A 60948-nucleotide genomic window follows, 5' to 3' on the forward strand; every position below is an offset into this window, starting at 1 on the left:
GCCCGAGAAAATTTCATTATTTCCTCAGCTAAACGCTGCTGATTCGATTGATCAACATCCGGCTTCAATGTCACAAATGCACAGGGAGACTCCCCCCACCTCTCGTCCGGTCTTGCAACCACTGATACCTCTAATATGTCAGGGTGAAAGTAAAGAACATTTTCTACCTCCACGCTACTAATATTCTCACCACCAGAAATGATGATGTCCTTCGATCTGTCTTTGATTTCAATATAGTTATCTGGGTGCTTCACAGCTAAGTCCCCAGAATGGAACCACCCATTTGCAAAAGACTCTGCATTAGCTTTGGGATTTTTCAAATAACCCTTCATTACTGCATTTCCACGGAAAACAATTTCCCCAACAGTCTTTCCATCAGCAGGTACTGGCTTCATGTCTTGGGGGTTGACAACATCAAGGCCTTCCAAACCGACGTACCTAACACCTTGCCTTGCATTAAGGCGGGCTTGCTCCTCAGGGGGGAGAGAGTCCCACTCGGGTTTCCAGACGCATATAGTAGAGGGGCCATAAGTTTCGGATAGCCCATAGGTATGAGCAACGCGGAAGCCACGTTTGGACATTTCAGAGAGCACAGAAGGAGGCGGGGCCGCACCAGCTGTCATGACGTGCACAACACGTGGTAGAGGAAGGATTGTATCCTCTTTTCTTGCATTGACAATAGTGTTAAGCACGACAGGAGCAGCACAGAAATGTGTCACTCCGTTGTTGGCTATGGCTTGGTAAACCCCCTTAGCAGTCACCTAGAAATCATAATAGAGGGTATAAATAAAAAACAAAATCATGTCGCTAAACAGGATGAAGTAGAACTGAAAGTGATATACAACTCCTGGAATTGTTGAACTATAATCAGGCAGAAGCATGTCTCTTGATAAATTTGTTAGATGTGATAATTGTTAGAACAGGTGCTTTCTTTTCCGATCCTTTGGCATCTCTATGCTCAAGGAGTTCTTTGGGGGAACCAAGAGTTCTAACCTAGCTAGGATATGCTTTTTTCATGTACTTCGCCAAGTATATACTTGATTGTCTGACTTGTAAATCAACCAGTTGTGACTTGTAAGGGGATTTATTCAGCCTGTAATGTGGAAGCAAATGAAACTAGACTAGGTAGCAAATCTCTCAAGTTTCCCCTCCATCGAACATCAAGAGCTAAGATGCTTCCAAGTTCCAAGTGAACCCTACTCCTAAATGGTTGCCCTCAGGCCTCAACAATAAATTTCCGCCAATGAGCAAAAATCATCATTATCCCAATACCACTAAAGAGTCTCTGGCCTATATGGGATAAGAAGGGGGTCAGGTGCACACAATCTTATCCGTCATAATAGATTGATAATGTATTGGTTGTTCCCAGTTGAACCTTGATCCTATTCCTATTTGCAACAACTTATGCTACTTCAAAAAAATCAGAAGTAAAAGCAGTTTAATGTATCCTCTTAATTTAGTCCATCTAATCCAGAAGTCAAAAGTAATGAATCTTTGACTCCATTAAAAAATGAATAAAGATTCTGCCATGAGCATGAAGGAACAAAAGACATTGGCCTTGTAGCTAGGAAACAAGTTATTGAACTCAATTTCACTTAAAGGCATACTTGGATTGAGAAAATGTATTAAAGGAGTAGTATGAGATGAAATAAAGTGAATGAAGGTGGATGAAGTAGGTCGGGTTGGGAATATATATTGATTGTGTAAGGAAGGGTGAATATTACCCTAATCCATCTCTCTCTCCAAGATAATGTATTTCCCCCAATATGAGGGTAATAGTTCCCCATCCATCTCTCTCTCCTTGCATTATCTATATCATATCTTCTACAATCACCTAAATGCAATACCCCAGTCTGTGCATGCCCTCGAAGTCATATTGCCAATGGCATCTGGCATATTAAGTGAATTATCATAACAATGTCATGATAAAGCAAGCTTTTTAAGTCACAAAAGCAACCACATTAACACTCTTATCTTAAAATCACAGAAATCTAACAATTCAAAACTAAAAGTTAACACGTAATTTTTCCAAGCTACACTTATTAGTTATTAGAACATTCCAATGTATTAGTGATTTTAGTTTCTTGGCACTATTAGACAGACCTTTATGCATGGACAATACAAATGCACCCTGTCAAATTATCTTTAATATTCTAGGCTCTTGTAGATATTAACTTATTGTCATGCAGACAGAATTTCTCATTTAGAATCAGTGAAATAGCAAAAAAAAGGCAAACTTCACAACACTGCGGTGCAATCATCCAGAAGAAAGCAAACTCTGTTACCTGCCTAAGACATATACTGGTCCCACACATAGCAGCTAGAGTCCAAGGGTAGCACCATCCGTTACAATGAAACATAGGTAGGGTCCAAAGGTAAACAGCTCCCTCTGTCATATTCCAGATTAGAGCACAACTCAAGGCCATGACGTAAGCTCCACGATGATGCAAGACCACACCTTTAGGGCTTGCGGTTGTACCAGAAGTATAACCCAGTGTAATACTCTGCCACTCATCTTTTGGTGGTTGCCAAGCAAAATTTGGATCGCCTGTAGCCAAGAACTTCTCATACTCAATGGCACCTCTGCTCAATGCATAGTGGAGTCCTTTAGGATCACAACTTTCATCAGCTATGACAATCAAAAGTGGCGGCTTGAAGTTGCCTTTGCTTTTATCAGCCAAAATTTTCAAAGCTTCCTCTGCCAAAGTAAAGAATTCTTGGTCTACAATAATAACTACAGATTCAGAATGCCCAAGCAAGAAAGCAATAGTTTGTGCGTTAAGACGAATATTGACAGTGTTCAACACAGCTCCTGACATTGGAACCCCAAAATGAGCCTCATATATGGCTGGGACGTTTGGAGCAATTATTGATACCTGTTGGTAAAAAGTTCACAGTTTTAGCAATATTCCAGATAGCCTATAAGTAATTTAGGAAAAATAAAATAAAATAAATCCAGATCCATTCCATAGAAAACTGCTACTATTGACATTGAGGTTTCATACTTAAACTATCCTAAAGATTGTGCAGAGGGTAAGTAAGAGCAAATATTCGTATATATGATATCTTCACCAACCAATGCAACAAACAGATTCATTTCCAGAAGAAAAGAACTATAATGAGATTTGGCATAACCTTAGTAGCAGCCTCAACATAAGCAAGAGACAAGAAAATGAGCAGAAGAGATGTGAGAATGCAAAGCTGGACATTAAAAGCAAGCAACCAACTAGCCAAAAACTACAATGTGCAACTTATTCCATGTACACATGACATCGAGACTTTATGTTACATATCTGTAAGGCAAAATAAACTATCAAGAGAATTTAGCTTCCACTTTTAGGGATAATTTTCACACAGAATTCATATAACGAACAAAGCCGAAAAGGTGTACTTTACAAATTCAGCCCAGACTATATGAAAGAATTGTAACTGTACGATCTAACATCAAGACCCACCACATTACTCTGTTGGTGTAGTGACTTAGCCTATTGAAAACAGACTTCCCATTGTCATTGACCAATTTTTAGTTAAACAGCCAAAACTTAGAACATTTAGATTCTGGAAGTACGTAACCTGTTGGTGAATATAATTGGCTACTGATCTATCGCTCATGTTTCTGGATGATACTACCAATTTCTATAGGTTTCCTCGTGCAAAACCATCATAAAAGTAACACAGGATCAAAAACTTCACAAAGCCAATTCACTTTTTCAAGTTTACTGCACAATGCATAAGCATTTTGCTTGTCTAATATGCTATACATTGCAGAACTTGAACAGCACAAATTTTATCCAACCATACACTAAGTAAGTCAACAAGGTGGCTGTCTTAACAAAAGCTAATACACTGCTAACTTTCACACGATAGCAAGTTTATAACAAAATTTTCAGCTGCATTCTAAGTAAAAGACTTTCTGGAACGAATTGTTCTCGCTAATAACTAATTATTAGCTCCTTTACCTATCCAAAATTTATACTAGAACCATTGATTTCTAATTTTTCTAAAGGGAACCAAAAAATGACTATCTTCAATGTTCAAATTATATATGCTATTGCCAAATCCACAAAAAATTCAAACCAAAAAATATATTTTTTCCCCTTCATTGCCATAATACTTTAATTTACGGAAAAAAAAGAATAAAATAACTCACTTCATAAAAGGTCAGAAACTAATTCACATGACTGCCAAATCTAGTACTTGCTCTGTCCTTTAAGAGTACACATTTTCTTTTATATGTCGAATTTTGATTGTTATACAGTGACCATACTATATCAAACATGTTGTAATATTTGTATATAAAAGTACTTTCATAAGAGTAACATTATTGATTTATACTCCATCTGTTCCCTTTTGTTCTTCCTACTTTGACTTTTTTTCTATCCCTCATAGAAAGTCCAAATAATGATCGAAACTCATCACCCCAAAAGAAGGATCGGTAACTCTGTAAAAGGCGACGGAAGTAAAGTGAACCTCCATTAAAGCAACTGAGTTTCCCAGTTAAACAAGGATAGTAACATTTTTACCAGCTTGCCATTATTCAGAAGCCAAGTTTCTTGAATTAGTCAATAGCATTATAAGTCAAACACTAGCTAATAATTCAATGATTCTTTATAATCAATATGCTAATTTCATTACACATCAATGGTTCAACACCAAATAATTAACTATAAAAATTTCTTTCACCTAACAGTAACAGCTACTATTCAAACTTACACCAATCATTCAGTTCACAAACAGTACCCTAATTTGGCATTTTTCTGGCTAGAAATCAAAAAAAAAAACAGTTTCATAATTTATAGCGTTAAATTTCGCTAAATCACATTCGAACCAAAAGTAAATAAATAAAGTTTCAATAAATCACACATCACATTCCTCATTTCTTTCTCAATTGCAACCTATCTTTTTAAATTTTATAGTCAAACTCGACAAACTTTGACCATATAAATATTAAATGATAATTAGTACTCCATTAATTATCAAGTGACATATTGTTAGACTCAATAATCAATATCAACTTTTATGATTTTTACTCCCTCCTTCCGTCCCACAATATAGTTCTTGTTTATTTTTTGTACAGTTTTCAAGACGTACCTTTGACCTAAGATATCTTCTATTTTGTATTAGTAAAAATATAAAAAGTTGATATTGTGAATGTACACATTGGGGCGAATCTAACAAGATCCCGCATGAGTATGTTTTTTGTATACATTAATGAGAGTATTTGGTCAAAATTTTGAAATTTGACTCCCAAAATAGAAACAAGAACTATATTTTGGGACGGATGGAGTATAATTCATCAACCATAATAATGGTCAAAGTTTCTATTCGAGTCTGTGAAAAAAATATGTTAGTAATTAAAGATGAAGGTAGTACTCTCTCTGTTTTTTTTATCCTCCTCACCTTAATGGACGCATCTACTAATACACATCTTTGAACTTAAATATTTTTCATTTATATTATTCCCTACCTTTCAAAATATAAGACATGCTTTATAAAAATTTACTTTGATCACAAATATGAATATATATTGAGAGCAATTAATGGTCAGAGTTCGTCCTCGAACATAGTAGGTGCTAATAGAGGAAGTACTAATATAATTATAATAAAAAACAGACAGAGTAATAATTTTAGCAAAAACTACAAGAAAGTACCGTCATATTAATGTCGGATATAAGCATCACTGATGAATATTCAAAAAATATTAAATCAAATTTATAATCCATTAAAAAATAGTAATTCTTAAGGCATAGGAATTAGCTCAAGTGGGTAGAACGCTCCCTTGACCTGGGTTCGGCTAACTTAATTTCCTAATAATAATAAAAAAATTAAAAAATAATTCTTAAAATAGAAAGTACTTCTAGTCAAAGCTCAATTCAAAAATAAATGAATCAGTTCTCTCAAAAAGCGCGAGAAGAAGGAAGATAATGAGGTGTACCGTAGAACCAGCACCGATTGAGCGGCGAGAAAGAGCAGAAGCAAATCGACGGCAGCGATTGTAAGTTTGAAGCCACGTGTAACGAAGAGAGCCGTGGATTACTGAAGCTCTGGTAGGATGAACTGTAGCAGCTCTTTCTAGAAACCAAAGAGGAGTTAAAGGAGTGTAATTTGCTGCATTTTTTGGAAGATCATCGATATCCTCCATTTTTTTCTCTCTCCTTAAGCTTTCTCTCTCCTCAAGCTTTCTCTCTCTAACCAGAAAATGGGAGATTCAACGGATGACAGATGAGTGAGAAGAGAGAGAGAGAAGAATAATATTGTGACACGCACCTTTTGGTGAGATGGTAGTAGTGGAAGAAGAGAGGAGGAGACGAGTGTTTATATATTAATGGAAATTGGGAGTTTGTGTGTTTATATTTTATTTTATTTTCAATTTTAGACAAAAAAAAAAAATTAAACTTTGTTTTTTGGGTAGTTGTGACACAAGTTTATTATTAATTTGAGGAGAGTTGTTGAGAGAAAATAAATAATAAAATCGTCAATTGTTTATTCAACGAGTATTTCTTTTTTTCAAAAATTATTAAAAATGACGGTTTAATTTTAATAAAAGTAGACTTAGTCATTAAATAGATTAAACTTGTCACCGAAACAAATCAACGTAGTCTTTGTTGGACTAATTTTCTTTTGAATATTAGACTTATTATTGCTTAATTTTAATTTAAAAGTAAGCGATCTTTTATAAGACAAACTCTTTTCTTTTTTTTTATTGAACCATCTATTTTTAACGTTAATATCTTTAATCGTGTATGAGTAAAAATTATGATATGGAAAAAATTGATATTTGGAATTTTTATAAGACGAATCTAGCAAAACCTCATTTGACTATATTTTTCTTATTATGTAATGATACGAAATAATTTTGATGAATGCAAAGTGACAAAAAGATGATGTAATTAAAAATATATAGAGGAAATATGACTGACAGATGCTTATTCTATTAGTATTTGAAGTATCTTGGAATAGAAAACTCGGAGTATATATTAGTGAGATGCTAATCATGGAATCATCATGTGATTTACTAAAAAAAATATCTCATTGATATACTGATTACTGACTAGCAATTTTTCTCGAATAATGAGGATTGAGAGATGAAGAAATGAAATTCTTTCCAAAAGTTTTTTTGAAGCAAAGTGATTGAATTAAATGAAGCCCACAAAAAATATATAAAAAAAATATGACAAATAAAAAAAGTGTAGAATAATTCAAGCCCACAAATGCAAGTGGGCTGTGTTAATGGGACCTATCTCAAATCTAGGGTCCAAAACTCCTAGTGTAATATTTTCCATAGTTTTTGGTTCACTGGTTCGTTTCACTAGTAGATGTTTGGGATAGCAGAAATTGTGACTGATATGTCAAAGTTTAGTCTATAAATTGGTTGAAATAGAGGAATAAAAGCCAAGCCAAAATAATCGTAGATTTATGTGACGATTCGTAGTTGAAGATTTTAAAGATGCTTATGAAAAAATATACTCAAGGTTTATTATTTAAACTTGCAAATACAAATATTATGACTATTTTCGAATAAACGATTTATAAGTGAGTGTCGGTTGGTGTGTCATCTCTCTCTTACATATTTATCGAGATTTAAATCTTGGTTGTTATTATCTCTCCATTCTATTTATGAGTTACGAATTTCGGGTGAAAGTTATTCAAATAAAAACTGAAATTCAATACAATTCAAACCTAATAAATAATTTATTGGACTCAAACTATGTGTCGGATTGAATTTGAAAATCGGAGTTTTGAATTTGATTGGATTGGTGGCTATCGGATCCAAATCCAAAATAACCGAATAACAAATAAGTGGTCTTATATAGTATATTGATAATTGGGCTTAACTAGGTTTTGATGCTCGGACTGAACTATTATCAAACACTATATTTTGATAGTCGTATTCATCGGGGAAAAAAAAAACAAAGTTTAGAAAAATGGGCATTCAGATCGGATCCAATCTAGTGTCTGGAAACTCTGATTGGTTTAGACTCAAACTCTAATTTGTTTGGATTTGAATTGGATGATTAAACTCCATGTTTTGTTCAGTTTGAATTGGATTAGGCCTAATAAAGACCGCACTGAACTTTTACCTCAAGTTACTATGTTTGGAATTTTATAATAATTCACATACAAACTTCTATTGAAAATAGTCAGCTAATAATTAACAATGTCTAGTATGGAAGCTATCGTTTGATTTATCATAATGTGTAACTACAAAATAACAATTTTTGCCCAATTTCATTCCTACATAATTGAAGATATTTTTTTTAGGGGAAGAATTGAAGATATATTAAATATTAGTAGTCAAAGTTGTGAATAGACATACGTGAAAAAACGAAGTGTTGCAACTAGTAAAAATTTAAGAAATTATTTTTTACTATTTGTCTGTATTTTTTAGGAATAATTGCTTCTAATAATGCAACTTTTTGCCCTGTCGCAAATAATAATGCAACATTTGTACTCAATTTTCTTTGAGTAGGATAAAATGATATTTTACTTATAAAAATGGTAATTACTAATTTGTTTTCTTTTTATAGTTTCTAAGCCACCTTTATATGCAACATTTTCAACGATTGTTCACCATCAAGTGTCCAAGTTTACTTCTGCTACATGTTTTATTCAGCTTTATCTTACTCAAAAAAATGGGGTATAAAAGTTGCATTATTCAAGAATAATCAAACAGTTGCATTATTATTTGCCAACGGCGAAAATATTGCATTATTATAAGCAAATATTTCTTTTTTTAAAAGGATAAGTGTCCTACTGGATCGAAACTTATCACAAGTTAATTCGACCCAACTACACAATAAAGTTTCTTAGGAACAGGGAAAAACGGTAAGGATATCTCACCTCTAAAATGTGTCTATCAAGGCTTAAACTCACAACCTCAAGCTTGATAACTTCAGACACAAATTTTACCTATGGGTACTTTTTTTATTTATATGAAAATACTTAGTGATTTTTTTACAAGAGAAAAACATTAATAATAAATGGAATCTAACTTTAGTAAGTGGATTACTTAATAGATGATAGGGCATGCAGGTGAGCATTTTTCGAAGGTATCTGGCGCCCAATAGATAGAACTGATTCATTATAAAGCCTAGTTGGCTTAAAAAATTATATTCCTTTTTTTAAGTGGGATTGTCTATTGGTGTACTTAACTACTTCTCAAATCTCAATCATGTGCTCAACTAGGTTGAAATAATTGAATAACTTCTTCATTATGATTAGTATGGAGCTCTTCTTCCTAACTTATTTTCAGTTCAGTTCAATTTAATTCAATTTAATTTAGTTCAGTTCTGAATAATACTTTTACTCTCACATATCATTATTCATTTCAGTTCAATTTAATTCATTTCGGTCCAGTTCAGTTCAGCTATTTTATGCCCAAAAAACAGGCCTAAAACCATAATTGTGGGACAGAGCTCCAAAATGCCCGCTTAATTCTTTTACATACAAACATATCCATATTATAAACTTTGTTATGTTTTCTAAAACCTTTACTTAATTGTGCGATGCACCAAATAGTATAAGTTTACTTAAACATCGCCCTAAAATTTATTAAAATCGCCCAAAATTTATTTTTATAGACGATTTCACCCTTCCCTCTTTTCCATCCCACCCACCACCAGACCTCCCCACTGCCAGGCCATTTCATCTTCTCCTCTTTTCCACTGCACGTGCGAACTCCACCTACCTTCCCATCGCACTTGCGACCTCCACCTACCTTCCTACTCTACATGCGACCTCCACCTTCCTTCCCACTGCAGCTGCGACCTCCACTGCCATCGCAACCTTCCCCACCACCGCAGCCAGCAACACGAAAACCAGGCGAATTTTTTTTTGCCATGGGTGAACGTCCGGGCTGGACGTTCGCCCCATGGCCCGAACGTCCAGCCCAAACGTTCGGGCCATAGGGCGAACGTCCGGGATGGACGTTCCACCCATGGGGTGAACGTCCAGCCCGGACGTTCGCCCATGGCAAAAAAAAATCCGCCTGGTTTTCGCGTGCGTTGGTGGCTGCGGTGTTGGGGGAAGGTTGTTGTCGCAAAATGGCAGGTGTATGGTGGTTGCGTGGCAGGTGGATGTTGGCTGCTTAGCAAGAGGTGGAAGGTGGTGATCTAGGGGGAAGAAAAAAAAGAAAAGGTGCGTGGGTGGTTGCGGTGGTGGGGAATGTCCCTGCTGTAGCCTGTAGCATTATGGCAAGAGGTGGATGGTGGTGATGGTGGTGGTGGCTGGCAGGAGATGGAGGGTGGTGGTATAGGGAAAAAAAAGGTTATAAATGTAATTTCATTTTTTTTTTTTGGCGATTTTAAGTAGATTTGGGGAGAAGAATAGAAGTTCAATTGTTCTTTTCCTTTTTTTCCTTTGAATAGAAAGGTCTTTTTACTTATGGAATAATTTCTCTAAAAAGAACTTTTCTCAAAATTTTAGTACTTCCTAGTTCATATGAATAAATAGAGTGCAACTTTTTTCTAGATAAAATGGCAACCGACATTAGATTTTTTTTAGGAATTAAACTAAAATTAAAAATAATTACATCATCTCTATTATATACGCCAAGGGGGAAGCTATGGTGTCCCCATTTGAAAAGACTTTTTAACCCTTTATTCAATTAAAATACTTATCTATTAATATTTTGAGATTTTCCTCAATCATAACCCTTCTTAATTTAATATATATATATATCAAAAGAAGGTCAAAGTAGCTAAGTAAACTTTCATAAAATTATGTGTAGTGAAAGAAAAAGTTTATGATTGAAGAACAAATTAACATAACTAAAGCCATTTTCAGATCAATTACAAAATCAAAGATATAAAATTTTAATTTTACCTAAACTTTGAAATGCAATAACAATACCAACATTTATTAACAAGTAATAAAAATACCAAAAAAACAACTTATTCATGAAGTGATTTTATATTTTGTATTTACACCACATGATATTTAATTAGAACTAATGATGATTGTAAATTACATTATTCGAAATTACATTTAGATGAAATTTAATAACAATCGCCAAAATAACCCACGCATGCATCGCGTGCAAAAGAAGGCTAGTTAATCATATTTAAATTGTTGGACAACCCTCTACCCACAGTATAGTAAAGAACTCAAACGAGTGAAGGACTTAGGCTCCGTTTGGTAGGGTGTAAACGTTTTCCTAGAAAACCGTTTTCCTCTATTTTCAGTTTTACATTGTTTGGTTGGCAAAAGAACGTAAAATCATTTTCCCTTGAGGTAAAATTACTCTCACAATGATGGAAAATCATTTTCCTTTCAAAATGAAGGGAAAACTGTCTTCCTTATCCCTCTTGTACATTCCTTTCACTCATTTCATCATTTTTCCTTTTATTTCATCATTTTTCTTATATGGAACCAAACAATGGAAAACTAATTTTGAAATTGTGTTTTACATTGTAAATTGTTTTCCATGAAAATCATTTTACAATGAAAATGTTTTACGCCTTACCAAACGGAACCTTAAAGTGAGTTATAATATAAGCCCTTATATTAGCCTCTATGAAAACATGACAAAATGGAACAATGTCAAAACTACTAGCAAGAGGAAGGTACTAATCATCATTATGCTTGCGTTTAATCAAATCAACCACTTGCAAGATTCACATGCAACTACTATTTTACTTGCATGATCCAACTTTTTTCTTTCCATATACTCTCTAATTAATACCCCATACACTTTTCATCATTAACTTTTAAATTATACAATATAGAAGATATCTCCCATTTTCTCTCTCGCCTCCCCTTCTTCTCCTTTTGGAACTCTATTTGTGAGTGCTGTCATGATTTTCTCATCCATGGTAAACTATTTTTTCTCCTTTCGTTAATAGTTTTTTTTATTTCTTGTTTTGTTGAATAAATTAGTCTTTTTTTATAAGAGTTTTTTTATCCCCATTATGGGGATTTTTATCTCTTTGTGGAGGTCTCCTTCTCCTCTATGGGAGTGGTAAGTCTGGTTCATTTATTTGTAGGTATGACTTGTGAGAAATTATTCTCATTGGTTGAAGTTTAAAACTATCAACATGAAGGTATCGGGAACTCGGATGCAGTCAACATTGTTAGATTAATAATGTCGTTCTTCTCCAAATATGTCAAAATGATACAGTTTCATTAACACTCCATCCGTTTCCTAAAGATCTTCCCTCTTTTCGTTTAAGTGCGTTTCCAAAAGATCTTCCATCTTTTACTTTATTCCTTATATGAAATTTTCTTTTTACCCTCTCATGTCTCTATCGTATGATCCACCATTACATTATTAATGTAATTTTACTCCCTTTTTCTCTCATACTTTAACCCCTTTTTATTTGTTTATTTATCTTAACCCCTTTCTCTTTCCTACTTTACTCACCCCATACCCCACATCCCACAAAAATGGATCCTCTTTGGTATCTGTAGAAACAGTAACAGCGAAGATCTTTAGGAAACGGAGGGAGTAGCTGCTAGGGGTGAAAGTTATTCAAATAAAGTCCGAAATTCAATTCAATCCAATCCGAATTAGTAATTTGCATTGGATTCGAAATGTGTTTGTAGTGGATTCGGATAGAGATTTTTAGGAAAATTGAATTTTTGGATCAGATTGGATTGAGGGTAACCTGATTCGAAAATCCAGTATAACCAAAAAGTATTATGATTTGTATTATGTATCTGGATTGGGTTTAAGTTCTTAATTGATTTTTTTTTTAAAAAAAAGGCCTAATCCATAACTCAGTAGGCGTAGCACTTCAACCTTTTTCATAAAACCCTAACATCACTTAATTCCTCATTCTTAAACCTACTAGACTGTTGTTGTGCTTAATTTATTTAATCGAAAATCTAGAGTTGTGAAAAACGGATTTTTGAATCAGTTCTAATCTAGAATATGACAATTCGGATTGGATCAGATCGGATCAAATCTAATTGGTTTGGATTCGGGTTGGAAAATTGAAATCCAAATTTTATTCGGATCAAATTGGATTAGTACCTAATCCAAATCGTACACTGAACTTTCACCCCTAATAGTTGCAAGATTCAGCAAATACAAGGGGGTTGCGCTACTTGGTCGTTCTGGTTCATTACAGTTTCATTGAAGACGAGATTGATTTAATTTTATTTGATTGTATTTTGTTTTTCCTTAATATCTATTGCAGATGTCGTTTGACCTTCAATTGATAAAAACTTCTCTTTCGAAAAAAAAAATGATATAAAAAATTTACTTTGACATTAATCTAACAAGATCTTAAATAATTTATGCTATTATTTTTAGGGGTATTCATAAATATCCGAGTCATTTTTTCGGATATTCGATCCGTTTTTTTAGATTTCGGAAACTTAGGATCGGATATATGAGAATTTTCAGATCGGATACAGATCGCAATTTTTCATTTTCAGATATTTGGAAGTATACGTAACATGGAAATTCTTTTGGATATCTGATCCGATATATCCGTTTACAAGACAGGGTATCCGAAATATACTCCGATCCTAATCCTAGTTTGTGATATTTTTCTTCATTTTTTTAGTTTTCGGATATCGACCGTTCTGAAATTTCAGATATCCGATCCGTTTCGGTCCGGATTTTTCGGATCACATTTTTCACGATCCAGAATTTCAAATCAAATCGGATATTCGAAATAAACAATCTAATTATTTTACATCAGAAATATAATACTACACTTTTTTTCCCTAAAAACTTTAGTCAATGGCAGGCATATACACATATGTACAAAGTTACAATTGGAATAGATCTAGCATGATGCATGATGAATATTGATGATCGGACATTATCAAGATGGGCCCAAAAACAGAGAAAAAGAGGAGTATTCTATATTAGCAATTTTGGCTGCTTCTCGTAATGAAAGACGAATTGTGCATATTGAAATTGGTAATTCTTGAAAATGTTTCTTTTGTTTATTGGTATTTGGACAGACACAAGAGTTTTATAAAGCCGTAACCAACCGGCAACATTAACAAAGATGCTCTTAAAGTTTGGTGCATCTAAGAGACATTGGGGAAAAAACTTTGTAAATTCAGTGGGTGAACAATCCATTACAAATAAAAGTAAATAAATAGTGGAATTTAACTCATCAGTTTTAATAGTTTTTTAATTCTCTACTTCTAATAAGTTAACTATCCATCAGGTAGATATTACATTGTTCGAACACTAGACTCAATTCGGTGAATGTATAAATTACTTCTATAATGTCACATCAATTGTACATTAACAATTTTGAATAATATAAGTTCGATAAGGGTGCATTCATTGACCTGAAAAAACTTGAACTTATATGAACTGAACTTATTAGACCTGATTGATCTTCATTGGAACTTATTATTGAGTGTTGTGTTAGACATGGTCAAACCTGATAAGAACTTATTGAACCTAAAACTTGTTTTTTAAAGCGAAGAGAAAACACCCTTAAATAGAGTAAATGACAATGCTCAGTAGTACAAAATTCATCAACATAATCAAAATTCATCCAAAATATCATAAAGTTCAAACTTTTTTGTATAAGTCACAAAGTATTCTTAGCTAAATTTAGCTCCCCAAATATTATATGTGTGTTTTTTTTTTACTTGAATTTATCCGAACTTATTGGACCTGATCGAAACTTATTGAATCTGATTGTAATTTATTGGACCTCCTTAAAATAATGAAATTTATTGAACCCGATGAGAACTTATTATAATTTATGAGATGGTTTTGCAACAATTTATCCATTAAAAATCATATAATTATCAATTTAAAATATTATTAATACTAATAACTATAAATTATATCTTAGTTGGATTAATTAATTAATAATTATAAATTAATTAGATAGTAGTAATATCTACCATTATTTATACAAATATATGCTGAAGGCCGAGCTCGAACCCGTAACCTTATGTAAGGGTTTTCAAAGAATCACCATCTCATCTAACATCTCTTAGTGATCCATATTTCCACAAAATTACAAATATGTGTTGTAATTGGTTAATATTATTAAACATATCCCTTGCATCCTTAAAAATAAATAAATTTGCATGTTCATTAAAATTAATTATGTATGCATGATACCATTTGAAAACCAGTGTTGACCACTATAGCACTACCCTTAGGGAGTTTTAGTTCAGGTAATCTATGTATAATTAATTTTTTTAGAAATTGCGTAGTATAGGGTTTGAGATCCTGAGACCTCAAGTACATATACTAAAGTCTTAACCACTAAGCTAAGTTGTATTTACTGTTATTATCATAAAATATTATATTAATGAATGAAATTTTTTCTTACCCGTGGTATAGCCTGGACCTAATAACTAGTTAAGGATGAAACTGTGTTATTGCTAGTTATTTAAGGATTATTTATAACATTAATAACATGATTATTTATGTTAGCCTGACAAAGATTAACCCTCATGTAGATCTCCCTCGATGTGAATCCAGATTAGCCAAGAGTAGTTGGCTCAGGTTCATGAAACGATGTTCGTGGAAGAAAGATTTTCTAACTTTTAAAAAGAGTAGCCTATTCATTTTTTGCATACCAAACATCCCAAGTAATTAGAATACGATTCTAGATTCTAGACTCATCCAACTAATTTGTTTAATAATGACATAATCTTTACTTCCAACTTAAAATTACAAAATATGAACGTGAATTCAAACAATGATAGAGTATGCTTAAGGGTTAACAACCCTTATGTGAGAGATAGAGAGAAAGTATAATAAACGCTTAGTTGTAGGTTTTCTCTCCAAAATATTGAAATTATTATTATTATTTTCTCTCTATCTCTACATCACGAGTGTTGTCAACTCTTATGATCACCCAAACATTTTCCTACGAATTCCATCATTTTCTCTACTTAAAATTTTGTTTTCTTTCTACTATTTCACAAATCACAATTAAGGCCTCGTTTGGTTCACATGGGAAGTAATTTCCCATGGGAATTTATATTTCATGGGAAATTATTTCCCTTGTTAATTTCCTAGGAATTAGACAAAATTGTTTGGTTGACACCATAGGAAATTGCATTTCCTAGGAAATTACTCACCAAGGGGGGGCTTGGTGAGTGATTTCCCATGTTTCATGGGAAATTCTATTTCCCTTAGAATTTGTATTTCCTATGCTTCTCTCATTTCCCTCCAACCAAACACAACACCCATAATATATTTCCTAGGAATTTGTATTTGCAAGGGAAATAGCTTCCAACCAAACAACACCTAACATTTAAATTTGTAACAAGGATGTTTTGTCATTCACTTGAGCCATCAATTTAATCAGTACTGTAATATTGTTGACTTGGGTCTACTTTTGGTATGGTTATGGCATAAATGATAAACCCTCTTAAATTCTCAAGTCCTTTCTTTCTTTATTCTTTCTTTTTTTCTTTTAGAGATTTCTATCTCCAACTAACGAATCAGATCAAGCACAAAGTCTATATTTTATCATTTCTGTAGCAAAGCAATAAATTATTGTTTCTTCATCTTCTTCTTTCTGTCGATTGTCTTTTACTGGTATTACTTTTTCTTCCATCTTTTTTTTTTTGCTTTAATGAGCCCAGAATATTTACATACATATATTATAGAAGTATTATATTATTTACTTCATATGTTAAAATCTATTGAATACCCTAATTTGCTATTCATTTTGTATAATACAATCTAATAAGTACCATAATTTTGCTATGCAAATCAATTTATAATATGATTGAGGAACTTGTTACCTTTTTTTTCTGCTAAAATTGACTTTTATATCAGCAGGGTTTTAATGGTAAATCAAAATCATCATCTGGGTATAAAGAATATGGGTTTTTGCTGAAAAGGGTTGATTAGTTGATTCTTGTTATGGAGAGCAATTTTAATGGCGGACTTGGTGGATATGAAATTCATGGTTTTCGGACCATGGAAGGTACTGTATTTTTGCTATTTGATGTATCTAGTTTTGTGTTGAAAATTTATGCTTTTTTGCAAGATGATGTCATTTTATTTCTTTATAGTATATGCTACTGTGATGTTTGACAATTTTATGTATATGTTTGGAGTATTTTATCTTTGTTCTTTACCCCCCTTTTCGTGTCTTTATATCATTTCCTCAAATTGGCAAATTCCCCTCATAATCTGATAAATTAGCTGTTTCTTTTTTTTTAGAAAAGAAATACGATTTTGTGTTTAATCCAATAAAGAATGTTCTAATTCATTTTGGATTGTAGAATTTAATGAATTTTGGTATGATATGGGGCAGAGTAATCATCATCATCTACTGCATCCATGTGTTTCTATGCTTAATTTTTGTATTGGGTTGGTTTTTGAGTCTCTAGCTTGGAGTAGTTGATGATACTGGTTTCAGCCACGAGCTTGTTTAGGGTGGGGAATGAGTTGATGAGTAGGAAAGAAGGGGATAGAAGGAGCAACGAAGCCAGTGAATTAGATTACATTATGCTGACTCCCATTTTACGGTGGTGGTGGGGTGAGGGGGAGTTGTATATTAGTCATGTGATGTAACAAGCATGATAATCATATATCTGTTGCTTGAGATTGGATGATAGTTGGTGCATAATGTGTATATGTACTGCTAATTTTACTAGCAATTCTGTGCCTGCTCATGTTTCTGTTCAATGCTTATTGCTTGATACCAAAGCAAGGAAATGTTGGATATGGTTTTCGACTTTTCGGCTTTTCATTCCCCTTGTTCTGATCTATATTATTTGTAACCGAGGCTTGTCATTGGAGTATGTAGGTAACATGGAACATTCTTTACTCCGAAATTTTGAAGGCTTTTTATATAAATGTCAATTAAGCTTGAAGGGTGCAGATGGTCTTCCTACCTTGTATTCAGTCATTATATATACTTCCTCCATTTCTTTTTACTCGCTACACTTTCCATTATGGGAAGTTTCACATTACTTGCTACACTTTTTTTTGGGCAATAAACTCTCTCTATCTCTCTCCTCCCACATGGGTCCCTTTTCTTTTTACTCTCTACCTCTCTCTTCTCCAAAAATTGCCTAGGAGTCCGTGAAATGAGAAGTATAGCGAGTAAAAAGAAACGAAGGAAGTATATAAATTTTCCTAAAAGGAAAAGAAGACTGGTCCTTGTTGAAATGTACGAAATTATGAATTGTTATAGGTTACCGCATTTAATACTGTGAGATTGGTAGCTATTTCACTGAAAATCAAGCTTGTATGAAGTAAGGAGAATAAGTTCGTTCGGGGTTTATCATATCTTTGCTCTCTGTCATTGCTTCTGTATATGTAAATGTAATTAGTTCTTCCAAGTATGGTGAGTCACTGATATCTAGAAATTTAAATTAAATAATACTACTTATTTGATGGGTGTGTTCTGCAAAAGTCATTCCATTTGCATGTGCTACCTTATCTTTGGACCTCTGTGATGGTTGTTTATAGATGTTTCTGTAGTAAAACGTTGATACCTAGCAATTATTTCAAGTAAGGAAGAACACATTCAGTATTACCTGTTTGCATTGATGAATTAATGTAAGGATAGTTGATAAAGGGCCAGGCAGAGGATAAAATATAGAAAGATATTATGAGATTCTTACTTTGATGGACCTAACACTTATTTTGGTCAAAGAATTAGTTTACATATCAGCATCTGCTGCTGCCTTTTGCAGGAGTTACACTCTTGTAAGTTGTAACTTTGGTTCTGGCAATGTCTTCTTTGAATTTATCTTGTCCTTTCAGTTGTAGTTGGGCAATGACAATTAAGATGATCTTTGAAGTACTTATTTTGATTAAAAGTTTTAAGGCCCTACTCAGATTCTCTTGTGCTGACAGATTTGGATGTCGCAACAATGATGAAGGAAGCCAGGAGCAGGTGGCTTCGACCCAATGAGATCCATGCTATACTGTTTAATTATACTTATTTCACCATTCATGTTAAGCCAGTGAGCCTACCAAAAGGTAACAAACCTCTATAGTTTTATAGCTAATATTGAAACACCCTTTATGCCTTGCATTGCTCTTTTCACAGAATGGCTGGTTTAGGTTAGATCATTGGTCCTAATAATTTTCTTTGGTGCTAGTTGCCTCTTTTCTGCTTATTTTTCTTTGCTCCTTTTGACAAAATAGCTGGTTTAGATTAGATCATTGAGTAAACTTTTCGACTAATTATATTCTTTGGTGCTAGTTGCCTCTTTTCTGCTGGTCTTTCTCGCGGCGTGCAAGTTTATCTATTTTTCATACTTCTGGTGATTATTTGATTGCATTGATTTATATGCTCTAGCATGAAGTCTCCAACTTTATAGATTTTTAATTAACATGTGATTTTCATCTATGCATGAAACGTAAGTAAAGAAGATCTTGGATTTGAATTAGAGAATGGGAATCAAGACGAAAATGACCTCGTAAGTAAAGAAGATCTTGGATCATATGTTCAAGAAAACTCTGAATCTGTTCGCTCAAATCTATGGATTTATCGATCCTGTTGCTACCGCCTTCCAACAAGTGAGGGAGCCCTCGAAAGGCACCCTGACGTTTATGAAGAAGCTAGTAACAAAAGAACTTCCTTAAAAATTTAAAAGCGAGTAGTTCGTACTTGATCAATAAGGAGAGGAAGTAGTCTCCTACTATGAATTAGGGGTCATTATGGCTTTTTTCATTTGTCTTTTTGGCATCATCTGTGCAATCCCTTCAAGGCCTTGAAAGGAAAATTCCATTGTCATATTTCATTTGAAAAATTTGATAAGTAGTAATTTTGTAAGCTGAACTTTTGTTTCAACTTTCAAGAAATCTAGCATAACCAACAATTATAGTTGCTTGTAACCTTGTGGGTCAAGCAAGGCTATCTCTCCTCATCTCTCTGTGGGCTGAGTGATAGTGAAACTAGTAGTAGTCATTTTTACTTAGTTATGAGTTATTTTGTAGATAAGGCCAGGCTGCCAGCTGGTGATAGAAGACAGATTTTCATTCAAGTGTGTCGGAAGTTGATTTTGCCATGTGGTGTTCTTACTTCTGAAGATTTTAACTCTCGGAAGGAGAGGGGGATAAAGGGGTGTTTGGTTGGAAGAGGGGAAAGGGAAATGAATCAAGTAAGGGTTAGGAAAGGAACCCCAAACCCCCAATTTACCACTGTGTTTGTTTGGCCAAGAGGATGGGCTACAAAGTTGAACTATTCGCCTCCTTTCATCTCTTTGTCTCACCTATGCAGGCACCGGCGTCTACCGGAAGTATTAGTTCACCACATGATCGCCAGACTTCTCTTTTCCCTCCCTCCCATCGACCCAGCGAAGGATTTCACCGGAGTTTTCTTTTTTTTCTCTCTCTTATAGATCTGGTGGTTTGAGTGTGAGGTTGGTGGTTTCGGCTTAGGGGGTTTGTTTCGGAGATGGGAGGTGGTTTCGGTAGGAAAGATGGTGATAAAGGCGATTGGGGTGGTGTTTCGGTGGGTAATGGTGGTGGTTTAGGCAACTGGGGTGGGGTCGTGGCCTCGTGGGGCTAATGGTGGTGTTCTCGAAGGGCTGAGGTGGATTTGGGTGGGTAATTATGGTTCTTTTGGGGGCTGGTTGGGTGTTTGGAGGGGGGGTTCCGATGGTGGTTTCGGGTACAATGGTGGTGGGCCGGGTGGAGGGTGGTGGTGGCGGCTCAGCTTGAGGGGTGGTGGCTTGAGTGGAGGGATGGTGGTTAAGGTGAATATGAAGTAGAGGAGAGAAAGGGTAAGTGAAACCCTTACGGCCCGTTTGGTAGTCGTTAATAAAATGCGGTAATGGGAATAAATTTTAAGTGTAATTTTATTAGGTAAGTACCCATAAAATTTCCATGGGGAGGCTTTTTTTCTCCATGGACAAGCAATCTTACCCCTAAACATGTGCTTTTGTCTCTAAGGGGAAGCAATTTTCATTACCACTCATTACCACCTACAAGGTGGTATTGGATGGGAATGAAAATTCAAGAAGGAAAGTGGACACTTTAGGATAACTTAGCATTACCATGGGAATGGACAATGATATTCTTCACAAATTTACACACAAATTCATTCCCATTACCACCATTTATAACCAATTACCAAACGGGCCGTTAGGGTGGGTTAATCAATGTAGAGGAGTTTGGGGGTAATCATGGGGTAAAGAGAATGATTGAATGGACCTAACAAACAACAAAGGAATCATCCTACTTGACTCCCTTACTCTTTCCTGAAAATCTCAATCCAAACGCCCCCTAAATTTTTTTAAAATTTTGGTTTCTTTGACATTTTAGGGCCCCCAGGGTGTAGTGGCTGGAGAATAATGTACTTTTTCTTGAAGGTATGCTGATTTTAGGTATATTGCACATATGATTTAGGAATTGATGGCATTTGTGACATTTTCCTGGATGTGGCTGCTAGAGATTCTCAATCCATTAGTTTTTTTGTTTCATCTTTCTTTACATGGAGTCCACTAGACATATTTTCAAGTGTTAGACTTGGTCATTTTCAAAATTTTTGCAGAATCTAAGCCCTATGAAGTGTGTATGGCTGTATGCATATATACGAATCAACGTAGGAGATAGTAGGTATTTACAGTGATATGAAGTCTGCAGTGGAAACATAAATTTCATTTCTTATGAAAATATTTTCTGCAGGGAAATGATCTTTATAAGAATTTGGTCAAATTCAGGGCCTTTCTGCCTTTTCCCTAGGAAAGTCTGCAGTGGCTTCTGGCTTAGCCAAAAAAATTTAGGTTGGTTGGATCCTATCAATATTAGTTAATTGTAAGGGCGGAATGCTGATTGTTGTACTCTGCTGTGATAACACGCACCAACATGGTGTCAAAACAAAGCCGCATCGTATCGTAAAGGTTTTCAAATCTACCGAACCGATATTATCCGCATCGTAAAGGTGTACAAAAACCGCATTTTAGGCGGGTTTTAGGGATATTTCATGGTTTAAGCCGATATTCAGCGGTACGACAACCGCATCATCCCCGTTCCCCATCACCATGACCGCTACCGCAACTGTGACCGAAACCGTATTTTCGAACTATGCGCACCAAGTTGAAGCTGTCCCTCCCTCCCTTGCACGAACTTGGATTTTAAATACTCTTTGTGTCTTATAGCAGTTTGCGTGTTATTTGTAGAATGTCCTATAATGTTTGCAGAGAAATATATTTCCGATATTTTAGATATACATTCACTTTTCACTTCCACAATGTTTTTTTTAACTATATTTAAGCTAGTCTGTACGACCATGCAGGGAATGGAGAGAATTTTTTATTTTTATTTTTTTATATATATATATATTAATGAGGGTAATGTGTTCACATTTTGATTTTTATATACAAAGTCATGAAGTTTTGAAGTGCTAATTTTTTGAAAAACGATTGATGTGTTAAGAAACCTATGATAAATATCAAGTACAAATATGTGTTGCATATCAATGGTTAAAGGAACCTACTTATAAGAGTGTAACCTCAGATATACTGGCTTATATCGAAAACCAACCTATCAGAGATCAAATTTGTGGTCCCAAACACCCAACTACAAAGTTTTCATGTCCGCGACGCCAATGGCCTAGCATGGAAAATTTAGGCCTTTAGGGTTGCAAAATGTGATACGATGAGATAGGAAAAAAGACAGGGAAGGAGTCACCCACTTTACCTACTCATAACGGTCAAAACGACCCCTTCATTTCATTCTAAGTTTAAGAATGAAGAATGAATCCAATCTCCCCAAGTAGGATTCGAACCTATGACCAATGAGTTAACAACCGACTGCTTTACCACTGAGCTACTGAGGAACAACGGGAGACTCAATCTCATAGAGTTCAATTTCCGTTCTCAACCCATGACAGTATGAGCTCGAAGCTTCCTTCGTAACTCCCGGAACTTCTTCGTAGTGGCTCCCTTCCATGCCTCATTTCATAGGGAACCTCAAAGTGGCTCTATTCCATAATATTCCATCCATGTTCCAATTCCATTCATTTAATATCCATTTGGTGTCATCGACATAATGCTACTGGGTAGAAGCCGTAGGTGCTCAATGTTGAATGGCCCACCTAGTCCTAGACATAGGAAAATACTTCTAATATGAGCAGGGAGCTTATGAGTTATGTGGATCCTTTTCTCTGTTTTCTTTTTCTTTTTTGGAGTAATTGAGCCTGCATAGTCCCAAATATATTTGAACAAACTAAATTAGTGCCAACTACATGTGATCAAACAAAAATGATTCCAATTATATGTGATCCAGCAAAAATAATCCTAATCCTAAGTATTGAGGCATCACATATATCACAGATTAGGATTTACGTCATGATTAGTGTTCATGACATAACACGGGTATTAAAATGTTTAAGAAAGATTATCTCTTTTCTTCCTTCCCTGTCTTCTTCATCTTCCCTGTTATGGCCTCGCCCCTATCTTTCAAGCTTTTCTCATCCTCCCATGAGCCGATCGAATGACATTTAATACAAATACAACGATTATTTGAAATCCTAGACCAAATTCGAGAATAACCAAGTTTTAAGAATTGTCAAAGAGGAGGTTATGAGAGAGAGATTGAATTAAATTTGGAGTTATAGGGAATTCAGGCAATGAATAGGAGTAGTGTATGGAGTGCTGTGATAATGGTTGTTGAGGGGAATTTTTTCGCTTATCTTTTTCAGTACATTTATTGCATTACTCCTAGTTAATTTGTAAGGTTTTTGCTGAGGTTGTTCAAGGGAAGGTCACTCTGGTGGGTATGGAGTTAAGGTTGTCCAGGAGAAGGTCCTTCCTGCCTCATGCAATTTGCGTCATATATTTTATTTGGCTTCTTTGTGGGTAGAATCCTAGAATAGCTGGGGTCTATAGGAGCTTGTCAATTCAAAAGATTCAGAGGAATTGATTTGCTTTGTATTTTCTGCGTTTCATGGAGGACAACTTCTCCTCTTGGTTTGCCCACTTTCTTCTGACATTTTACAGAAAGCACAGGAGTCTTTCCATTAATGCTGAAATTTAAGAAACTTTGGAAAGCCATTACTATATTGGCACTTCTTTTTAGAAGTAGCCCTATCACATAATATTTTTCACAATAGTTCCTATGTAGTTCTTTTGAGGTAGTTTCTTTTTACTTACTTGGCTGAACAACTTTCAATAGTTTTCATTTGATCGTATTCGTATGTGCGGATGTAGGACTGGCTTGATGGACTAATGCCCACTGTTAAAACTTCTTCAACCCACCGATAAATTGTGTCCACCTCATCCTTTTGAAAATAAAACATATTGGTTAATAGTGAAACAGTAAAGAATTCTTAGCAAGGTCTAAGAAATGACTAAAGTCACTGACTGACTATGCAATTCCTGTTCATTCTTGGGTGATCTTCTCTGGAAAAAGGATTGGATTTGGATCATGTGAATTGGCTAGCATGACATTTATTATTACACACATTTAGGATTGACTTATAAAGTTTCCATCCTTACCAAAAGTATCCTGGGGGAGGGGGTTGCATGGCATTTTAGAGATCGCACCCCCTCACAAATCTTCACATGTAATTCAGTGTTTAGCAATTGGTAGATATGGCCGAACCAAAGAATTCTATATTTATACTGAACTTAAAATCTAGTGTATCTGCACTTCCAAATGTTGCTTTGAGCTAACCACCAAGTTGCAATTAATAAAGTAGTGATATACTTAGTTTAGGTTGTATTTTTCTGCTAAGGCAACCTTGAGCTTCATAAGTGATATTTCATTATATCTTTACTTTTTCCATCTTTATTTTCGATGGACGATTAAAGGACGAAGCAAATCTAATATTGTTAGTTACTTACTATCTTTCTGACACTACTTTTGGCTGGAAGGAAATCTAGAGAAAGTATGAGGATAGGAAAGAAAACAAGAAAGGGAGAGGAAAGAGAAGAAACAGAACTCCTTAGCTGCCCATTTTTGTTTGGATTGAAAAAGATAAGGGTTTTTTGTCCCTTTAATGTGCACAATTGAGCAAATCTGTAAACACCCCTGACCCCCGCCTCCCTTTAACCAGTTCTTTCTTCCCTTTTACTACCATTTTCTATGCAACAGATGCCATTCATCTTCCTTGCACCTTTTCTCCTACCATTGTCGTTTGTCATCTTTACCGATCACAACCACGTGCTAATTTCCTTCTACTTCTCTCCTACTGCTGACTAGCTTTTGGCAAGGTAAGCACTACCGTGCAATCGTCCATCCAGTCTTTCTTGACAACCACTGCTGCCTTCACATGTGACATGGGTGAGACTTGACTCTATGGTGGTCTATCAATTTGGCCAGAGATTCCAATTATTGAATATTTCTGGCCAAGTCCGACCATGAGAGGATCAAGTGATTTAATCATGTTCAACTTCTTGGATTCATCACTGCATTGCTTAAATCAGTATTCAGTAGAACGGAGGTCATGTTGTTGGCCTTGTCACCATGCTCTGGGGTCCAATAAATTTACAAATTACCTAGGTGATCAGGATATAGATCTTACCGCTCTTATATTTCATGTTTCTCTATTATGTGGAGCCATCATTTCCCTTTCCCTAGTTTTTACTCTGGCACAGGGATTCTGAACCTTGGTGTAACCTGATTACTGGACTTTGATTTCTGACCTTTGGCAGCATTCAAGATTTAATAAAGAAATGTCCAATCCTCGTGGCTTTGCTTCTCAGTTTTCTTATTGCTTGTCTGGAAATTGGGTTATGTGATAGTCTCCTAGAAGTCTGTCTGTGATGGGCTGGTTACACTAGCTTTGATAATGTTTCGGTGTTAATTCATTCAGTGGTAATAGTTACAATTAAATCTATTATCTTCAGTCATGCGAGAGCAATTTTTATGGTGTAGTTTTGTTGACTGAACTGTATGTCTGTATGTATAATGTAATGAATCGTGTTGCAACTGCCTACATAGATCATCTGTAACTGTGTTTAAATTATTCTTGCCTCTTGGGATGCTTTGTGAAACTCTTCAATATTACATTAAGCATTGTTCTCAGGTGGTACGATCGTCTTATTTGATCGTAAAAAGCTACGGAATTTTCGGAAAGACGGCCATAATTGGAAGAAGAAGAAAGATGGGAAAACTGTTAAAGAAGCTCATGAACACCTCAAAGTGAGAATTCTCATTTGTGGAATTGTAATTATGAGTAATATTACAATAGCTGTTAATATTCACCTACGTTTTGTCATACTCATACGTTATATACCTGAAACTGTAAATGTCATTACTACCTATGCATGGATCTTCTCAGCTAAGTTGATGATGACTAAGTTAGCTTAGACTAACATCATTTCAACTAGTTTCAACTTTCATATAAAAAAAAAAATAAGAATACAAGCTACAAGCTACAACAATATGTTAACTTTCCTAATTATGTTAGATTGCTGTCTAGGAAATAACAATTTAGTTAAGTTTTTTTTGGTGTGTTGATATTAGTTAATTTGTTAGGTTTGCAGTCAGAAACTAAAATAAAAATAAGGTAGATTTTTTCTATTTATGCTATGTTTATAAGTTTCCCATTGAAGTTGTGCTGATTATTAATAAATAATGATTTTGTTCATTTTTTTAAAGCTGATTATCCTAAGATCGTGCTTTATATGCTCCCGATATCTTCCTACATTGAACTTACAGTTCATAAACTGAAGAATACGAATAGAAATGTGACATCATCGTTCTTGTTAAACTTATCCTCTATGAAAGATTGTATAATTATATGACACGATGACACACAAATCCTATTTTAAAGTATAATTCGAGCTTTCGATTATCACATGTAAGTCTTGCTATATTTTTACTTAATATCAAATATAATACTCCATCTAGCCCCTTCAGCACCAAGGGAGAGAGAGAGTTCTGAAACGCAAAGACCCCATACCGCACCCCGTGCAGGCACCTTTACAGCCGTCCCACTTGCTGGATCTATCGCTTGGGAATGAAAACGAGAGAGAGAGAGAGAAAGTAGATCGCTGTTGAGAGAGGAGGCGAAAGATTAGAGAGGTGAGAGAAGGGAGGCTGGAAAAGTACGGAGCGGGGGGGGGGGGGACCTGCACAGACAATGATAGGGAGGAAACAGGGAAGCTGAAGAAGGGAATGGAAGGGAACGCCAGAGAGCAAGGGAAGGGCAAATTTATTGGAAAGGATGGCGGAAACCAAGATATGTGAAGGGAGGAGTCGCCAGCAAATCTAAGGGCAGGGGAGTATGTGGTTCGGCAGTTCAGGACTTCAGGTGGGGGGATTTGTATCGGTGCTGATGTTGGTTTGTTGGGATTAGCTGGTTGGGGAGAAGGGAAGGAGAAGGATGAGGTGAGATGGAGGGGGAAATAAGGGTATTGATGCTATTTGTGAAAACAAAAGTTCCGTAATAAGGAAATGTTGCAGTTAATGTTGCTGAGCCTGCAAGTTTATGTGTCTTTCCTTATTTTTTTCTCTTTTTTTTCAGGTCGGTACTGAAGAACGAATACATGTGTACTATGCTCATGGTGAAGATAATCCAAAATTTGTCCGCAGATGTTACTGGTTGCTTGATAAGTATGTAGGTTTTGAAGCATAAAGCTCACAGTTTCACAAATTGAAAATTTTGTAAAAGTTAAATGAAGATATGTTTATGAGTTTCTTGTGCCTAGATATTTCTCAGTTAAGATTCATTACATTTTTCCATTTTTGTTTCAGGACTTTGGAACACATTGTGCTTGTTCATTACCGTGAAACTCAAGAGGTTAGCTACTTTGTTTGGTGTTCCTTGATCTAATTAATCATTTGATGACTTGAGATTAAATCTATACTTTTTCTGGAATAAGGTTTTCCATCAAAAGCACAACTATACAACAGTAAGTGGGTAGGTGACGTATTAGATGGTTACAACAAGAGTTGGGGATTGAGTTTTTATCAAGGATTATTTCACGTTGAAGAGTAGTTGAAGCTTTGGAGAATGAAATCAGTTAGATGGTGGAGCCGTGGAGGGGCAAGAGGGATTTTTTTTTTTTGTGGAGGATGAGGGTTTGGCATCTCCTCTTTCTTATTCTGAGGATTGAGGTTGTCTAATTAATCTTTGTTGCTTTTAGGCTCATTCTAAGTGCGAATCAGTCTAGACCCGAAAATTTGGATGGCTAAAGAGAAACTTGTGGTGTAAAGTGCAAGTTTTTGTCTTATGAGTTATGAGGAAGGCTAATCTTGATGAAGAGTACTTTTTCAGGCACCTCTGTTCACACTTCCAGCTAGTGTGGCTATATTCTTCTGGACTAATGAAATCAAACTAGTAAGAGATTTTATTGAATCACCTGCAAAGAGGTTTGTCAATAAGGTTATGGCTCTTGGCACTGCACCAATTTGTGCAATGGGTTAATTTTGAAGATGAAGTAGTTTTGCAGGTGGCCTAATGAAGAGGTAGTGTTGAGGCAGAATATCTTTGAGTTGAATCACAGTTTGGAGACTGGAAAGGTGGGATTATTCTTCTCATTATTTGGTGCTTCCAAAAATGAATAGGATTATAGAGCTAAAAAGAAACTTGCTGCAGAGTCAGTGAGAAGATAGCTCACAAGATGGTGCACATCTTTTACTTAGTTTCATTTACCATTAAAAAAGTTGATTGACTAATTTCAGCTCTCAGTCTGGATAATCTTTATTACTTATCAACTCTGTTTCAATTTGCATAGGAAAGGTTAATAGCTACAAAAGGGACGAAAGCGATAGTTTTATAAATTGACCTTCATCTTTTACCTTCCCTTCACACTAAATCCAGGGTTCAGGAGTCAGAGTGAAGTAGATAGCTTAATAACCCCTTTAATTTTCATTATTAACTTCCCACACCGGATTTAATAAAATGAACAAGAGGACTCGTGACAGGGAGAAAATGTAACACAGGAACCAAGTAATGGGATAATGGCTGCTGCGGCATTATGACCAAGCTTTTTTGTTGACAGAGAAGACAGCTGGTGAGATGCCTGGCAATATCTCCGCCTTTCTATGTGATCACTCTCCTAGACAAAAGATACAATATCTCAATAAAAAGTTTTATATATTCCACCTTCAATGGACAAATCAAGTCAAAATTTAGGTCTACAGATTTTCTTTATTGCTGTCCTTTCCTTGCAAATGATCTATCAATTAAAGACAAAATGTGAAGTCCATAAGTTTTCGTAATCCAGTTTGGCTGTTCAGGTTGGGTACCATATTGATTTGGAATACAAACAAACATGTCCAAGTTCATGGTTCAATGAACAAAAGTGAGATTTATGGCGATGGATAGCGAATTAGGTGATATTGGTCTGAGTCCAAATGTTAGGATTACTTCCCTCAGCACCCAGCAGACCATGGTGCTGAAGTACTGATTTAAGATGTTATGCAAACACCAACTAATGGGACCTTTACTTTCTCTAACTTTATTTACTGCTAGGTGGGGGAGCTGTTGTTAGATTTCTATGAAATCTATTTTCCCAATAAATGCAGAACACTTCTAAGATTTCATGTACATAGTAGTATTTGATCATCTACATAGAAGTGAGATATATATTTGACGCGTGCTTCTTCAGTTTGCTTGATTCGGAACAAAGGTTATAACCCCAAGTGTAATTTCCCTACCGATATCCACCCAGCACGATCTAATCGCTTGAGCTTTTTCAAGTAGAACAATGGAGGAAGGAGATACTCTTCCTCTCTCTCTCTCTCTCAAGCACACCGCACACGACTAGGGCTAGTATTTTGGTTAGGGTTTCCTTCTGTTGTGAATTAGGCAAATGTTCAACTGACGGTTATTAATCCATGCTCCAAGCATTTCAATTAAACCCTAATTACAGAAACAAGGAGCCAAACCTAAACCTAGTGGAGAGGCATGCCTCATACCCCTTTTCTAATCCACGCAGCCAACCCTTGTCCCACACGTTATATGTTTCTTCACTTTACATTTTCTCCTCACATCAAAACAATTTTGTGTTACGTGTTCTCTCAATTAGTGAATTAGTCTTAGGTCTTACAATACCTTTTCATTATCTGAGTTTTTCAATTTTATTTGTTTTGAATCCTGAAGCACTTGTATATATTATAGCTTCTAATTCTAAGGATGTTCATTTCGTGATGATGCTAGAATTATGGAACAAAGTGCTGAAAACTTCAGTTTCCTGCAATTTTTTTCCTTTTATTTTGTTGATTTTTATGTTGCTCATGTTTTGGACACTCTGTCTCCCTCTCTGGAATTTCCTCATCTTTCTTGTTCCTACTTTAGTCTTGAGTTAGTGATAGGACATATGATGGAGACTTCTTATACAGGAAGCAAACTATGAGATCTTAATTTGATAAAGGCAATTGAGGGTTGCTTTGGTTATATTGTAGAGTAATTACTATATCAGACAAGTCATAGCTGTCAAAGTTGATTGGCTGTCAGCATACTACATAGATTACGATTGTGTCTTCTGAGGGTTCATTATAGTCATTCTGTGTACTAGTGTGCTCCTTTTATGTATTAGCATTTGCCTTTATATGTTCCCCCTGCACTACAATAGTAGTTATCTGGTCCAGTATTGAAGGTATCATATTTATTAACTATACTGAGTTTGAGGTTTTTTGGCTTGGTAAGCTTAAGATAGTGAGAAGTAGATTCTGTCAAGCTTTGTGATTGATATTGAAGAAGCAACTGTAAGTCAAACTCAAGTATCTTTCCATCTTAATAGTTTCATGCAGTTATGACTATTGATCGATTGAGGGCTTGAGATGGGCTATATCACCAAATGTGTATGCCAGCAACAAAGGCGTGTAACTATAAGAATATTCCTGGTGTTTAAACCGACACCTTTTTTTGGAATTGGAAACATACCCAGTGCTGACAGACTAGGTTGTTCTGGACTTCTGGTCATAGCAATTTTCTTCAGAGGTGATAACATGGCTGGGGATGTATCTAGGAAGGCTTCACCACTACGTAGTTGAACATTTGAACGACAGTTGTGGTTTGTAATGGATGATTCAGCTTTATCAACAACAGAAGTTTTAGGGGAAGGCAGTCTGTAAAATGTTTTCAGAATCTTGGAGTTGGGAAATTCGAATTAGACTTAACAAACCATTTATACTTTAGATAATGTTCAGTTTAGTTTGGAAGTTCTCTTTTTTGTGCGTTTTGTAAATGTTAGATTTTATTTTTGAAAATATTAGGTAAGGTCCATATGTGGGTTACAATTTAACCAATGCACAAGTGCCAAGTGGGAGGGTGGAAATAGGGGTTCAAGCAATCTTCATGTAATAGAGATGATGTAACTTGTCATATGGTCACCAATTTAGAGCATGAAAGGCCATTAATTTTGGAACTATATGTGCTATTACTATTATCAATTGGGTTTTTTTTTTTTATGTCTTTTTTGGCACTGTATTTTCATTGTTATGAGATGTGGTTTATTTTGTTGTCAGTTGCAGGTTTCTCCAACCGCACCTGTTAGTTCAGGTATTCGTTCGGACTTATCTGACTATCCAGCTTCTCAGCCTCCAAGGGACAATGACTCTCTGGTAAATCAAGTGTATCCCCCTGCCAGGAGAGAAAGTATAGGTAATTGTTGCCGAATGTTATAGTGAAATCTATCAGATGTCTCCCAGCGCCTTTCCCTTTCTTTTTTTCTTTTCTTTTTCTGTATTTTCTCTTCGTTTGCTCTCTTTTTGATGCTGGATAAGCAGTCATTTGAATGCTTCTCATTTTGATGATTCTGTTTGGACTTCAGATAAATTGCTTTTCAATTTCTTGGTGGTTTGGGTCTTGTGACTTTTTGTTTGTAACTAAAAACAGAGTCTGGTGACAGCATCAACGTCTCCAATCATGAGATTAGACTGCATGAGATTAATACACTTGATTGGGATGAGCTTTTAGTGCCAAATGATCTCAATGAAGCAACTTTAACCATTAAAGGTAATGATGTCTTCTAATAATAGTGGCATAGTGCTATAAGCAATCAGGAAATTTAATGTCACATTTTCTTTCTTTTGCGCCTTTCCGAGCAGATCAGACTCCTTACATTCAGCAAGAAAAGCAACCAGCTGCATTTATTTTGGAAAATAATGTAAGTTGGTGATCTTGAGGAGCTAACAAGAATAAATGTGCTTCTTCTTCTTCTGCTCTCTCTTTCTTTTGCAGTTCCTATTGCATCTAAGTTTCAAATGTCTAACTGCTAACAACTTCTATGCTTTTAAATCATGAAAGTAGTGCTAGTGCATTCAGAATGGATACTGTGCGTTCATCTGAGAGGACTGATGGCTAAATGTTGTAGCACAAAAAATGGCCATGCTGAACACAAAAAACAGATGGTGACATGTGAGCAGCTTGTAATGGATGACTGGAATGGATCATGGCCAACTGCCAGCGTTGCGTGATTTTGTTTTTGAAAAATTGACATTAATGGGTTAGAAACCTCGTTTGTGTTTTTTTAAAATTTGTGAATTATTTCACTACAATATGACCAAACCTGATATAGTATGACTGTATGAGTGGGTTATACATTTGGTGAATATGTGACTATCATTAGTACAAAAACTGTTCAGTAACTCAGTAAGTAATATTTTTAAAATTTGTTTCATTCACTACATAAATATTTAGTGAATTTTTTTGACATAAACCGTATATAATAGGAAAATAAATGTTCTAACGCTGCGAGGTACCGTTACATAACAGGCAACACCGCAAGAAGGATGTGGTTTGTGTCGCAAAATTCTGCTACAGGTTTTTTTGCGGACCAGCAACTCAAAAATCCAATACAACTTGGCCTTTCCGTGAAAGAAAAACCAAGTTTTAACTCCCATGCCGTGTAATATATACTTGCTTAGCAAATGCATTCCTCATCTTTTTTCCCCCTTCTGTAGCCTGGCTCTAGAGGTTCTTTTCTGTTTACAATGTTAATTGGCATAAAATTGTCGGTAGTTATGACTTACGAGTGGTCTTTACCTGTAAAACTTACAAGATAAGCCGTGTAGAAACCAAGAATACGATTGGAGTTTTGAATTAGTGCTACCAAGAATGTGAAGATCCGCATCCCTCACTTTCCAAATATAAAAGAAAAAGAAGAGACAAAAAGTAATGGAAAGAAAGGACATCCAAAATCAGGGGGCGGAGTTGATCATGTTAAGTTCATATTGCAACATTTCATGGCTGTGACATGTCTCCTTCCCATGTAGGTTGTGGGGTCAGATTAAGAAATTTTGCCTGCACAATCACCGAGCCTCTTTTAATGTTTTATCATCATTTGGGAATATGCTGTTTCTGTCAGACCTGTGATCTAACTGTCTTGCATGTTATTTCTTAGCAAATAACCAGATGACAGTGTAGATTGACTATGATTCAGTCTCTTGCTGTCTGGAACTAAATGCTTTGTCCTCTAGAAATGATCTGATCCTTTTTCTTATCTTTTTTATATTTGTGAAATATGACAAAAAAGTTGCATTAATACAATATATCTTTTCATTAGCCACCAATAGTAAGCATTACTAAGATGGTGGTAAGTACTGGTTTGAGCTTTGCCGCTGTAAACTATTACTCCATTAATTTAAATTGAATTTTTTCAGGGACTAAGAACACAAAATACTGCTTACTCTGAGGATTATAATTTATTTCTCAGAACCTCTAAAACTAGCAATGGCTCAATATATATCCATTCCTGTTTGACATAATCAATTACAATATTGAAAGCAGAAATTTTCACTATTGACCTGCATAAGTAAAAGGCAAGCTTACAAGAGTTCCAAATAAAACTGCAAAGATTAATGATGAATGTAAATGTCTGCTGCATATGTGTTTGCTAATCAATTAAGTCTATGAAAGGATGAAGTAGATATGTGTCCAAATTGATTTTTATGCAATTTACTTTAAAGGGAGGTAGGTTTAGCTATATGAACATGATACGGTGAATAGAGTTGATTGTGGTTTCTCTTTGAGGAATGACTTGATTACTGAATTTGCAGGGAAGCAATTCATTGAGTAGACACCCTCATCCAGATATGCTCACTTCCAGAAATTCTATGAACCCTGTTGCAGGGACTAATTGTGCACAAATCACTCATGTGGGTGACATGTTTCTCCCTTTGAGGGGCATGCTAATGGATCAAAAAGAGCAAGGCAGGATATTTGATATGGGAACAGTAGATGGAGGGAATTTATGTTTATCAGAGAAAATGGCCAAGGACGGTTTGGAAAGTCAGGACAGCTTTGGAAAATGGATGAATGAGATTATAGTTGACTCACCTGAATCGGTGAATGAACCTTCCTTTGGATCTTGTGTAGCAACTAGCCATGGATCCCGCATGTCTTCAGGAGCAGTTAGTCATGAAGGACCTTCCCCAGGACAGATCTTCTGCATAACTGATATCTCGCCATGCTGGGCATTTTCAAATGAAGAAACAAAGGTTAGTTTTTATTTTGCGAGTGTAACTACCACTACTTGTGATATATTATTACAGTTCAATTCTGTTGATTTAAGGCAATTAGTAATTTCAAATTGCAAACATGGAGACGGCAGATAGGTAAAGCCACAAAGGAACTGGTAAACAGATTGCTAATAGTTTTAGTTGCGAACTACCCTTTCTGATGAAAATGGAATGGGATTGGTCGAATAATTCTACTATACTCACATCAAGTTGTATACATTAGGTTTTAGCAATTAGGAACTCATAATCTACTTTTTTTCTTGTTCAAATTCAATAAGATCATGAAACGGTCCATTTTTTTTTTCTGTTATCATATTATGGATTTACCTAGACCTGTGCAAACTCGTATGGGTTTGGGGAAAGGATCTCCCGAAGATTTGGTAGCTCTTGTCATTTCTCAAACCGGGTTGAATATTTTATGGATCAGGGATTGTTTAGTGTATGTTTAATAAGTTGGCTTCCTCTCCTTTTCTATCCCTTCTCTTTTCTAAGAAATTTGCATAGATCAACAACTAGCTTGAAGCTTAAAAGCATTTAGCAATAACTACCTTTAAGTAATTAGATGTAATTTGATGAGTCACTATGTATAATACATGCAAAGGGGAACAGTTTGGAAGTGGAATTTGAGGAAAAAGGATATGGTAATTAAAGAACGATGTTTTTGTTTCAAGTCTTGTCTGATGGTTTAGATAGTGAGTATTGTCAGACTTACTGGGCTATGACATTATTGTCACACACTCATTCGGGCTTGTTATCTATGATTATTATCTTGATTTGAGGGGACTTAACATCTCTGAACCATGGCTTCTCAATATTATAACAAACCGGTCCTTGAGAACTGAATGGCTTTGTTATATATCTAGTCTAAAATAAAGCGAGAATTAGAATGAAGTCTGGCATAAAATCTGTAAGCTTTAGGATGAGATATCATTTGACCTGATTACACCACTCGACTGCACAAAATTTCACAGTTGCCAAGTATCAATTAAGTTTTACGTGATCAATTCTGAAGTCTGAACTCTGAAACAATCAGGTTTATGTAACTTTTAACTAGTTGATGCTGAGTTTTGCTTTGAAGACTAAACAACTGGTACAGAGCAACTTATAAATTAAGGTTTGCTTGATGTTAATAAAATGATTTGATGCATTCTAGCTCTACAAGACAGTGCATATCCATATGACATGCTCGAATGAGTCTGTGACCATATGACATGCTAGAATGAGTCTGTGACAATATGACATGCTATAATGAGTCTGTAGAGCCAAGGTAAGCGCTGGAGATATGGTCATCTGGTATAATCTAAAAACCTTTCCGTTCATGATAATTACTTTATGGTTATGCTGCATCTTTGCTTTTTAAAGGAATCTTCCAGGGATACACATGAAGCTATTTCTACTTTGGTTAATATATCATGCTGTATCCATATAATTCTGCTGTTGACCTATCACTATTCTCGCAATACATTGTTTGCATTGAGTGATGTCTTTAGACAAAAAGTTGTTTACTACTCCCTCCATTTCAGTACGATTGCAACACTTCATACTTGCACAATAATATAGAAAAATGAGATTAGCCTATGTATGGGTGCTCACTTGCCCATGTCACCAAATTCAAGTACTCCAGATCGGTTGGTGTGGGGTAAGCTTAAGTAGGTTAACTTAGTAAATAAGGGGCAAAAAAATGCTCGCAAAGTTTCAAAGTTAGGATACGGAAAAGAAAAGTGTTGTGATCTTTCTGAAATACCCAATTAGGAAATTTCGCAATCTTTTTGAAGTGGAGAGAGTAGTTTTTAGTATGTCAAATGACCTTCCTATTATAAGCCGAGATTGATGCTGATATCAATGAGCTTTTAATTCACTTCTAGTGATATACAGATTAAGACTGTCTAAAGGGCACAAATCAACATTAATGATCAGGAATGGCTGAGACTTCAACATGAAAGTATCTATGCTTACTTTAACAGAAACGTTGATTGTTTCTGGTTTGAACAGCTTTATTTATGTCATAAATGAATCTTTTGTAATTGTTTCAGATATTAGTGGTTGGATTCTTCAATCAAGAGTATCAACATTTCGCGCAGTCTACTGTATATTGTGTATGTGGTGATGCATGTATTCCTGCTGAAATTATTCAAGTTGGGGTGTTTCGTTGTGTGGTCTCGCCACAGAGCCCTGGATCAGTGAGCTTTTATTTGAGCATTGACTGTAGCACACCCATAAGTCAAATTCTTTCTTTTGAGTTCCGTGCCCCTGCATCTAATAAGTTCAAACTTGGAGAGGATAGGTCTCAGTGGGATGTGTTCCGTTTACAGATGAGGCTTGCTTATTTGCTTTTTTCCACATCGAAAAGCCTTGAAATTCTATCTAGCAAAGTATCACATAGTGCTCTAAAGTTGGGTAAAAAGTTTGCTCACAAATTTTCAAAGCTTGATGATAGTTGGGCATATTTTACTAAACTAATAGAAAGCGAAAAGATCTCGTTTCAAGAAGCTAAAGACAGTTTGTTTGAACTCGCTATGAAGAGCAGGCTTAAGGAATGGTTGTTGGAAAGAATAGTTGATGGGAGTAAAATATCTGAACGCGATGCTGAAGGTCAGGGAGTTCTGCATTTATGTGCTATCCTTGGTTATACATGGGCAGTCTATCCATTTTCTTGCTGTGGCATATCATTGGACTTTAGGGACAAGTTTGGATGGACAGCTCTTCATTGGGCTGCATATCATGGAAGGTATGTCAAGTTGCATTGCTTATAGTTTTTCTGAGTGTTGATCAGCTAATGGCATTCAATAATTTTTATTATGGGCAGTTCTGTTATTTATAAGGTATTAACTGGTACTGATTTTGAAAGAAATTTTCACTAATTGAGATGTACTATAAATTTTCAATGACACAAACTTCGTGACTTTTTCACTGATTTATCACCGCATGGAAATAGCTGTTAGGGCTAAGTAGAGTCGCTCATTCTACCTCTTCTCTAGAGACTCAGGACCAGACAACTGAAAAGCTATGTGCTGATCTCGCCGTCTATTTTTTTTGTGTGTGTGTGTGTGTGGGTGGGGGTGTTGGGGGGGGGGGGAGTAATCTCCAATTTGGTTGAAGATCAAAGATGTCAGTTCCATTATGATGGTTGCAGCTCTCTGATGGGTATGTCCTGCCCTACGGGTGAGAAATGCACAAGTTTTAATGGTGAAGTACCTACATTTTAGTGAGATACTTTTTTTTCTACATTCCGGTTGCCAACATGCTTGGGATTGAGCTTCAAAGGTCCTTTTCCGACCTCTATTGTCATGTTTAGGCTTATTACGATTGTTCCAAGGTTCATTTTGGAGACCTGGGATTCTGACGCTTGTAGAAGTATATGACGAGACAACCTACTCAATAACTTTGAAGCATTATGGATTTCTTTTTGTACTGATTAGCTCCAAGATTTGCTTTACAGGGAGAAAATGGTTGCTGCCCTTCTCTCTGCTGGAGCGAAGCCCAACTTGGTCACGGATCCAACTTCTGCAAACCCTGGTGGGTGCACTGCTGCTGATCTTGCTGATAAGCAGGGTTTTGAGGGATTAGCTGCTTATCTTTCAGAAAAGGCTTTGGTTCAGCAATTTGAAGATATGAAGATTGCAGGAAATGCTGGTGGTTCCCTTGACACCCATACTTATGAGACTACCACTTCCAGCGACATCACTGAGGATGAACTGTCTCTGAAGGATACTCTGGCAGCTTATCGTACGGCAGCTGATGCGGCTGCGCGCATACAGGTTGCTTTTAGGGAACACGCATTCGTGCAAAAGACAAAAGCTGTTGAAGTCTCGAATCCAGAGATAGAAGCACGCTGTATTGTTGCAGCAATGAAGATACAGCATGCTTTCCGGAACTACGAGTTACGGAAGCAGATGGCTGCTGCTGCTCGCATTCAACATAGATTCCGGGCATGGAAACTTAGAAGAGAATTTCTTAATATGCGACGACAAACCATTAAAATTCAGGTAACGCTAGACTTGAATGCTCATATTGTCTATAGATTAAAGCAAGAGTTGCTCCTCTGACTCTTCGAGGTGGGAATAAGTTACTGAGTGTAGCCTGAATAGACTATTGAATTCTGGGACTGCTGTTTCCACTAAGCAAATATAAGTCATATGGTCTCTTTTGTTCTTTCATATATAAATGTTTGGGAATGTCTTAGTTGGGCACCTACCATCTAAGCAATCATTTGATGTTATGCACTACATATGATAGTAAAACTACTCTGAATCTCTTTTGCGGAATGGGGGTAATGCACTATCAGTTAATGGTATTCTTATAGCTGTCTAATTAGTAAGAGAAATTTCAAAATCAACCTTTGGATATTACTGAAGTGCCTTCTGGAATTTTTTCGGAAGGCCACCCGTTTATCCGACTCTATTGTATTGCTGTGTTGATAAGCCGTCTTTAGAGAGTTAAGAAGGCTGGTGCACAGACCAATCTACTGAATTAGCTTTTCCTAGAAACATTGCAAAAAATAATGAAAATATACTGGGCTTCTTTCAGAGAAAATGATCTTGAATTTTCTGTTAATAGTATGATATTTTGCTCTCGTCAAGAGTTGGTCTTGCATTTTTTTTTTTCTTTTGGTCTTTCTCAAGTAGTGGATTGCCTGAAAGTTGATGTGCTTGATCCTCACCCGTTTATCTCTTGAAGACGCTGTAGTTTTTTTGTTCTTTGAGAGGTTGAATATGCTGTAGTTCTTTTGCTATATGTTTCAACTTTTAGGATTTGGTTCAATGAGAAATTTCGATCTTTTCTTAATGCAGGCTTGGTATAGAGGCTTCCAAGTGCGCCGGCAGTACCGGAAATTTATATGGTCTGTCGGGGTACTGGAAAAGGCAATACTGCGATGGCGACAAAGGAGGAAAGGCCTCCGTGGACTTGAGGTTGAAATTAAGGAGCCTGATGAGGATCAGAGACGAGAAAGTGATACAGAGGAGGACTTCTATCGAGCTAGCAGAAAACAAGCTGAGGAGCGTGTTGAAAACGCTGTTGTGCGCGTACAATCTATGTTTCGATCAAAGCAAGCACAAAAAGAATATCGAAGGATGAAATTAGCTCATACACAGGCACAGGTAGGTAGAATTTCAACACACTTTCCTAATACTTCCTCCGTTTCAAAAAGAATCACTACATTTCTTTTTTGTACGCATTAACGCACAATTTTGAGCACTGATATTTTTTCATCAAATATTAGTAAATTTTTTGGAAAAAATTGATATATTAGAAATTCACATATTGAGACAATCTACAATATTCCACATGACTATTTTTTCATATTAAGATGTATTTGTCAATAGTTATACCAAAGTTTGTTGCGTCTGACTTTCGAATGTGACCATAAGTCCATAACGATCTTAAAACAGGATTTTTGGATATATTTACTATTGATTGCAAAGCTAATTTCATTTTATGCAACAGCTTGAATATGAAGATTCAGTCAATCCTTACGACGAGTCGAGCTATATGTAGTTTGATCAGAGCCGACGCTAGACTATCCTTTACGTGGAAGGTTCAGACCATGATCATAAGTATTCAGTGGACTCTGTACATGTATTGTAAAGGTGTAGAGATGTAGAATTGGTTCAATTTACCCCTCACATTGTTAGTATTTTTATGGTCTTTCGATTCAGGGGATAATGCGCAACTGTTAGTTTTCTGTTTGTATCTACCACTTCTATTTGGATGGAGGTTGTGTACTGTGATGTGAAAAAAATATTGCTAAGGGATGTAATGCTGAAAAATGTGATCCCCTTCATATGTAAGAACTTTAGATAACCTGTGTTATGTAATGAATATAATGAAGGAAATTATTCTGGTTTGGATGCACCATATAAAATACCAATTCGGTTACGCCTATTACATAAAGGTTGTCTAGTCTTTTTTTCCTTGTACTTTCAACAGTTGTATTTTTTAAAAAAGGTAATAAAAAGATGGTGCATTGGAAATTTTGATAAGTATTGTACTAATGATTTGGGGAGTTATTTTTTATATTTTATTTATTGATGAATTTATACAAAAGAGAAATCCTACCCATCCCTACCCCTTTTTCATCATTTAGGGGTTGTCATGGCAACAATATTGATCTAGAAGATTCAAATTGATGTGATTTATGGCATAAGGTTAACTTTGAATGCACATATCTCTCAATCTATAAATGATACTGATGTGATTCAAATTGGAGGTGATAGCTTGTTCAAAGAGCTTCTCAATGATAGGTCATATGTCCAATTCCGATAAGAAACAAGAAAGTTACCCCCGTTTTACGAAAGACTGTCGAGAGCAGACCGCGACTCGCGATTTGCGAGATATGTTTTTAAATCAGTTTTTCTTATTTCGGGTTTTGTGCGGAGTATATTCTAGGGTTTTTGTGCGGGGTTCCTTATGATGTAAAAGGACCTCTTGGTGCTCATTATTGACACACAACTTATGAAACACTTTGAGCTTCTAGAATTTAGGACTCCTTGTATTATTTTCTCTGATACAAATTTGATTGAACCACGTAAATCCTTGTGTTCTTTGTTTGTTCATCTTTATTGTTTTCTTTTCTTTATTATTTTATTGATTTTCTGTTCCGCATTAATCAAACTACAACACCCGATTTCCTAACAAATTGGTATCAAGAGCTTGGTTGTTTAAGATCTTAGGTGTTTACAGAAAAAGTTTGATTTTTTTGATTATGTCAATGAAATTCGATATGAGAAATTTGATAGGCAAGTAAATTTTGGCCTATGGCAATTAAAGATGAAAGTCATCCTAGTTCAAAGTGGCAAAGTGGCTGTCACAAGGCTCTAGAAGGTGCATCCAAAAAGCCTTCGGGTATGACGGATGAGAAGTGGGAGGAGATAGATTTGAAGGCACTCTTCAACGATTCATTTAAGTCTTTCTAATGAAGTTTTGAGAGAGGTTGCCAAAGAGACAACTGCTGCGGGTTTGTAGTTGAAGTTGGAGTCACTTTATATGACAAAGTCTGTGACCAACCGTCTACTACTAAAATCAAGACTTCATGATCTTTGTCTAGTCGAAGGTAAACCACTTGATTCTCATTTAGATGAATTCTTCTCTATAATTATGGATTTGCAAAACATAGATGATGAGGAGATGGCTATTAGGTTGTTGTGTTCTTTACCACCTTCGTATGAGCACTTTCGAGATATCTTATTATATGATAAAGATGATTTGAGTTTGCAGGATATTAAGGAGGTCTTAAAGTTTATCAGCCATATACTCAATTCCTCAGATGTTGGTAACTGAGTTGGTTGATGCTGCACTAATCTCTGCAGTAATTAATAACAACATTAAGAAAAAAAATTAAGCGAAAGATTATATATATTGTCACAAAAAAAGAGAAAAATAATGAAGCAATGAAAGTGGAGAGAAAAGTAAATACCTCATTTTTCAACATTTGAAGTAATGTAGTCTTGCCAGCATTATCAAGACCCAAAAACAAGATTTTTGCTTCCTTTTGCCATAAACCCAAACTTACTAAAATTCCATAAAACCAATTAACCAGAAACGTCTTTGAAGTTTTTTCCCCTAAATTGAATTCCCTTTCAATTTGTAGAGAAAGCAAGAAAGAGAAACTTGGTTTTTTTTTTTGTTTGTTTATGAGAGTGGGAAGGATAATTAACGATGAATACTAGGGATAGTTGATTCTAGTCCAATTAGGAAAATAAAGTACATATTTTGTCTTACTTTAGTTGTCTTATTAGGTGAATTATCCAAATATTTAGTTGTCTTATTGAGCGAGTTATCCAAATAATACACCTATATACAATAATATAGTACATAATCCTAATCCAAATCATATACAACTCTACATTATAGATCTAGGTTTACTAAAACTCTAGAGGATCCACATTCGTGAAGTTCAGTTAAATCTTATCCTATTACAAATAAATACTCCCCTGTAATTAGATAGAATTTAATAAGTCCATATTACCTTAAACTCTTCTCTTCTTTTAATTACTCTTGCAATTCCCAAAAAAGTTTTCAAAGTTTCTATATTCTATCTAATTTCTCATTGATATGAGAAGAAGATGGGTGATCATGAAAATACATTCTTAAACGGCGAAAAATGAAGAGAGAGAAAAAAATGAAGTAATAGTTAAGAATTTGTATTCAGCTAATGAAATTTGAATGGGGAATTCATATTGTTCAAGAAATTAAGTTGTAAGCTAAAATAATTTGACCTTCAGATCTTTTATGATGCCATATTCTTCGTAGTTAGTATGAAGAAGTGCCATCAAAGATTTGAAGGTCAAATTCTTTCGCAAACAATTTAATCTCTTGAACAATATGAATCCCGCCATTCAAATTTCATATTAGGTGAACATACAAATTATTAACTGAATTTACATACATCGCCCCACTATTACTTAAAATCACTCCAAAAAAATTTGAAATTACATTTATAACTTTTTTTCTTTTTTATTTTTAAGTCACTACCACCACTCACCTTCTGATGGCTGCCACCACTACCACCACTCACCTCCTGCTGGCTGCCAATACCACCCGCCCACCTCACTCCAACACCCTCACCTCCATTGAAATCATCTTTCTATCTCCTTCTTCAACACCATGTATACAATGATAAGTCATATTTATATATAGTTTTTAGGTTCATTTAGGTTGCATTTTAGAGCATTTAGTTTCATTATTGCATTATATTCTTAAGTTATGTTTTTCTATTTCTATTTGGTATGTTTTCTTGTTTTTGATGAATTTCAGGCATTGAGAACGTATTTGGATTATGATTAGCTAAACTTGAGGATTAGGAGCACTTGGAAAGGAGTTACAATGCATAAGGATCGTATGGATATGTCATAGTACGAGTTTGAGCAAAAACGAAGCGGAAAATCATTAGAAGAAATGTGAAAAAGAGTCACGTCTATTCTTCTGATCATAACTTTTGATGTGATTCTTATAATCGAGTAATTCCACCAGATTTGGAAACTAGACTTGAAGATCTTTCCAACGATAGGTGGAACGTCCCGAGGAGACTTCTAGTCAAGAAGTTATGCCTTTCGGAAGATTGCACTGTTTCTGCTGGAATCTGTCACGCGTATGCGCGGATCACTAATCCGCCTATTAATGATTTATTTAAGACTTTCCTTATCTTGTAAATTACATTCCAAGTCATATTAGGTTATTGAATATTTATTTAGATAGGTTTTCTTTTCATTCTTTCTCTCCTCCTCCCTCTCACGTTATTTTCTTAGGTTTTAGGTTTTAGTTTTCTCTCCTCTCTTTCTCTCTAGTTTTTAGTGTAAACCCTAGTTTTTATTCTTTTTCATTAATTCATGAGTTCTATTAGTTTCTTTCATTGATTTCTTTAATTATGTTTTCTTTTATAGTTTTAGATTTCATTATTTATTTCATGATAGAGTATTTCTTTTATCTATGGTTAAGTTGAACCCTAGTATGATTTAATTCATGATTGTTTCTTTAAATTCTCTATTTAATTGTTAATTGTTCTTGCTTAATTGATTGTGCATATTCCAATACTAGATTAGGGATAACTAGTATTGTTATAATTCCATTTCTTGATCACAACGGGAGTTGGATTTTGACGGATTTGAGTATTTCAATTAAGGACATGAAGTTCTCCAGGGAGTAGGTAGAATGGATTGTTAGGAAGTTAAAGTGTCGTGTTTAATGTCTTTAAATTTGCATGATTCCACGGGAGTAGGCTTGAATGCATATTAGAGAAGCCATAGATACTCGGGAGAGGTTTATGGTACTTTATAGGGTGGACTTTTCCTTGTGAACATTTAATTTTAAAATTTGATAGGCGTGTCGCACACCTAACAAAAATAAATAACCTAACTAATCCTCCTAACTATATAGTAGGGTAAGTCAGAGTCGATCCCACAGAGAGAAAGTTGTTCTATGATTAGCTCTTCAATATTGGTAAGACTAAAGGAGATTAATATCATACCACCATCCACCCACCTCACTCCACCACCCTCACCTCCACTTCCTTCGTCGCACACAACCACCACCACTTCCTTTGTCGCGCGTCACCCTTCCCGTAACCACCACCACCTCCATGCAAAAGCTGAAGAAAACTGAAATTTTTTTTAAAACGCGAATGTCCGCGTTTTTTAAAAAAAAATCAGTTTTCATTTGAGTGGGAATGGAGGTGTGACGCAGTCGGAAATTATGGAGAAAAGCAAGCGCTAATCTCGATCAAGAACAGACAGATTTACAAGCGATAAATCTGTAAAAACTCCGGAATCCACCAGAAAAGAGTATGAACTCTGTGATATTATTAAAAGTCAAAAACTGCCTCCAAACATTGACCTAATAATGTTTAAATACGTAAAACAAAACCCTAATACGAAATTAAGGAAATAATAAAATTCGGAAATAATTAAAAGGCTCATTTCGGGGCTTAAACGAACTCGAATGGCTTAAAAAGCCTATAGATCACGGCAAAGCCGTGAGTTTGACTCGTTGGGTCGTTTCGCTTCCGAAAAGGTATCACAATAAGCAATCGGACTCCGTCGGCCCGATTAGTGCAAATCATTTCAGGCTTTTTTGTCGCGCTTCCTTATCGAACTTATCCGCCAACCTTCCTACGTCAAGGTGGTGGACGTCGCGTGAGGTGATGGCGATGGAGGAGGATGTCGCGGGGCGTAGGTGATGGCGGTGGAGGTCGCAGGTGGCAGTGGGAAGGTAGGTGGTGGTGGTGGGGGTGGTGGGTGGTGTGGAAAAAGGAGAGGGTGAAAGGCCAGTGGTGGGGGTGGTGGGTGGTGTGGAAAAGAGGAGAGGGTGAAAGGCAGTGGTGGGGTTGGTGGTGGTGGTCGGGGTGGTGGGTGTGGAAAAGAGCAAAGGGTAAAATTGTCTATAAAAATAAATTAAATTTGGGACGATTTTAAGTAATTTCAGGGAGATGTTTAACAATCCTCATAGGGATAGTTGATTCTAGTCCAATTAGAAAAATAGAGTACATATTTTGTCTTATTTTAGTTGTCTTATTAGATGAGTTATCCAAATATATAGTTGTCTAATTGAGCGAGTTATCCAAATAATACACCTATATACAATGATATAGTACACAATCCTAATCCAAATCAACTCTACCTTGTAAAAATTAATTAAAACTCTAAAGAATAATCCGTATTCGCGTAATATAATTAAGTCTTATTCTATCATAAATATTCTCCAGTAATTAGATAGAATTTAACAAGTTCATATTATCTTAAACTCTTCTAAAACCGACCTTCCAAAAACTATAAATACTCCCTTCATACCTCTCAAATTCGATCACACTCATTCATATCTTACAACTTTCTCTTAAACGTAATAGAAGTCTAGTAGCTAGAAACGCCAAAGATGAAGACATGCTTGTTGATTGTTAGTGTGTTAGTCGCCATGTTCGCCACCACAACCTTCGCCCAACAAACCACCCCGCCGCAGCCACAGTTTCCCTTCCCTAAACCTGACTTCCCGTGGTTCGGAACACCGCAACCGGAACCTTTAATCCCAAGAGTTCACGACGACATGAGAAGGTGTTTCCATACATTCAACAATCAAATTCAAACCTTGGACACTTGCATAAGAGAACTGTCTAATAGTCCTAACCAACACTCAGCAGTTTGTTGCTCATACCTCGACACCATCATCAATCATTGCCAATATGCTCCTTTTCACGTCCACTTGTTGAAGTTGCAGTCCGAGTTCTGCTCCTCCGCCTAATTACGTACCGCCGCCGCCGCCACAGCAGCACTGCCGTCTATCTCTTAGAACACTTAGATAATAGTTACTCTTTACGTATACATGTTTTTTATACTTCATAGTTGAATAATAGCTTTCTTAGGACAATTTTTATTAGTATTATGCAGGAGTATTTTTATCGTTTTTTTTATTAAAGTCTAATTAGCAGAGATTTTAATTTCTATACGTAGGGTAATGTCGTTGTTAAACTTCATATATAGTTGAATAATACCTTTTATTTTTGTCTATTTTTCGAGTGATGACTACTAGCACAAATCTATAGTATTCTTTTATTTTTGTTTTAATTGTTTGTATTTCTTATTTCACACAAAAGAAGGGAATTAAAGGGAAAAATAATCTACTTAATCACTAATGCATCACTGCTCTTAACTTTCAACTTTTCAAATTAAAAAGGAAATACTTAATTGAAATAAATTCTCTAACTTTCGAGTTTAATTCATTATTTATCGCATGTCGTATATATGAATTTCTACATGACGGAATTTTAAGAACAAGTTGAGACAATGTGATGTAAACATATATTCTTTGTCTTTGTTTCATAACAAAAAAGAAAAGAAAAGAAAAAGGCTAGATGGACATATTTATACAAAAAGTAGAAAATTTGCATACTACTTAAATGCTTTTTAAACACTGCTGCTGAAAAGCATCCACAAGGTAAACTACAGCATCAACCTGCAACATCAAGGACTGAAGGACAACAAAGAGAAGTGTTACAGAGCATTAACAACGAAAAGTTCGATTCCTCACATCAGTCTCCTAGCTCACAAAAGGATGAACAAGGAATTCTTACTTTTACAATAGAGTTCAAGAGATTTTATGACTAGCATAAGTAACTCGAATCTTAACCTTCAACAACTAAATAATCAGAAACAATTGACATGCTTACTTCAGAAGATCTGCTACTCATAGATGAACTAAGGCCCTTTATATTATATCTTTGGGCGTCAATTACTCTGTTGAAAATATTAAGCAGCCTACATTCAATCTACGGTGATAGAAGGATATCTTTAGACCTACCATGTCTCTTCCCTGAAGCTTCTCTAACGATTACACCAAAGACTAGGCTGGCCAACAATGAGATGTGCAACAAGTCGGCGAGAAGTAGAGAATACATAGACTAAGAATATTCCTGGGATCTCTTCCATTTTAAGGTTAAGCAGTCCCAACACAGAAAGTGAAACTACACTGCAGAAGTCGAAATCACAGCAATAGAGCAACTTGTATATTGCATATTATGCTCAAGATTATACGGATCAAATGAGCAAACTTCCAACAACAAGAAGATTGTTTGAGCAACATAAACATCTTTCCACCAAATATATTGTGTTGGCTCATATGCCCAGGTCTAACAATATAAAAATGTAATAATTTGACAAGAAAATGATGTTAAAATCTGCAAATCTTCAAAGTTCATTGAATTATTTGGCAAAATCAATCTCCTAATTTGAAGGGACAAAAGCATAAACCACATGAAGCATTTTTTTTGAACCATTACTTCATATGAAATCATTACTAACACATACATAAAAGTTTCATGAGCCATAACTTTTATCATATCTAGACCCGAATCTCGAACCCCAAAAAGTTGGGCTAGCTTCAATTCCAATTCATCATCAAACTTTAAACTTTCACAAGTAAAGACTTCAAATCATAACTTTAAACTTTCATCAACAATCATACCAATCACCGAACGAATTATGGCAAAAACCTGCAGCACAAAAAGTTTAGATATTAGGAAGTATAAAAGAAATTAGTAACCCTAGAAATACAAAAACTGCGAAATCCCAACAATCAATCAGAAAACAGCTAGCCATTAAAACAAACACAAAATCAAGCAATTCAAGCCAAAAGAGGCAAAATCGAAATCCATAATTCGAATTATAGGGTTCGAGTTTTCGAACGAAGTCAATCAGAAATCGGAAATAAAAAAAAAAAAAAAGACAAATTCGAGCCACTTACTTGTTTTTAGTGTAGAATGGGGGGAAATGCGAGTGAAAATTGAACTGGAAACCCTAAAAATGAGGGTTCGAATTTGTGAACAAATTTAGGGGTTTTAGCATGAAAACAATGGTGATGATAAGGAGAAGGAGAAGGAGATGGAGAAGATCGACAGTGAAGAGGGGAAGAGAGAGAAACAGAACAAATAGAGAGGCGGGAAAAAATGGGGGAGCGAGGCAAAATTATAATATAAGGAATGCGACCGAAGCATTTGGTAATTTTTTTAATATAATAAACTCACTAAATGCTCCGGTTGTTAAATAACCGAAGCCATTGAGTGATTTTTATTTTTTAAAAAAGAACTCCATCATATGCTTTCTGCTAATTACGGATTTATCGAATCCGTTTTCACCCTCTCTCCTATCAATGCAATTAATTACTAATTTAATTATATACAGATTTTTCTCTTCTTTTAATTACTCTTGCAATTCCCAAAAAAGTTTCAAAGTTTCTATATTCTATCTAATTTCTCATTGATATTGGAAGAAGATGGGTGATCATGAAGATAAATTATTAAACGGCGGAAAATGAAGAGAGAAAAAAAGATGAAGTAGTGGTTTAGTTGATTCTAGTCCAATTAGGAAAATAGAGTACATATTTTATCTTATTTTAGTTGTCTTATTAGGTGAGTTATCCAAATATTTAGTTGTCTTATTAGGTGAGTTATCCAAATATTTAGTTGTCTTATTGAGCGAGTTATCCAAATAATATACCTATATACAATGATATAGTACATAATCCTAATCCAAATCATATACAACTCTACCTTTTTGAGTTTTATTAAAACTCTAGAGGATCCGCGAATAAAACTCTAGAGGATCCGTATTCGCGTAATTTAGTTAAGTCTTATTTTATCGCAAATACTCCATGTAATTAGATAGAATTTAATAAGTCCATATTATCTTAAACTCTTCACAAACCGACCTTCCAAAAACTATAAATACCCCCTTCATACCTCTCAAATTCCATCCCTCAATTCATATCTTACAACTTTCTCTTAAACGTAATAGAAGTCTAGTAGAAACACCAAAGATGAAGACTAGCTTGTTGATTATTGTTGGTGTGTTAGTCGCCATGTTCGCCACCACAACCTTCGCCCAACAAACCACCCCGTCGCAGCCACTGTTTCCCTTCCCTAAACCCGACTTCCCGTGGTTCGGAACACCGCAACCAGAACCTTTGATCCCAAGAGTTCACGACGACATGAGAAGGTGTTTCCATACTTTCAGCAATCAAATTCAAACCTTGGACACTTGCATCAAAGAACTGTCTAATAGTCCTAACCAACACTCATCAGCAGTTTGTTGCTCATACCTCGACACCATCATCAATCATTGCCAATATGCTCCTTTTCACATCCCCTTGTTGAAGTTGCAATCCGAGTTCTGCTCCTCCGCCTAATTACGTACGCCGCCGCCACCGCCGCACTGCCGTCTATCTCTTAGAATACTTAGATAATAAATACTACTTCATACGTATACTGTTTTCTTTTTTTATACTTCATAGTTCATAGGTGAATAATAGCTTATTATAGAGATCTTATACGTAGGCTAATGTCGTTGTTAACTTCATAGTTGAATATATAATACCTTATATTTTTTGTCTATTGAACGAGTGATGATCTGATGAGTCTACTAGCACAATTCAATATTCTTAGCTTTTGCTTTTGTTTTGATTGTTGGTATTTCTAGTTATTTCACACACAAGAAGGGAATTAAAGAGAAAAATAAACTATGTAACTACTAATGTATCAATGCTCTAACTTTCTAATATTCAGATGGAAAAGGATAGAATTCAACTAAAATCTTAATATTCAATTTTGATTTCATCTAATGAATTTCTACTCGGTGAAACTTAAAATAAATCAAATTGAGATAATGTTGTGTAGACATATATTTGGTGTTTGTTTCATAATAAAAAAAAACTCCAGATGGACATATTCATACAAAAAGTAGAAAATTTCCATATTACTGCAATGTTTTAAATAAAATAATGCTGCTGAAGTAAAGGATAATACTTTGGTTTGCTTGATTTTTAGGTTTTATATTAGTGAGGTAACCCTATTAATAGATCAATAAGGTTCGTGCTTGAGGTTTTTTTTTAATATGACAACATGCAATAATTGAGCTCTCAAGATTCATACACCATCCCAAAAAGAAAATTCATATGAGTTAAAACTTGTAACGCTAATTACACTTCTTCCCAATAATGTAATACAATTTTAATAGGTTGTCACACCTGTCAAATTTAAACCAAACATTAACTTATAAGGTATATATGGAAAAACTAGTTAGCAAGATCACAAATATGGGGATAAAGGTTTAAATTAATAAATAAGAGAATTGAAATAAAAAGATTTATAGCAATAGTTCAACATGCTTATAATTAGGATGGTGAAAAACTGACCCAGCCCGTTTACCGAACCCAAATTTAATCTGAAATAAACGGGTTTGGGTTGAGATTTTTGACCCATTTAAGTAAATGGGTGGACACGACTTAACCATTTAATTAAATGAGTTAGGTTAAGGTTGACATTTTCAACCCGAAATTAACCTGATTTGACCTGTTTAACTCATTAAAATATAAATTTTCTAAAAAATTGTGCTAAAGTTGGTGAGAATTTTAAAAATACTAATTGTAGAATGAAAAGAAAATCTAATCATCTCATACTTTTATGTGAATTTATTATTGAAAAATAATAAATTGTAATAGAAATTTAATCTTAATAAATATGTAAATGGGGTAAACGGATCATACGTGCAACACATTTAATAAACAAGTCGGGTCAAGGTTGAGTTTTTCAACCCGTTTAATAAACGGGTTCGGTTTGGCCGGGTTGGGACATGTTCAACGTGTTTATTATTAATTAACCTAAACACGACCCAACCCAACCTGATATGTTAATCAACCCTACTTATAATTCAAAATCAATCAAAAACACTATCCATAATTCAATTAGTCTAATATCTAGAGCACAGGTTAATCATAAGGTCGTGTCCTAATTAATATTCTTAAATCAACATATATATGTCATATCGTCCTAATAAAATCAGAATTGCTAATTATAGGTAAGCCTATAAAAAATACTATCTCTAAAGGATCCGCAAATAAAACTCTAAAAGATCCGCATTCGCATAATTTAATTAAGTCTTATTCTATCACAAATATTCCCATCTGTAATTAGATAGAATTTAACAAGTTCATATTATCTTAAACTCTTCTCAAACCGACCTCCCAAAAACTATAAATACCCCCTTCATACCTCTCAAATTCCATCCCACTCAATTCATATCTTACAACTTTCTCTTGAACGTAATAGAAGTCTAGTAGAAACACCAAAGATGAAGACATGCTTGTTGATTGTTAGTGTCTTAGTCGCCATGTTCGCCACCACAACCTTCGCCCAACAAACCACCCCGTCGCAGCCACTGTTTCCCTTCCCTAAACCCGACTTCCCGTGGTTCGGAACACCGCAACCAGAACCTTTGATCCCAAGAGTTCACGACGACATGAGAAGGTGTTTCCATACATTCAACAATCAAATTCAAACCTTGGACACTTGCATAAGAGAACTGTCTAATAGTCCTAACCAACACTCGGCAGTTTGTTGCTCATACCTCGACACCATCATCAATCATTGCCAATATGCTCCTTTTCACGTCCACTTGTTGAAGTTGCAGTCCGAGTTCTGCTCCTCCGCCTAATTACGTACCGCCGCCGCCGCCGCCACAACAGTAGCACTGCCGTCTATCTCTTAGAATACTTAGATAATAATAGTATGTACTCCATACATACAACATACTGTTTTTTTTAATACTTCATAGTTGAATAATAGCTTGCTTAGGACAAGTATTATTAGTATTATGTAGGATTAGTTACATCTTTGTTTTATTAGAGTCTAATTAGGAGAGATCATAAATTATATATATACGTAGGGTAATGTCATTGTTAAACTTTATAGTTGAATAAAATCTTTATTTTTTTGTCTATTTTTCGAGTGATGATCCTACTAGCTAGCACAAATCTATAAGTATTTTATTTTTGTTTTAATTGTTCGTATTTCTTATTTCACACAAAAGAAGGGAATTAAAGAGAAAAAAGTAATCTATGTAATTTACTAATGCACCAATGCTCTAACTTTAAAATTTATCAAATTAAAAAGGAAATAATTCAAATAAATTATCTAATTTTCGAGTTTAATTTCTTTTTTATCACATGTCGTATATAACGATTAATGAATTTGTAGCATGGCGAAATTTTAAGAACAAGTTGAGACTAAGTGATGTAGACATATATTGTTTGGCTTTGTTTCATAATTTTTTTTAAAAAAAAAAAAAAAAAAAAAACTCTAGATGGACATATTCATACAAAAAGTAGAAAACTTCCATATTACTACGTCAATGCTTTATTATACAATGCTACTGAATTAAAGGATAAAAGTTTGGTTTGTTTGATCTTTCAAGTTTATATTAGTGAACTAAACTTGAGTTGACAGAATAAGATTCGTGCTTAAGTTTTTTTTTTTTTTTGTGATATGATAACGTTAATATTGAGCTCTCAAGATTCATAAAAGCAATCTCCGCAATTAAATATAAAAAAATTCATACAACTCGTTAAAACTTGTAATGCCAATTACGCTTCTTCCAAATAACGTGACAAAGTTTGCACCAAGTTAACACCATTAGAATACTAATGGAGGGAGATTGCATGGAATTATGTAAGACTAAACTCTCAGACTTAATTCTTGCACTTGCTCAATTCGAAAGAGTGAGAAGATTGTGCAATTGTTATTGTCAGTTTTCTGGCACGCCATGGCAGATTCTCTATCGACGGATTCGAATGGCGAATAGCATCGCAATCTAACAAAAAAAAGTGGTCCTTAAGGGAGTTTATATAAGCACAATCAACTTGACAAGAAGAGAGTATCTGTCAACCTCACAATAAGAATTAAAGAATCAGTCTTACGAATTCTATGGGTAGTCACAAGAAGCATAGAATAGGGGATAACAACAGATAATGAAAAATTAACTCTTAATTTCTAGTCTCAGTTGATATATTGGGAAACCCACTTGAATCCTTCACCATATCCCATCTTGCGGACAATGCTGCACATGAATACCTCGAGGGGGCGGACATTAGAACCCGCAAGATTCACCTTCCCCTTGCCTGTAGTGCAGTTAGAAAGCCCCAGATGAAAGCGTAGCTCCTCCTCAGAAGCTGCATAAGGTATGTCGATCTTGTTCCCTAGGATAAGAAAAGGAACATTGGCCAAGGCTTCGTCAGAGAGTAGGGCATCGAGCTCCTTTTTAGATTCAGCAAATCTCTCCTTGTCAAAGGCATCCACAAGGTAGACCACAGCATCAACCTGCAACAGCAAGGACAACAAAGAGAAGTGTCACAGAGAATTAACAATGAAAAGTTACCGATTTCTCACATGTCTCCTAGCTCACAAAAGGATGAGCAAGCAATTCTTACTCGTTACAATAGGATTCAAGAGATTTTATCTAGCTGTAAAAAGGGGGACTAGCATATAACTCGAATCTTAACCTTCAATAACCAAAAAATCAGAAACAATTGACATGAGTACTTCAAAATATCTGCCACTCTAGATGAACTAAGGCCCTTATATTAAGTATCATGTCCAACAAAAAGAACGCATTCCTAATTTGTCTTTGATGTTTGCTGTGTTCATTATATCTTTGGGCATCAATTACTCTGTTGAAAATATGAAGTAGCCTACATTCAATCTACAGTGATGGAAGGATATCTTCAGACCTAATGTCTCTTCCCTGAAGCTTTTCTAACAATTACATACAAAGACTAGGCTGGTCAGCAATAGAATGTGCACTGTGCAGCAAGTCTGCAAGAAGAAGAGAATACATATAGGCTAAGAATCTTCCTGGGCACTCTTCCATTTCAAGTTTACGCAGTCTCAACACAGAAAGAAGAACTACACTGCACAGCAATAGATCAACTTGTATATTGCATATTAGGCTCAGATTATACAGATCAAATGAGCACTTGAACTTCCAACAACAGGAAGATTCTCTTTATGGTTTGAGCAACATAAACATCTTTCCACCAACTATTTTGTGTTGTACAGGCCTAAGTCTAAAAAAAGTAAAATGGAAGTAACGACTTTATTTGATTTTGCTATTGCAGCCTATTAAGTCTGGTTGTAAAGCAGCGAAAACTGCCAAACCTCCACACAAGATGGCAGAAAATATCAAAGCTAAAGTTGTTTGTTCTCCAAAAGCAAACTTAATCATGTTAAGATTATTTTTGTTCTAAGGTATTCATAGAACCCCTCCTAAAAGGTTACACACACCTCCCACTGCTTTCCCTCACTTCCCAGTGCCATTTGTTCTTTGAGGTGTTTGCTCAAGTAACAATAAGATTTCCTTATCAGAGAAATGTCACTCGTACAGGAACGATCAATCTCAGAATTCCATCAGGTAAACAAAGAGGTTGCAGGGCTGCAGGCTCCTGCTACGTCCATTTAGACCTTGTTCTTCTCATCGCATACATAACTCAAACGAAAAATGTAGTTCAAGTTTGTTCAAAAAAACAAATTCTCTTCCAACTCAAAAAAAAAAAAAAACAGATAAGCCAATAACGGGGTATTCAGCTTAAAAAAGTGAAGTGTTACTCAAGCAACCATAGATTGCCCCAACATATATGGCTGATGTAAGATATGTAAGTATTAACTTGACATAAGATCCAAAGACATGTTAGAGCATGACAGCCTATAATATATACTAAGGATGTTAAGGAAAAACATTGAAGTTCTAATACTTCACAGCTACCTAACAAATTGACAGTGCTACATTCTAGGACTTCACATGTATCTAGCCACAGTAGTGAATACATCAGTATACGAGAATTGTAAGACGAAGAAGATATACATAATCTACAAATGATCCATAGAAGCCTCATATTAATGGCATAATGCAAACCTTCAGTTGCATTCTCTCTACAAGCAGATGAAATTTCACCAGATCAAATAGAAATTTCGCTCAACTCTTAATTTCAAAACTACAGGGCTAATTTAATACAACATTAATCAAGTATCCGTCAACCAATTTAGCTTCCAAACATCAAACCACAATCCAATCACTAAATGAAAAGTCGGCAAAATCAATCTCTCAATTCAAAGGGACAAAAGCAAAAACCACATGAAGCATTCTTCTAAACCCCAGTTACCATCATCAGACAGAACCCCCAGATGAAATCATTACTAACACATACATTAAAGTTTCATGAGCCATAACTTTTATCAAATGTAGACCCGAATCTCGAACCCCAAAAGGCCGGGTTAGCTTCAAATCCAATTGAAACTTTAAATTCCATAAGTAAGACTTCTTTTAATCAAATCTAATCATACAAAACTTGAGCTACTTTCAAACCCAATTGATCACCAAAAGAATAACTTTTAGCACTAAACTAATCAACTTAATTTGACTTTTCACACAACTAAATTACTCACAAAACCACAAACAAACAAAAATTAGATCCATGAATTAACATAAAAGACCCAAAATTCACAAATCATCAAAAAAATACACACTTTTGATAGCTGGGTCACATTAAATTAACATAACAACATCAAATTCATCACAATTTTCCACATTATCAAGCAAATTAAAGTAAATCAAAACCTTGGCATAATAATCCTTCCAAACACGACGAGCAATCTGATGACCACCCAAATCAAAAGCCTTAAACTTGATTTTCCCAATGCTCAATTCCTCCGACGTAGGATGCTGAGTTGGCTGATGCTGAACTAATCGCTAATTTCAAAAAAAAAAAATTCAATCAATCAATCAATCGCAAAAAAGTCAAAATCCCTAAATCGGAAACCCTAAGTAAATATACCTCGTCTTTCAACATGTGAAGAAGAGTAGTTTTTCCGGCATTATCAAGACCTAAAAAGAGAATTTTAGCCTCTTTCTGCCATAGACCTAAAGATGCGAGAATTCCATAAAACCAATCAAATAGAAACATTTTCTGTAAAAAAATTTGATGGGTTTTTTTAGATTTGATTTGAGAAGAACAGAATGTGAAAATGAAAATAGACAGAGATCTGAAACAAAGAAAATTAGAATTAAGAAGAGACAAGAGTGGTGATATTAGACTTGTGGAAGGGTTAGGTTTAAGACAGTTATGATTTTTGTTTTATTTTATTATTATTATTTTCCATTTGTGGGTGTAGTCAAATTGTCAATTACTTGAAGTATAACCCAAAATTCTTTTATGTACACCCCCCTCGTTGTTCACGTTCACCAGCTACTCTAGGAGAAACTACCAATCTACCATGTAAATAAGGGAGGCTCGGATATAGCCATAGAGCCTAGTGGTGTAAATGAGACGAGAAATTTCGTAAGCTATTTGAGATTAATTCGGTTAAATTGAAGTTGAGTAGGTCGAAATCAAATTCATCAAGCTAAGCTTGGTCTAGTATTTGATATTATTTTTGTCGACTTTGAAGTTGTAGGTTTAATTCTCATTAGGGACACTTTTGAGGATATAGCCAGCTAAGCCTGGTCGGATTGACCTGTGCGAGGTTACGGTTCGGTAGGACAATTGGTCTTACCAATCCAAAAAAAAAAGTTTGAATTAAATCTGAGTTTGACTTGACAAGTGATAAGTTGAGTTGTGATGACATGTAGTTATTGTAATTTGTATGCATTCTATATTTCTATTGTAGTTTGTACTAAGCTGATGTGGCAAATTCTGCTACATATTGTTATAGTTGTTAGGTCTGAAAATTTCTAATTGTGTATACAAGCTAGTCAGCCTATCTGTTTAGGACAAATTTCATTTTGAAGATAATACATATTACTTCTCTTTTTCTCTCTCTAAGCTAGCTAAATTGTGAGATTTTTCAAGTTGAGATACTTTATACTCTACTCAAGAAGCTCGCAAGATATTGGAGAAAAAACACTTCATTTTAAATTCAAATCATAATTATAATCAAACTATTTTTATAAATTAATCCATGAAATAAAAATAGTACTTAAAAACAACACTATAAATTTAAAATTTTACATTTCGATAATTTTCTTATAGTAACTTTGGATTAATATTCTTTTTTCTTCCTTTTGGCATTTGGCTGTAATATATTTTTAAAATGAAAAGAGAATTATGTTACCCATAATGAGATTTCATACAACAATAACATTCAAGAATAAGCTGACAATAAAAGAAAATAAAAATTCTAATCGCTAGAGCTGAGCTTCAACCAAGTTTGAACTAAGCTTGACACTGGGATTTCAAGTTCAGTTTTTTAAATTTGCAAATTTTGAGTCAAGCTCGCACAATAGCGTACAAAATTGAGTCGAGTTCGGCTTGTATCATTTCTCTAATAACTAGTAAGGAGAGTGTTTCTCAGATGACTTTCATTGTTCTTTGCTAAAAAAAACACTTTCCTTATGAACGATATGCCTAATATACACGACTTTGATGGGTAATTACTAATTAGATAAAAGTGATTTTGCATTAGTTGTTGCCTTTTAGTTGGTTGTATTAGTTGGTATTGCTACTTGAGTATAGGTAAAATGACCGATAAAACCATTGGTGTTATTTATTAGTGGGAACTTTACGATAGAATTTTATAATAATTAACAAATTTGATAGTTAAAAGATCATATGATAACAAAATTAGAGGTTGGTAACAATTTGTTAAAAAAACAACTTTCATACTTTGACAGCCTCTTGGTAAATAAAAATAGGTTTGGATTCAATTTTGGTAAATATAATAAGTTCGTAGTCAAATAACAACTACGACAATACATTATATTAATAAAATCAACTTTAGTTCCAAATTTATTGCATCAACCTATTCAAATTTAGCTCCTAAGATTACAAAATTATCCAACTTTAATGGCTTAAGAGCTAACGATGTTAAATTTTCATTAGGATGGCGTTCACAGTTTAATATTTAATGTGTTAAAATTACGGGTTTAATTATTATTGGCAAGGTTTTTTTAAAGCAAGCTTGTTTGTGTTATACTAACTTAATAAATTGAATATATGGTATTGCTCATGTGACGATAACGAAGATTTAACCCGGCTAGCTCTTAGGCGTTAAGTTGAATTGTTTTAAACCGTAGACCACAAAATATGTAACATGAAAATATTTGGACACTTAAATTGGATTAGTTCATACCCTGGAGTACTAAAATTGAAATTCCAAAAACCCAAAAAAAACCATCTTATGAAGTACTTCCTCCATCTTTTATTAGTTTACCCCTTTTGACTTTTGACACTATTCACATACATGACTTTGACTATCTCTTGTGATTTGTATTTAAGGAAAAATATAGTCGTGTGAGATCTTGTTGGATTCGTCTCAATGTGTATTATCCAAATATCAACTTTTTTGTAATTTTTGCTTATCGAAAATTAGAGATATTAAGGTTCAAATTAGTATCTCGGCAAACGTGCCCCAAAAAAGGGGTAAACTAATAGAGGACGGAGGGAGTATATTTTAAAGGGTTATGCTATATGCAGTCCTTAGGATTGCATATAAGATTTAAATACATTGCTTAAAGTGAAATTTAGTTGTAAATTTATGATAAAAGTTTGCATTAATCTATGTAATAAATGATCAGCTAATGCTTGCTTTTTTTCATTTTTATCTTCTTATTTGCATCCCTTAGGACTGCATATAGCTTTTTCCTATTTTAAAAGAAAAAATTGATTTAATCAGTCCCAACTATGGGCGTCCTGACAAAAACAGTCCCAACTATCGTTTTTTATTATTCAGTACCAACTTTGAAGGGTGTTTTACAATAGTAGTCTCAGCAAGTAAAAAACTTGTTGTAGTAGGTAATTTGCCTTTTTTAATTTATTTTTTTTTCCAATCTTTTTTCTCCCTCCTTCCTTCACTACTCCCTCCTCCTCTCCTCTGCCACCGGCCACCCCTCCCCAACCAGCCCCCTGCCACCCTCCCCAGCCACCCCTTCCCTACCACCCCCCCAGCCACCCCTTCCCTACCACCCCTCGCCAGCCACACATCCCTAGCCACCCCTGCCTCGGAACCCCTTCCCCTCCACTACCCTCCTCTTTCCCCTGCCCCAGTTCATCCCTCCACCTGCCACACATCCCCCTGCTTCGAAACCCTTCCCCTCCACTACCCTCCCCTTCCCACACCTTCTATTTCCCCTCCCCTTCTCTCACCTCCCCTGCACCCGAAAGACTTCCTCTAACCCCGAAGCAGCGGCTAAAGGAGAGAGAGAAAGAGAGAGACGCGAGCAAGGTTTGCGCGACTCATCACCGGCAACCAACAACAACTGCGACGGTAGCACGGGCTTCGGATTTCACGAGCTTCGGGTTTCGGGTGTGAGAGAGAGATTGTCATTTGGGTGGAAGGAAGAGGGAAGAGGAGGGGTGGTAGGGTAAGGGAAGGAAGGAGGGAGGATAGAGAAAGACTGAAGGAATAGGTCGAAGAAACAGGTCAAAAAAAAGAGAAAAAAGAAAAATATGATTTTTTACCGGTTTAGCAAGTCATCAGTCGACTTGGACCACCAGTGTAAAGGGGGGGTTAAAGTTGGGACTGAATAATAAAAAACGATAGTTGGAACTGTTTTTGTCAGGACGCCCATAGTTGGGACTGTTTAAATCAATTTTTCCATTTTAAAAAGTTTTTGTTGCTTTCAAAACATACTACCTTAGTTTTTTTGTAAGAAAACACTTCAAAAAAACATACTATTATAATTGTTGATGAAAATATGAAATGATACATAGTATTCCTTATGGTAAATTGGAGTATAACACATTCAAAGCAAAAGAGCCAAAAATAATTGACAGTATCAATGACATAACTTGCAACTCAAAGAATAAACACAACTCTTTTCATCCAAATGACCAAACCCAAAACATAACCTTTCACAAACCATAGGCCCAGTAGAGCCCAAAAGCTTAAGTCTCATTCTTTACACTTTAAGCGCAACCATCAAAATTAGGGTTTCAAATAAAAAGAACCCCCTTTCTTCTTCACATTTCCAATCTCTCGCAAACCCTAGCTGCTACCCCCAAACCTCAGGTTTCTCTCTCCTCTCTCTCATCTTCTTCATTTATCCGATTTACACCTTCAAATCCGATTTTAATGGCGTAAATTGATCTTTTTTACAGGTTTTTGCAGAAGTGAAAAATGGCGAAGTCGAAGAATCACACTGCTCATAACCAGTCTTACAAGGCTCACAAGAATGGCATCAAGAAACCTCGCCGCCATCGCCACCACTCCACCAAAGGGGTACGTATTTTCTCTCTCTTATCTCTCTCTAAAAAGACGATTTTCTGTTTTTTTTTTTTTTGAAATTTTAATTTGAGTTTTTGTGGTGATGTTGAAGATGGACCCAAAATTCTTGAGGAACCAGAGGTACGCGAGGAAGCACAACAAGAAGGTTGATGACGTTGCTAGCGAAGAATAGATGTTTCGTTTTTATTTTTGAGTATGGAAATTATGTAGGAAAGTTTCTTATTATTATTTTCTGTTGATGGATGTTATTGTTAAGAGGTTTTTACCAGAATTTTTAAATCTATCTAAAGTTTTGTCCTTTTTTTGGTAAAATTGACGACTTTTGGATTTCCTACTTTAATGGAGGTATCAGAATCAGACTATAGTATTTGCAACATATGTGGATCAATTGAGTATATGTTTTCCGTTTCATATCATATTTTGTATGTAAATGTATGTTATGGTTGATTAATATGGTTGTGGATTATACCATATTTGCGTTTTTGTGGATTACAGCATGATTTTGAGGTGTAGTTTAAAGTATTCATCTAGGTTATGCTATTTGTTGAATTAGGGATGAAATGCTTCACTTGGAACCAGCATTGTCGTGAATCGTGATCATGCTTTCGTCCGATAAATGGTTTAAACTTAGCGTGTAGAACTGGCT

At 35.3% G+C, this 60948-nt stretch overlaps 4 protein-coding genes, 1 long non-coding RNA gene and 1 other non-coding gene across 13 annotated transcripts in view; 2 read left to right on the top strand and 4 right to left on the bottom strand.

Annotated features, from left to right (window-relative positions):
• The window catches only part of LOC104888403 (acetate--CoA ligase CCL3), a 6761-nt gene extending 461 nt beyond the window's left edge, over positions 1-6300 (bottom strand). The window contains exons 1-3 of the mRNA XM_010673362.4: positions 5936-6300; positions 2286-2876; positions 1-761 (exon numbers count right to left, since the gene is read on the bottom strand). The exon at positions 1-761 is cut by the window's left edge and continues 461 nt beyond it. Coding sequence (XP_010671664.1) covers positions 1-761; positions 2286-2876; positions 5936-6142 — 1559 coding nt within the window. The 5' untranslated portion in view covers positions 6143-6300. The remainder of the gene's footprint in view (positions 762-2285; positions 2877-5935) is intronic.
• Positions 6301-16325: 10025 nt separating this feature from the next.
• Positions 16326-40168, top strand: LOC104888404 (calmodulin-binding transcription activator 6). Of its 8 annotated transcripts, none has more exons than XM_010673364.4 (14): positions 16326-16483; positions 16730-16877; positions 18764-18889; positions 25890-26005; positions 27333-27421; positions 27563-27608; positions 31283-31418; positions 31653-31772; positions 31865-31923; positions 33815-34255; positions 36310-37004; positions 37716-38262; positions 39067-39375; positions 39722-40168. In XM_010673364.4, the coding sequence occupies exons 2-14, from the start codon at positions 16814-16816 to the stop codon at positions 39770-39772; spliced, it is 2799 nt and encodes a 932-aa protein (XP_010671666.2). In that variant the 5' UTR covers positions 16326-16483; positions 16730-16813; the 3' UTR covers positions 39773-40168. The 8 variants fall into 8 exon arrangements, with proteins under 8 accessions (XP_010671666.2, XP_019104086.2, XP_057249519.1 ...); XM_019248541.3 differs by having other exon boundaries at positions 31289-31418; XM_010673363.4 differs by having other exon boundaries at positions 16331-16483; positions 16727-16877.
• TRNAN-GUU (transfer RNA asparagine (anticodon GUU)) lies at positions 22626-22697 on the bottom strand. The gene has a single exon. It is a non-coding gene; the product is annotated as a tRNA-Asn (tRNA).
• Positions 40169-47242: 7074 nt separating the features above from the next.
• Positions 47243-48416, bottom strand: LOC125495960 (uncharacterized). Its single transcript, XR_007272417.1, has 2 exons — positions 48002-48416; positions 47243-47750 (listed from the first exon to the last, which is right to left on the bottom strand). It is a non-coding gene; the product is annotated as an uncharacterized LOC125495960 (long non-coding RNA).
• A 4484-nt stretch (positions 48417-52900) lies between these two features.
• LOC104888405 (GTP-binding protein SAR1A) lies at positions 52901-56258 on the bottom strand. The gene is made up of 3 exons (XM_010673368.4): positions 55916-56258; positions 55699-55830; positions 52901-53405 (listed from the first exon to the last, which is right to left on the bottom strand). The coding sequence occupies exons 1-3, from the start codon at positions 56042-56044 to the stop codon at positions 53085-53087; spliced, it is 582 nt and encodes a 193-aa protein (XP_010671670.1). The 5' UTR covers positions 56045-56258; the 3' UTR covers positions 52901-53084.
• A 3671-nt stretch (positions 56259-59929) lies between these two features.
• LOC104888406 (60S ribosomal protein L29-1) lies at positions 59930-60678 on the top strand. The gene is made up of 3 exons (XM_010673369.3): positions 59930-60086; positions 60176-60296; positions 60394-60678. The coding sequence occupies exons 2-3, from the start codon at positions 60195-60197 to the stop codon at positions 60472-60474; spliced, it is 183 nt and encodes a 60-aa protein (XP_010671671.1). The 5' UTR covers positions 59930-60086; positions 60176-60194; the 3' UTR covers positions 60475-60678.
• The last annotated feature ends 270 nt before the right edge of the window (positions 60679-60948 follow it).

The sequence above is a fragment of the Beta vulgaris genome, chromosome 3 (assembly GCF_026745355.1).
Source record: "Beta vulgaris subsp. vulgaris cultivar EL10 chromosome 3, EL10.2, whole genome shotgun sequence".
NCBI lineage: Eukaryota > Viridiplantae > Streptophyta > Magnoliopsida > Caryophyllales > Amaranthaceae > Beta > Beta vulgaris.

Bases quoted from the DNA above. Each gene is read 5' to 3' on its own strand.
- LOC104888404 (XM_010673364.4), top strand. From the start codon at position 16,814: ATGGAGAGCAATTTTAATGGCGGACTTGGTGGATATGAAATTCATGGT. The intron at 27,609-31,282 runs GTTAGCTACTTT...TTTTGTTGTCAG, and splicing joins ATTACCGTGAAACTCAAGAG to TTGCAGGTTTCTCCAACCGC. The intron at 34,256-36,309 runs GTTAGTTTTTAT...TAATTGTTTCAG, and splicing joins TTTCAAATGAAGAAACAAAG to ATATTAGTGGTTGGATTCTT.
- LOC104888405 (XM_010673368.4), bottom strand. From the start codon at position 56,044: ATGTTTCTATTTGATTGGTTTTATGGAATTCTCGCATCTTTAGGTCTA. The intron at 55,831-55,915 runs GTATATTTACTT...TTTTGAAATTAG, and splicing joins TTCACATGTTGAAAGACGAG to CGATTAGTTCAGCATCAGCC. The intron at 53,406-55,698 runs GTTTTGATTTAC...TTGCTGTTGCAG, and splicing joins GGAAGGATTATTATGCCAAG to GTTGATGCTGTGGTCTACCT.
- LOC104888406 (XM_010673369.3), top strand. From the start codon at position 60,195: ATGGCGAAGTCGAAGAATCACACTGCTCATAACCAGTCTTACAAGGCT. The intron at 60,297-60,393 runs GTACGTATTTTC...GTGATGTTGAAG, and splicing joins GCCACCACTCCACCAAAGGG to ATGGACCCAAAATTCTTGAG.